Consider the following 72,089-nt stretch of genomic DNA (forward strand, 5'->3'; position numbering starts at 1 on the left):
AAATATTTTAAATTTCGTCTTTTCACTCAACCTCTGTGTTCGAATGAACCAGTATATATATATCCAGCAGATAAAGGATGGACTTGTCCTAGCGACGAATTCCCCTGATTTTTTTGTTAGCTGTTTTCAAGTTTCAACACTCCAAACTACAAATCCAAAGAACAATATTCTTTTGATCTTTTCCTCAGGCAACAAGCAAAGATGGCAAGGAAAACTTTTAAAAGGGTACACGTATTAACGTGGCGCCTCCGTTGGGGGATCTCTAATTAGTAATTATAAAAATGATAAAGGTGGAATTTTATAAAATTGTTAGTATATATTTTAAATTTTAATTTTCATAATGATAGATGTGGGTCATTTAGATACAAAGTTAGAGGATTATTTCAAATTATCTTTCATAATGACTAAATAAATGTACATCCATTTATTGTTTGATAGCTTAGTTTAACTTGTTTTTAATCATTGTAATCTACATTTGTGGAATGTGAAATTTATTAACAACTAATAGCTAGATGTACATTATTCATATATTTTGCAGGAACTTCTCTATTAGACATGGTACTACATGCAGTGTGGGCACTGGTTGGAGGTTCTGTGTACGTAATTCTTCATCCTAAAGTCTCTATTGGACATGGTACTACATTGACCCACTAATTCATCAACAAATAAACCTTGAATATGAGATAAATTATGCCTAGTCCAATCTGATTATGTGCTATAGCTTTCAATACAATGTCATATAGTCCTTCGATTAAGTAACTCTACATTGAATTTATTCATGAGCATGCATGTATGTACCCAATGGCTCAGAAAGGATCTTAACTTGTAAGCCATTGTATTTTCTATTAAGCACTAATAAAAAAGCATGTAGGCAAACTATAGAAGAAAATACATACAGACAAAAACACTTACAATGGTCTAGATCTGGTTGATAGGAAGCATGTAAGTTGAGATAAAAAAGATCACCATAAAAATCAAAGTTGCCATTTCCATCTGCATTAAAACCTTCGTCCCCTGTAGCTATGTCATCATCTCCAACAAAAACATGGAAAGGCTCTTCATCATGTGCAGGCTGCATATTAAGGTCTGGTATGGCTTCTCCTCCCCTATTTAGTAGGTGGTGTTCATCAAGAGCAGGTGAGTTTTGTGAGGTTGGAGTACTCCAATAACTTAGATAAGTGAAGAGACAAGTACTTGGGTTGATTATTTGGTTTTGCCCTCCAGTAATCTCAACTCCAACAAGATCATCTTGATGTGCATCATGGATCTAGAATAGATCATCCTCATCTTCAGGCTGCTTCTCGTTGAGGTCTGGTAAGGTCTCTCCCTCGTCAGGTGGTGGATTGTTCAAATCTAAAGCCATGGGTTCAAGGAAAGGGAGTGAAGAAAGATGGTGAGGCAGTCATCGCTAGGCTTTTATAAGCCAAGGAAGGAGTAAATGGCGGCATCTAAAATTTTATAATCTTTGCTTTCAACCACTTGAATAAAATTGATAAAGGTGGATATTTTATAAAATTGTTAGTATATATTTTAATTTTTTTCCATAATGGTAGATGTGGGTCATTTAGATACAAAGTTAGAGGATTATTTCAAATTATCTTTCATAATGACAAAAATCTGGGTAATTTAGACGCGATGTTAGGGGTTATTTTAAATTATGTTTTATAATGGCCAAGGTGGGTAATTTACATGCAAATTTAGGGGTTATTTTGAATTATTTTTTATAATGGTTGATGTGGGTAATAATTTATATAAAAATATAGGGGTTATTTTGATTTATGTTTTGTAATGACAGAGGTGGGTAATTTAAATTAGGTGGTACTTTATGTATTTTTCATAATGGCAATGGTGGGTAATTTTTTAATAAACTACAGTAGATCTATAGCCTGTTCGTTTCGGCTGGATTGGCTTATAAGCCATAGCTGGAGGTACTGCTGGCTGGTTTGGTGTGAGAGAAAAATACTGTTCGTTGGCTGATAAGCCAAGGCGTATAAGCTGAATACAGGCTGCTAATGGCTAGTATCATTGACGATGACTAGAGTCTACCAAATCAAAGGCCAGGTATTTACCCTCTCCCACGCGAATATGAGCGTCGTGCTCCCAACCGCTGCCGCCGCCGCCCTCGACACCGCTCAGTCCCCCTCCTCTCTCCTAACCAGTGATCTCATCGATGGACAGAGGAGTGGGACCGATCTCTTTCCCCTTCATAGTTCTTGGTTAGGTTTGTGGATCATTGTTGATCCAGGTTTTAGTTTCTCGTGTCATTGTCGAGGTGGTGGAGGTGATGATTGCTTGCAATAATATCTCTCTGGCTTCTCCTTGATGATGTTTGATCTAGCATCGGCGGAGGGCTAGTGAGAGTTTGGTTTGTCAGATCTGTTCTTCTTCTTCAGATCTTGGCTTGTTGTGTGCTTATCAGAGGAAGCAGTTGGTTGGCTTTCGATATGACAATTTTGATCTCTTCTTTTGATATGTTCTACAGCAAGGTCCGGCATCTTCAACACGCTATTTTTGATGGTGAAGGATTGTAAACCCGCGTCCTTTGGAGGTTTCCTTCAGCCGATGTTCTTTAAGTGGGTACTAGATCTCGTTATATGTGGTGAGTGGCTTTTTCAGTCTTCTAAGCCTTGTTTGACGAGAGTGTTTGCAGGTGTCCTTTTTCTTTGCTGTCTTCATGTACAGTACGATCTTCAAACGTCGGTAGGCAGTGGACGTTCGAAGGAAGAAGACGATTGATTTGGTTTTTGATGCACTCTTATTTTTTAGAGGTTGTTTTGTGTCTTTTTGTCCATCTTTTGTACCAGACTTTGTTTTCCTTGAGATTTACTAGATGTGACTCGTTTGAGTGTCTTCATTAAAAAAAATCAAAGGCCAGATATTTCTGATTATTGTGAGAATTTCTAGGATTTATCTTTTTTTCCTAGCGCGTCTGGTGAGAATTCACGTGGTGCCTCCATGGGGCTTCTAATTAATAGATTATTGTGAGAACTTTTAGGATTTATCTTTTTTCCTAGCGCGTCTGGTGAGAATTAACGTGATGTCTCCATTAGAACATTTAATTACTAATAGTAAGATAAGATATCCAGCAGGTAAAGGATGGACGTACTATCCTAGCGACCAATTTCCCTTTTCTTAGCTGTTTTCAAGTTTCAACACTCCAACTATAAATCCAAAAGAATAATATTCTTTCCCTCAGGCAACAAGCAAAGATGACATGCAAGGAAGACTTTAACTAAAAAGGGTACACGTATCCATTACACATGGTACAAAGGTGTATCATCGCTGAATGTCATACTATACCGTAAACTCCATGCTAATGAAATTGATGTTTACTGCTGCTGTTACCACTACTCACATCCACTATTGTCCCCTCTTTTCACTTAATACACTTACGGTTGTTAGGGACATTTAATTTCCTACGATTATATACTCCATGCATGCATGTGTAGGTTTGATTATCGTCTTACACTTCCTTGTACACGAGCACAACGAATGAACCATCAATATTTCTGCCGCAAAGCAAATTAAACTCAACGACACTTATAGGGTGTTGGCTTTGAGAAACCACCACATATATATTTGATAAGTTGGTGCATCATGAGCCCTGCCAGGCTGCCATATCCTTTAAATTTAATAGATTGGCCTATTCCTCTAGCTCATATTAATTATTAGCGTGTAGGGAATATAGTGATAATGGGTCAACTCATTTTCTTGGCATGCTCGAATTTTTTTTTGTTTAAGTTGGAATAGTTTTCTTGTGATGTAATATGTTGGAATATTTTTATATTGATTGACAACGTAGAATATTTTCTATTTAAATCGGAACATCTTTTTAATGAAACTGAACATTTTTTTTTTGTGTGTAGGCGCAACTTCATTATTTAAGGTGGCATATTTCTTTTTTGTAAAGATGGAACTAATTTTTTGTGAATTTTTGGGGTCAAAGGCGTTTTAGGCTACAATTTACAAATGTTAAATGGAAACCACTGAGTTGGAAAAAAGTGCAATATTTAAACTTTGAGTTGCTTTCAATTGTAACAAGCTAGTCATACTGTTGCGAACTAAGTATATTTCAATCGTTATTAGGTTCCTTGTATTGTATGGTACAACATGCCCAACAGGATATGAGGCTCCATTTCATAACACTGGCAGAACATTAGTACTAGCGGATCTAAATCTATTTTCACTGGTGTTTTTACCAACCATCAGTGTAAAAAGGTCAGTAAAAATTGCAAACTTCACATGCATCTTCTAGAGAACCACCACTATAAATGATTTTTTGAAATTGCAAATCAGGCTAAAAATAGCAAAAAAGGATGCTTATAAAGGATGCTTGTGTCTCCGACTATAATTTTTTTATGGTAGATGACATGCCATTTAAATGAGAGATGCTTGTGACGATTTAGGCAATTTCAGATGTGCCATCCCACCCTTGTCTCTTGAAGGTTCCTACGTGTATATCAGCGTCTACCGTGTTTCGTAAAAGAAGTCAGCCGTCTCCTATTATTTTACACATCCTGATTTAAGCTGTTATTTCTGTATTTTGATTGTTTGGTTGAATTATTTTGAGCCGAAGTAGGTCATTTCTTAATTCTTTTTTTGAGGGGAAATATAAATTTCCATTACTCGAACCGAGCTGAATCATCAGCAATTACAGATTGAATGTGACACGGGATGGGAAGGAAGGAACTTCAAATTTTATTCTTGGAAATGGAGGAAACAAATGGAATGGAAGGGGTGACGAAAGAAGGGCTATGGCCCGATGTTAGTCTATAACCTCATGGTGGGCCGGTACCGTGAACATGTTCGTCATACGGGCCAGACCGCCGGACGGCCCAGGATGCATCAGTCAGCGCCGGCCTATTCGGCATATTCGGCCCCTCGCAGAAGTACTCCTCCCGCGACCTCGCCGCGCATACCTCCCTCAAGCCCAGGTCCGCACCCATCCCTTCTATCTATCTATCTATCTATCTATCTATCTATCTATCCCTCCGCCGATCGATTCGTGTACTCAAATCATCCTCGCCGCCTGGGGTTGCCCCCTGTCCGGAGATCTCATGGCCGCTGTTTCTTCTCTGTTACCGCCCTACCTAATTTTAAGCGTAGCTCCGCGACACGAGGATCCATTGGGGGAAAAAAAGGGTCTGTCTGTTCCTTGGCAGGATTTTCGATTCAATTTGGGAGACTCCATGATTAGAGCACCTGCCGTCAGACGATCCTAGCGCGAGAGGGTCCACGTTTGGATGTGGCCTTTCCTTTGTCCTAGGCAGGCGCCCAACCCTACCCTTAAGAAGTTTGTGCTTGCCACGCCAATTGTATGGCACAGACTGCTTAATCTCTATTGTTTAGCCTGTTATTTATTACTGCTACTTAAATAATTGAATCACAATGAGTGCCTACATTGATGTTTCCCAATCAATTTGTGTCAAGTGCTGAAGAGTATGTTGAAATATTAAGATATGTATTTGGGAATTACAGCTTATTGCTTAGAAAGATGTGTATGTTCCCTGTTGGTATTTGGGAATTACAGCTAGCCCCATCAGAAATGGCTAAGATATTGCTTATAATTATATTATATCACTGTCTGTCTATGTCAAAACCAGGAATTAAGATTGGCTGGGTATTTTCGCTGCCAATATGTCAGGCTGTTTGTCCCTCCATGACTCACTATTTCTGCCATGTGTACAGGAAAGACGGCCAACAGACCCAAGAGGAGTTACAGAAGAGGAACCCCAGGGAGGAACTTGAGGAACGTGAGCGCAAGCACTACTCTTCCAAGGACAAGTCCTATGCTGGTATACCTACTTTCTCTGTTTCGTTCTTTTGTCTTCCCCTTTAGGATAAGTCCAAGGATAAATTTGTTACTGGGATGTACAATCAGTAACAATGCATCTTCTTGCTTGCAGAAGAAAGAGACCGTCGGAAAAGTTCAAGTCAGCTACTCTTAGAAGGTCCGTGGAATGAACTCCGCATCAATAATCTGTTTATGTTGTTGCCTAGTGATGGCTTATTCCTTTCCTGCTGTAACTTGTAGGTTCAAAGAGAGAAGCAGAGGATAAGATAGTTCCACGAGAAATCGATGCAGATGACTCTGATGTGGAGCCTAAAAGTGATGATGAAAGGTCTGTATCGTTGCCCTTCTCAGTGATGAGTGGTTTACAAACCTTGCCCTCGCGAATTGCTGCTGGGATTCTTCTTATGTTAGGAGGCTCGACTTGCCTTGCAACTGCGTTAACTAATTTGTAGAATGGTTCTGAACTTATTTTCTGTCACAATCAGTAAAACTTTGTATAGCCATAAGGCTACGCACATGTGGAGTGGTCGATATTTCCCATTATTGTGCATTGCCTACAATTAGTAGCACATTTAGTTTCCTGTGATAAGGCCTTCACTTCAAATGGGTGAAGAAAATAAGGGAGCATCTTTCGTGACATTGTTTATAGGACGAATATCTTATTTTGGCTTGTGTTTTCGTGATTTAGTACACTTCTGCTTTGACTATGTTTGGTCTCTTACACATTGAGTGGCAATTTGTGTCCAGCGATGAAGATGATGACGATGACGATGATGACACTGAAGCTCTAATGGCAGAGCTTGAGAGGATTAAGAGAGAGCTGAGGAGAAGCTCAGAAAGGTCTGTTACCTTTGCATCTCTATCATGAATCCTTGATTTCCAGCCTTCCAGGTGATAGTCATTTAGTTTATATATATGTGAATATATTCAATTGCAGGAGCGGCAACAAGCAGATGAAGAGGCAAAGATGAAGGAAGCTGAACTGATGCGGGGGAACCCGTTGATCAACATCAACAATCCTGACTCCTTCAGTGTTAAGAGAAGGTAGGATTATGGTGTAGTCAGCTTGTGTTATATACACAGTGGCTTGTGGCGAGGCTGATCTGGTTGGGCATTTGTGGGTTGCAGGTGGGATGACGATGTGGTATTCAAGAACCAGGCACGAGGAGAGACCAAGACACCAAAACGGTTCATCAATGACACCATCAGGAGTGATTTCCACCGCAAGTTTCTGCAGAGGTACATGAAGTGATGCTACAGCCATGCTCCGCCCCCCTACTTGGTGGCCTTCTTCATTATCCATGTCCACCGTCTTCGGTTCCTTGAGCCATCCCAGAACCATAGGAAGCTCTGCATCATGCACGCAGTTATACTAAGTCAAACACAAGTTTATACAACAGAATAATGAACAATAGTAACTAATATTTATGGTATGAGATGAACATCATTGGATACATGACTACAACTCATGCTCTAGCACGACCTATAGAATATAACATTATGGTTTTTAGCTTTTGTTCTTATTATTAGTTCTTGTGATTTTTTTATCCATGCCTTAAGTTCAAACCCTATCATTTATTATATCTTTTATTAAACAAATAGATTAGAGGTCATAGACTCCACTCTTAATTACTACACTGGCCTATACAATCATTTTAATCTACACAACCATACTCAACATGCTAAATTTCTCAATCAAAGTATTATAATTGTGCTAGTATTGTTCCATATATAAAACGGAGTGGTTCAACTACACATATTAATATGTTTCACTCAAAAAGTATAACTTTATCTAAATTAAAAACTTAAATAAATTATTGTCATTGAGTTTTGATATAATTATGGCCATAAATTTATGGGTTATTTTATGTATTTTCCATAATGTCATATGTGCGTGTTTTTAAAGAAAACAAGTCCAATTAGTATTATTGGTAATGATGGTTAGAGTTTACCAAATTAAAAATCATTATATGTTTCTGATTATTGTGAGAATTTTCTAAGACTTATTCTTTTTCCTAGCTACTGCGTCTAGGAAAAAAACAATTTCAGAGGTAGGCCTTTTCCATTTGTAGAGGCAAATGGCCTGATATCCTTCTTCGAAATGGCCATTCTTAATGACCCATTTACAAAGGCAGTCGGTCGGCCGCTTCTGTAAACTGAATAACTAAGATTGACATCTTAACCCGTCCACCTCTATAAATAGCATTTACACATATGCATCAGTTGCTAAAAAAAAAAAGAGAGGATACAGATGCATCAAGATGACCATCTCTGTTAATATTTTTTATAGAAAAAACCAAAAAAATAGCAAAGCATTTTTAAATGACTTGCGACCACCTCTCTTTAGGAAGTATATTTTAAATAGATTACCTCTTTGATGTTGTAAATTAAACTATATATAATACTCTTCTATTCATGAACTTAGTTAAACTTAGGATAATTTGACTTATAGCAAATTAAAATCCATATTTAGCTAGTAATGTTCACAATGCATGCAGCAAGGTGTAATATATATATATATATATATATATATATATATATATATATATATATATATATATATAGGGAGAGACTATTCAGCAGCCGGCTACAAAATAAGTTATTCTGTAGCCACCTCTATTTACCATAATTTTATATACTAATTTACCATAATGTCAATACATATTTACGATAGTTGGGTTACTATAACACATGGGAATATTTACCATAACGTTATAGTAAACCACTTAGTAAGGAGTTACTGTAAATCTCGTAAATTAACATAGTAATTATCGTAACTCAAAGTGGCTACAGAATAAGTTATTCTATGGTCAGCTACAGAATAGTAGTTATATATATATATATATATATATATATATATATATATATATATATATATATACTGTAATAATAATAGCCTTAGCTTAAGTACAGTAGTATTTTACCTTGATGCTGCAGAGAAACAGTTGTGTGCAAGACGTTTCGTCCGTATGGTCCGGAGTAGGATAGCTTGCCTTTGCTCTTGCCGTAGAGGTGACGTGCAATCTCCACTTCACCCAGTGAGATGGCGAGGTACAATGGGGAAGCACCACCATCCTCATATGGAAAGCAGGCCAGGTCTGGATCCATGCACTAGTACAGAAACAAGCTGTACTCCCGGTTGGAAAACCCTTTCAATCCCGGTTTTCTAACCGGAGCACGAATCCGGGACTAAAGGTCTCTCCTTTAGTCCTGGTTTCTCGTCCGGGACTAGTCCCGGTTGGTAATACCAACCGGGGCAAAAGAGGCCTCTCGGCCTGGCCACGTGGGCCGGCCCTTTAGTCCCGGTTGGTATTACCAACCGGGACTAAATGTTTTTTTTTTCTATTTTCAATTGATGATTCGTTTTGGTTTTCGAATAGGTGTTCGAATACGCATTCTACGCTGCTAATAATATACGTATTCTACACGTTTATAATATTCGAACATTTTGTACAAACTAAAGTATGAAACTTTTCGAATACGCATTCTACGCTGCTAATAATATACGTATTCTACACGTTTATAATGTTCGAACATTTTGTACAAACTAAAGTATGAAACTAACGTATATATTACATACATATACATATATTGTACGTTATTTTATGTACATATAATATGTATATATATATATTATAAATAAAGCTTGCATTGTATATTCTATCATATCCTTGGGATAACAAATTCACTCCATCTGGTTTGGCTTCCATGTTTCATTTATGTCATTGTAGAACTTGCCGGCGGGGTTTAGGTCCTGGTCATTAAGAAATCCTGCTATGGTCTTTTGAATTGCTTTCAATTGGTCACGTCGTATGACTTTTTTCTTCAACCATAGAGTCTTCAATAAAAGTTAAAGGAAAAGTATTAATATATATATATATATATGTGTATGTTGGTCACGTGATTACTTATATATATAAGCAATAAAAGAAATTGTGAATATATGAATATATTTATATAACGTACTTTGAGGATCTCTTCAGGAGTTCTTTTTTAGTATGCCATGATGAACTCGCAAACATAGTATCCGCAGTAGTTGTTCCCCCTGTTCTTGCCTCAGAACCCACTTTTACGAGAAAAAAGATCCAGTGAATTGAAAGCATGCATGGTGTTAATTGAATTATATATATATATATATATATATATATATATATATATATATATATATATATATATATATATATATATATAGAACTACTATCCTGTAGCTGGCTACAGAATAACTTATTCTGTAGCCACTTTGAGTTACGATAATTACTATATTATTTTACGAGATTATAGTAACTCCTTACTAAGTGGTTTAATATAATGTTATGGTAAATATCCCCATGTGTTATAACCCAACTATCGTAAATATGTATTTATATTATGGTAAATTAGTATATAAAATTATAGTAAATGGAGGTGGCTACAGAATAACTTATTTTGTAGCCGGCTACTGAATAGCCTCTCCCTATATATATATATTACTTACTTTATGTGCGATTATATTCAGTGGCGCTTTGCAATGTTTTATGTGGTGTTCCTCAATGAAACTTTTTCAAATACTGTGCTCAATAAAATAAAAAATTAATTTAGCCTTTAATAATTGTTGCAGTTAAGAGATCGGGGTATATATAGTTGCTAGAGAGATCAAATTATCCTTGGATAATATCTATCATGTCTTGGTACTTTGTTTGCTCTTTTCTTAACGAGTCTAAGATGCCCAACCGACTATTGGCCATTTCGATGACCATCAATATCCAGTGATTGCTGCATATGTTTTTATACACAAATATGATTGACATTAACTAGAGTCAACATATATATACATATATATATATATAATGTCCATATGATCGACATTAATTATTTAACATTTATTTGAAGTTGTAGGGGAAGAGTATGTCCTTGTTTTGTTGGTTCACTAAGAACCTCATGAGATTTTTCTCGAGTTTAGCTTTCCATTGAGGCGGGGGATTAGGGTGTTTGAATACGACATTTGGATCAACGAAACCAACATTATTATCCTTTCTCTTTCTGAGTTATGTCATCTCATATCTGCATATATAAAAATATAGTGTGAGGATATATAATTTATATATATACATATAGCTTTATATATGGGAAAATGGTGTTCTTGCCCCTTACACACATGTGTAATTGTGATTTTGCCCTCGCTTTTCTAACTTTGTGATTTTGCCCTTAACTGTAGCAAAGTCAACGCGAATTTGCCCCTGTTTTTACTGTTGACCAGCGGCAAAATCGCGTTGACTTTGCTACAGTTAAGGGCAAAATCATAAAGTTAGAAAAACGAGGGCAAAATCACAATTTCACGTCAAAGTAGGGACAAGAACACAAGAGCCCCTTTATATATATACACTTTAATAGTAGAAAATAATCACACTTACAGACAATAGCAGCTAATGAGACTTTTGTCGAGAGAGTCCAGGTGGCATAGTTGGTGTAATTCTAAAAACTCGACATATATAACATCATCGCCACGGAAGTAATGTTGGTTTCTAATTCTGACAGAAACAAAGGTCTCTCCCCGTTCACACGCCGCCATGTACCATTTGTTTAGCAGGTATATTTGCGTACCTAGTTCACCTAAGGTCTCAGGGTTGTATAGACTCTTTCTATGTTCAAATTTTTCTAAGGATCCACTTTCGGAGCAGATAGTCCTTTAGCGAGCACTTGGGCAAGGTCCACACCAGTATCCTCGTAAAACCGAACCAGGTCCTCAAAATCGACGTCTAGTAAGTCTAAGTTTGAACCATATTCATTACGAATGACAAGAGGGGGGATTGATTGTTGCAATTGTTGTCCGAGTTGTGCAACACCTTTCCCTGCTCTAGTCTTTTTCTACGCCGCCTCAAATGACTTGGTAAGAGAGCAGTCGTAGTTCGATTTTGGCAGGTTTTTTGAGATTCCCGCTTTTTTTGGTCCACTCTCTTTCTTAGAAGATCAGGAGGTAGGTAGAAGTACGATTTCTCCGGGTTCTCCCTCGCTTCTCGTTGCTTTCTTACTTTTTTGAAGAAATTATTCACATCTTTTTGTACTGCAGCATTTAATTTCTTTTCACTTTTCTCGCAAGACAGTTTTTGGGGAATAACTGGATTAGAGGAGACTTTCTTCTTTGTCGGCTGGTGGGCCAACGACTTCGTTTGTGGGGCGGACCTCTTAGGAGCTGACTACTTCTTGGTCATCAAGGGAGGTGGGGCAACCGTTGGTGACCTCCTTGGAGGCATTGGAGACCTCCTTGGAGGTGGCGGCGGTGGAGACCTCCTTGGAGGCGGTGGAGACATTCTTGGAGGCGTTGGAGACCTCCTTGAAGGTGGTGGCAGTGGCGGCGTTGCATAATCATTGCCCGGAGCACTATGTTGATCTAGAGATTGAATAATTGGACTTAGGTTGGCGGAGGCCCTACTGTGTGAGTACAAAAAAGAATAATTAGGTATAAGAAATTGTTATTATTAATCATTCATGTCAATAGAAAATTAGTGAAAAAATTATTTCGTTCACTTTTGTCCGCACCTATTGTCTGGTAGTTGAGGAAGTGATGGCGGACTAGAGACCACGGGAATAATGATGTAGCGCTTGCGTCATAGTATGAATGTCTTCTCTGTTTCTCCTAGAGTCTTCTCTCCATCATCTCCTGGAATGTCAAGAGCCAGATCACTAAAACCTTTGTTAACTCTATTCACTGAGACGCTAACATATCCAGGTGGTATTATTGCCCCATGGATTCTTGGTGTCTTGATAGGATCTGGAGGAGAAAAAACATTGAGAGCCACCATGATTGTGGCATTCTCTTTTGGAATATATAGCTCACATGATGTAAATGGTGCAGTGATGTCATCCACGGGGAAACGTAACATTGCGTCATCTTGATTTGGCAACTCCGTGGAAGCACAGCTGCTTTTCAACTGATCAGGGGGCTAATATTAATGTTGATTCTTGGATCTGCCTTTGGGCACTCATTGCTATTTGCACTTGCTTTATGATTTCGTCCTGTATTCTAGCTTGCATGTCTTTTTCGCGCTCCTATGCTTTAAGCAATGCCTCCCGTGACTCATGAACATATTCCTCCAACCTGCTGATTCGCGTTGCTTCCTCATCCTTCCTTCTCTATCGGCTTTTGTAGGTATCTCTGTCGTTAGGGAAATCATGCTCCCAAGAAATGTTTCGTCCTAAACCTCTCGTTCGGTCACTATGTTCAGCAGTCTCGATGGCATACGTCAGTTCATGCTTCTCTCTATTGGGCCTGAACGCACTAATAGCTTTAGCTTGTAGAGCATAAGAAAATCTTTGTGTTGCTCTTTCGAGTTTTGGACCATGAACCAGCTTTCCGTTCTCTAGGTCCAGTCTTCCCCCATGAGCGAAAAACCAATTCTTTACGCGTTTGGGCCAATTGAGTGATTCTGGTGTGATACCCTTGGCAAGAATGTTCGCTTCCATTTTTTCCCACTTGGGAATGGCAGTCGCGTAGCCACCTGATCCCAAGCCATGGTGGTATACCTTCTGTCGGGCATTCTTGGTTCCTTCTCACCCGTTCCTCACCCTCTTTCAATGTCTTGTACTGTACAAAATCATTCCAGTAGGGCCTCAACTTCGCGAGTGGGTCCCTAGTATTGAAATTGGGCGTTAGGTTCTTCTTGACGTATTTCGTGTATAGAGATTTCTTCAAAGTCTGGAATTGTGTGGCCATCTTCTTCAGAGCCCACTTTTGAACTAGCTCCTTCAATTCATCATCGTTGATATCATCATAATCATCCGCTTGCAACGTGAAATGTTGAAGGATATCATCCCAAATTAAATTCTTATCAAGATCATAGACAAAACTAACATGAGGTTCATTGATCTTTTGCTTTCATTCACGGGCACTGATCGGAAGTCTGTCCCTTATAAGGTACCCACAGTATTGCATGAATTTCCGTGCATGTGGACCAAGTGGTTCGCCTGTCTCGTTATTGAATTCCGATATTATGTAGCTCCCTTTCAATGGTTTTTTCGGGCCTTGAATATTTTTGCTTTTCGCCGTTGTGGTCGTCGATCCAGAGGGCTACGTATAAAAAAAGAATAAATAAATATCATGTGTACACATAATAGACGATAGATATTCAAATATATATATATATAATATTCAAATATATATATATATATAAATATATATACCTCACTGGTATTTTTTTTCACAATATTTTCTTGATTATTTTTAAGAGCTAGGTATTGACTCCCGTCATCTACATCCTGCTGGTCATCTACATTATTTTCTTGAGTGCCGGTGTTAATATCCATCATTTCATCATCCATGTTGTCTCTCGGGGCAGCCATCTAGCTTTTACACCACTAGATATATCTATAAAAAATAAAACCATATATCTATAAAATGGATCGAGTCATGTGCTTAAAATTAATTAAATAACTACACTCGAAATTCAAGTCTCCAAAGCATAACTTTGATTTCTTATTTTCTAGAAATATTTATTGGCAAGTGATATATATAACAAATTTAGATATATAACAATATAAATTAATTATATAACCCTATTTTTATGGTTTTCTTTAGGTTACATACAACGTGCCCCCTAATAATTTCTACATGGTCGGATGCAACAAAAATAGTGCGCTGCATCAAAAAGTGAGGAGATGGGAAAAAATATGAGAATGCGGATACGATGCGCACGTTTTTTGGGTATTATCTACGAAAAGGTGGATAAAGAAGAACAAGCGTCGCAACAGAAGTTTGAACAAAACTTCTCCCTCCTTTAGCATTGTCGTCTACTCGTCTTGTTCACCGTAGTCCACTCCTCGGCCCTTAATTTGCTTGCCTTGGCCACCAACACGAGAAGCACTGGCACGCGAAAGAAAAGAGCCGCTGGACCCCGGCCAGGTTTTGGGCTCTGTTTTAGGCTTGGGTTTGCAGCCAGCCCAGGTTTGCCGCAATAGAAATGGTGTCGGTCGCTTGGGGGAGTTGAGACTTGTGGAGGCCCGGGATCGTGAAGTTGGACTACATTTTCGACGTTCATTTCCGACATTCGGGGCGGGCTATGACTACGGCCATGGCGTCGCAGGCACAAGAGCTGGCTCGATGGCTCAGCGCAAAATCGCGCAACAAAAATCGAAGAGCCATATCCCATTACAAGATTGTCGACACGAGGGCTCGGCACACGCATCCATCCGATTACAAAAGGGGTAATAAGAAGAAAAAGCGGTCACCGTGGCGACGGTGCGGCTGGACAGCTGGAGACGAGAGCCACAGAGGCGCACGCGCTCTCCGGTGTGGATGAGGACGAGCGAGGCGGCGGCGGCGTCAGCGGAGACCACTCTCGACCCGGACACGGCAGTGGCAGCGAGCTTGCGCTTGAGGGAGCAGTTCCTATGGTTCTTGAGGGCATTGTGGGCGCGGACGATGGCGGCGTCCTCCTCAGGCGTGAAGGGCCGGCGCTTCGGTGAGGACGAGCGAGGTGGGCCGGGGACGAGGACGACGCGCGCTCCAGTGAGGACGAGCGAGGCGCGCGGGCTAGGGACAAGCGACGCGAGCTGCGGCGACGATGGACGAGGATGAGCGAGGCGTGCGCTAGCCGGCCGGAGAAGAAACGCGCGTGCGGGTGGGGCCGGTGACAAAGCATGCGCGCGTGACGAGGCGAGGCTAGGGTGGTCGCCTGGGGGCGGCGGCGCTGCTGGATCGGATCTGGCGGAGAAGAAGAGGCGACGGCGTGGCTTGGTGGCTACTGGATCCGGATGGAGAAGAAGGCGCACTACGAGTTGAGGCGGAGATGACGACAAACGACGTGGGTACGGCGGCGAAGATCGAAGCGAAGCGTGGCGGCGGTGGCGCGGCCGGGCCTGGATCGATCGGACGGCGGAGACAGAGAGGAAGAGAACTATAGAAGGGAGAAGGGCGTGGTTTATAAAGGGGGACCTTTAGTCCTGGGTGAATCCAGGGCCCGGGACTAATGGTTCTTTAGTCCCGGGTGATGGTTATAACCGTGACTAAATGTATGACCTTTAGTCCCAGGTGTAGCCACGGCCCAGGAGTAAAGGGGATTTTGACGGGCCGCGAAAACACAGCCCATCTTGTGTCCCGAGTGGTTGATCCACCCGGGAGTAAAGGTGGGCTGTAGTTTGGCTTCCCGCTAGTTTCAAGCTCTATTTGTTTTTTTTATATATTTCTTTCTATAAAATGTTAAAGTCTTGTTAATTGTACAGTAAATTAAATACAAGGCATAAAATTGTTTTCAAAAATATAGATTTACTTTTGCTTTATTGCACATAGGAAAATTGTGTGACCTAAAGTTTTTTGTTTTTTCTTATAAATATTGAAACATAATGTCATTAATAATTACTATTTCGTTAATGCAAAAATGTAGTGTTTAATTTAAATCATTAAAACTTTTATTTTCGATTGGAAATTTGTTTTCACATCATTTTAATGTAAATCTTTTCATTTTTTCATCACTCATTGTCCAAAAGCGACATGGAAATCCCACCATCAAACACAAATTTAATCTGAACACAGAAAAAAAGGAAACATCGAATAAATATCTCTGAATTCATAATTATTACATAATACCTCTAATACACACTATTAAATATCACTATATATATCAAGCGGGCAAAGTAGTGAACTTCTTCTTAACGTATATCCCTTGGTTATGATCGCGCCGTAACCATGGAGTGTCCTCATCATTTAGCTGGATGCTTGGGTCTTTGTTCACTGTGAAGGGTGAAATTCGGTCATCCTTTTCATAATCATCTGATATGTCTGACTTGTTTTTAATTTCGACGATGTTTCTTTTCCCTGAAGAACTATGTGGCACTTTGGCTCATTGATTGGGTCATTGTTGTTTTTCCCTCTCTTCGGTTTTGTAGACATGTCCTTGACATAGAACACCTGATTCACATCCTTGGCAAGGACGAACGGTTTGTTTTTATACCCAATATTGTTGAGGTCCACGGGTGTCATTCCATACTGGTTGTCGACTGCTACCCCGCCTCCAGTCGTCTTTACCCATTGACACTTGAACAAAGGTACCTTAAAAGTAGGTGCATAATTTAGTTCTCATATCTCCTCTATGCGGCCATAATATGTTTGCTTATTTCCATTAGGGTCGGTGGCATCTATGTGGACACCACTGTTTTGGTTGGTGCTCCTTTTATCTTAGGCTACTGTATAAAATGTATTCCCATTTATCTCGTACCCTTTGTATGTGAGGATATGCCATGATGGCTGCCTAGCCAACAAATACAGTTACTGATCAATACTCTCATCATCCTGACATTCTTTTCGCAACAAGTCGCTGAAAGTTTCCATGTGCTGACGCGTAATCCAAGCTTCAGACTTTCTTGGAAACTTGGATTGGAGCAACTCTTTATGTGTCTCGATATACGGATCCACCAAGGATGAGTTTTGCAGAACTGTGTAGTGTGTTTTATTAAAATAATTGTCCTACATACCAATATATGGTTTCTTCCCTAGTGTCCCCTTTCCACTTAGTCTCCTCTCGTGTCGCGATTCAGGAACACCAATCGGGTCAAGGTCGGGAATAAAGTCAACACAAAACTCAATGACTTCCTCTGTTCCATAGCCCTTGGCGATGCTTCCTTCTGGCCGAGCACGGTTGTGAACATATTTCTTTAGGACTCCTATGAACCTCTCAAAGGGAAACATGTTGTGCAGGAATACAGGATCGAGAATGCTAATTTCCTTGACCAGGTGAACTAGGAGGTGTGTCATGATATTAAAGAATAAAGGAGGGAACACCAACTCAAAGCTGACAAGACATTGAACCACATCATTCTGTAGTTTAGCTAGATCCATTGGATCGATTGCCTTATGAGAAATTGCATTGAGGAATGCACGTAGCTTCACGGTGGCTAGACGTACATTTGGAGGTAGAATTCCTCTTAATGCAACTGGAAGCAATTATGTCATAAGCACGTGGTAGTCATGGGACTTTAAGTTTAGGAATTTCTTCTCTGGCATATTTATTATATCCTTTATATTCGAGGAGAATCCAGATGGTACCTTGATGCTTGCTAGGCATTCAAACATGCTTTCCTTCTCTTCTTTGCTAAGAGTGTAGCTGGCAGGACTTAAGTAATGGCGTCCATCATCTGTCTTCTCTGGATGCAAGTTGTCTCGTTGTTTCAAACACCGTAGGTCCTGTCGTGCTTCAAGTGTGTCCTTAGGCTTCCCATACACACCCATAAAGCCTAGCAGGTTCACACAAAGATTCTTCGTCAAGTGCATCACGTCGATCGCGCTACGGACCTCTAGGACTTGCCAATAGGGTAGCTCCCAAAATATGGACTTCTTCCACATGGGTGCGTGACCGTCGGCGTCATTCGGAACAGGTTCGCTGCCATGTGCCTTTCCAAATACTACTTTCACATCCTTGACCATATTGAGTACATCCTCACCAGTTCGGTTGCCCGGTTTGGTCTGGTGGTCTGTCGTACCTTTAAATTGCTTGCCTTTCTTTCTTAGGGGGTGATTCGTAGGAAGAAATCGACGATGGCCAAGGTACACGACCTTTCAATATTTTTTCAAGAATATACCTTTAATGTCATCGAAACAGTGCATGCATGCATTATATCTCTTGTTTGATTGTCCTGAAAGATTACTTAGAGCAGGCCAATCATTGATTATTACGAACAACAATGCTCGTAGGTCAAAGTGCTCCTGTTTGTGCTCATCCCACACACGTACACTGGTCTGTTCCACAAAAGTAGAAGTTTTACAACTAGTGGCCTCAGGTACGCATCGATGTCGTTGCCAGGTTGCCTTGGGCCTTAGATGAACACTGACATCATAATAAACTTACGCTTCATGCATAATCAGAGAGGAAGGTTGTAAATACATAGAGTAACAGGCTAAGTGCTATGACTACTGCTCTGCTCCCCGAAAGGATTCATACCATCCGTACTTAAAGCAAACCTTAAGTTTCTTGCGTCATTTGCAAACTTCGGGAATTCTCTATCGATTGCTCTCCACTGGGACCCTTCAGTAGGGTGTTTCAACATATTGTCTACCTTACGGTCTTCTTTGTGCCATCACAACAACTTTGCATGGTCTTTGTTTCTGAACAGATGTTTCAAGCATGGTATTATTGGAGCATATCACATAATCTTGGCAGGGATTTTCTTTGTGGGACGTTCGCCCTCAACATCACCAGGGTCATCTCGCCTGATCTTATACCACGATGCATGACATACCGGGCATGCATCTAACTTCTCGTACTCGCCACGGTAGAGGATGCAGTCATTAGGACATGCATGTATCTTATGGATTTCTAATCCCAAAGGGCAGACTACCTGTTTTGTTTCGTACGTAGTGGCGGGCAATTCGTTATCCTTCGGAAGCATTTTCTTTTAGATTTTCAGTAACTCTCCAAATTCCTTGTCAGATACACCATTCTTTGTCTTCCATTGCAGCAATTCCAGTGTGGTACCCAACTTTTTCTGCCCCGCATCGTAAGTTGGGGATGGCAATTTCTTATGATCCTCTAGCTTGCGCTCGAACTTGATCTTCTCCTTTTCACTTTCACATTCTCTTTGTGCGTCACGAATGGCCTGACCAAGATCATCAGTGGGCTCATCTTCTGCCCCTACCTCTTCTTCAGCTTCCCCCATTGCAGTATCATTGAAGGCACCATATTCAACAATTATGTCATCATCGTCCCATTGTTCTTCTTCACCTTCTTCCATTACAACCCCGGTTTCTCCATGCTTCGTCCAACAAATATAGTTTGGCATGAAACCTGACTTCAACAAGTGTGAATGAAGACTTCTTGAGCTAGCATATTCCTTCAAATTCTTAGATATGGCACATGGGCAGCACATGAAACCATCACGTTTGTTTGCCTCGGCCATACGTAAGAAAGAATGCACGCCCTCAATGAACTCTTGGGAGCGGCGATCAGTATTATACATCCAATGACGGCTCATCTGCATTACATGACATACATACCATATTAAAACTTAGAACATAATTAGTTAATTATACGACATGCATGCCACCATACAAGGTATTAATTTATGAAAGTCTCGCTACAATATAGACAATTCCAACTACCACTAAAAAAACTAAAGCTAAAATGCACTTCAGCAACATAAGGATTTCGCGACCAATCCCAACTAAAACAGACAGATCATGCATTTGTTCAACATCTATGGGCTTCTTCCACAGGATCACTGCCTCATCAGCCGCCGTAGCCACCTATGCAAGAGAGTTTTGCACGTGTTCAACATACTTTTTCTCCCAGCACTAGCCTAAACATCCAGTGCTATCCCACTGAAATTAAAACAAAAAATTAGAACTTTAATCACAATCATCATGAAAATAAGTATAAATTAACCATAATCATCAAATGCGACAAAATAACTCACATTGCGATCCGGACACTTGTAGAAGATACGGCCCTTGTTGGGACACTCCTTCCTCACCCGGTACTCCATCACAATCTTCTCCTCACACTTGCCGCATGCAACGAGAGGGAGGTCCAGCCTCAATCGCTTTGGAACCCGATGAGAGGCCGAGGATTCAAAAGCAGTTGTCATCTACTCTCTATACTTATTTTAATATAATATAAATTTCTCATTTTATAAACAAATAAAATTAAAAAAAAACTCTAAAATTCTCTATATCTCTAAACCATAAAGTGTGCTATGCATGCTAGAAATGAAAGTTGAATACTAGTTTTGAATAACTACTTTAACCTACCTTCATCCAAATATGCAAACTTTAAAGTGATTTTGAGCTTAAATGGCTTACAAATAAAAAAAATCCACCATAAAAAACCACATATATCTAGTCCACAAAATGAGATATGCTACTGATGAAACATGAGAGTATAAAGTTGGTAACCTTTAGAACCGAAGAATCGATGGAGGAATTGAAGAAATCATGTGATTACCGGCGATGAGGAAGAAGAGAGGCCGACGATGAAGTAAGAACACTGAGGTCGAAGTGGCTCGGGCTCGGAGAGAAAGAAGGGGTATATAGGAGGGGACCTTTAGTCCTGGTTTGAGACACCAACCAGGACTAAAGGTGCTTTTCTAGTCCCAGACGGAGCCTCCAGCTAGGAGTAGACTTTTACTCCCGGTTGGAGGAACCAACCGGGAGTAAAAGTTAACCTTTAGTCCCGGTTGGTAGCTCCAACTGGGACTAAAGGTCCCCTGCAGCAAAAGCCTGCCGCAGTAGCCGTTGGGCAGGGACCTTTAGTCCCGGTTGGAGCTTCAAACCGGGACTAAAGGTCTCTCTAGTCCCGGACGCGAAAAATACCGAGACTAAAGCTAAATTTTGAAGTGGATCAAAAGTCTTGATGTCCATGAGCAGGTCGACGCATGCCACCTTTTTCTTGGGAGCGCGGACCACCTGGTGCAACGCGGTCTCCCCACACGCTTATTCATCATTCTCACCACCAACGCCGGCTTCACAGACGCCGCCGCCGTTGCCTCATCGTCGGTGTTGGCGATGAGATCGACGAGGCAGGAGATCATGTTGGCGTTCCCGGCAGCGGCGGCGCAGTTCAAGGGCATGTGGCCCTCGTGGTTGCCCGCTTCCAGGAGCAGCTGGCGCATCGCGGCGACGATCATCCTGGCGCAGCAGAGGATCAAGTCGGCGCTGTCGCCGGACGCTGACGGTGGTGGTGCCGCAGCAGCTGGTGGAGGACGACTAGGGACGACCTCCACGATGACCACCTCTGATGTCGCCGCCGCCTCCGATGCATTTTCCTCAGCGTCGCCGTCGCCGTCGTTCACCACCAGCCGCAGCAGCTCCTTGAGCCGCTTGCTGTCACCGCGGCGAGCAGCCACCAGCAGCCGGGGATCCAGCAGTAGTTTGTTGGCCGCCGCTGGTGGCCAGCTCGTACTATCACTTGCAGGTTGCAGCCACATCAGCTTGGTCGGTTTCGTCATTAGCTGCTACCAAGCCCATATATCTCTACCTACTGCCGGTGCCAATAACTGTTGCCGTGGGTAGTAGTAGTAGTGTTGCTGTTGCATGCATGCCGGCCGGTGTGGCCTTGCTATTAAAAAAATTCAAATATACATATGGCACGTGGCTCTGCATGTTCCAGATGCCACTGGTGAGTATGCTCAGATACGTAACCTTTTAGAGTATGTATATATACATATACTAAAGTAGGTATGTGCGGGCTTACGCATAATAAAGTATGTATTCATACTTTATTTTCAAGTATGTATTCGTACATATTCATACTTTTTTTTAAATAGAGTATATATGCATACTTTTTTTCATGAAAGGAGTATATATTCATACTTTTTTTATAAGGAGTATATATACATACTTTTTTTAATGAAAGGAGTACATATTCATACTTTTTTTTATAAGCATCCCACCATAGCCCAGATCCGTTTTTTCCGGTAATTATATGGACACAGGCATTTTTTAAGTCGCGTATATACGTCCAGATTAATATGGCTGCCGCATAGCCACCGCCCCGGTCCAAAATGGGTCTGCGTTTCTCCGCCCGTTAACCAGCCTCGACTCCTGCTTGATGCATATACTTTCGGTGGAGGTAACTGCTCCCGGGAGTATAGAAAACTCACCATATATATATATATATATATATATATATATGGAGAGGCTATTCAGTAGCTGGCTATAAAATAAGTTATTCTGTAGCCACCTCTATTTACTATAATTTTATATACTAATTTACCGTAATGTCAATACATATTTACGATAGTTGGGTTACTATAACACATAGGGATATTTACCATAACATTATATTAAACCACTTAGTAAGGAGTTACTATAATCTCATAAATTAACATAGTAATTATCGTAACTCAAAGTGGCTACAGAATAAGTTATTCTGTAGCCAGCTACAGGATAGTAGTTCTATATATATATATATATATATATATATATATATATATATATATATATATATATATATAGGCTAATTATGCTGAAATTCCAACCTATGAGAAATTAGATCGTATTTTGGTGACAACCGAATGGGAACAAAAATTTCCGTTGGCGACCGTCCAGGCTCTCACTCGAGAAATCTCTGATCACACACCACTCTTACTTGATGTAGGGGAACCATCTCACAGAGGCAACGCTAGGAATTTTAAATTTGAGCTAGGGTGGTTGACAAGGGATGGTTTTTTTTATTTGGTAAAAGAGGTGTGGGAGTCTGCAAATAGGGGTAGAACACCCTTGGAACGGTGGCAGTCTAAGATAAGGAGGTTGCGAAGTTTTCTTAGAGGTTGGGCTAGAAATTTAGTCTCCCAAAACAAGAAACATAAGCTAGACTTGATGGATAAAATAGATATCCTCGTTAGAAAGGCAGAAACAGATTTGCTATCATCTCAGGAGATAGAGCTTAGATACCATCTTAAAGGGCAATTAACTAAGTTGCTAAGAGAGGAGGAGATTTATTGGCTCCAACGATCAAAAGCAACAAAGTTGTTGCAGGGAGATGATAATACTAAGTATTTTCATATGATAGCAAATGGGAGACATAGAAAAACAAAAATCACACAACTAGAACACGAAGAAGGAATTATTGTTGGGGATGCGAATTTGAAAGATTATATAACCGATTACTGCAAAAGATTGTTTGGACCTCATTTACAGAATTCTTTCTCATTGGACGAGACTCTAAGGCATGATATACCTCAAGTGTCGGAGGAGGAGAATGAATTATTGGTGGCTCCATTCAGTGAGGAAGAGGTCAAAATGGCAATCTTTGATATGGAGCATAATAAGGCACCAGGTCCGGATGGCTTTCCTGTAGAATTTTATCAATTCTTTTGGGATGTTGTCAAGCAAGATTTGATGAGTCTCTTTTATGAATTTTATATGGGGAGACTGCATATTCATAGTTTAAATCTTGGGGTAATTACACTATTACCCAAGACCATGGATGCGACTAGGATACAACAGTACAGACCTATTTGTCTCTTAAACGTGTCGTTCAAGGTTTTTACGAAGGTGTTAAATAATAGAATTTTGAAAGTGGCAGATAAATTGATAGGTCCGTCTCAGACGGCGTTTATTTCGGGAAGATTTATAATGGAAGGTGTTGTAATACTACATGAAACAATACAGAGCTGCATAGGAAAAAGAAAGATGGAGTGATTCTAAAGCTAGATTTCGAAAAATCATATGATAATCTTAAGTGGCCTTTTATATAACAAGTCCTCAGAATGAAAGGATTCTCACCGGTTTGGTGTGAATGGATTTCAAAAGTCATGTCTAGAGGGAGTGTTGCAGTAAAGGTCAACGATAATTTAGGCCATTATTTCCAAACAAGAAAAGGAGTGCGGCAAGGGAACCCGTTATCTCCAATCTTGTTTAACATAGTGGTTGACATGCTGGCTATACTCATTTCACGAGCAAAAGAGGCCGAACAAATTCGTGGAGTGGTTCCGCATTTGGTCGATGAAGGACTCTCAGTCCTTCAGTATGTGGATGACATTGTTATCTTTTTGGACAATGATTTAGAGAGGGCCAAAAACATGAAGCTCTTGCTTTGTGCCTTTGAGCAATTATGGGGACTAAAAATCAATTTTCATAAGAGCGAATTATTTTGTTATGGAGCAGCTAATGTTAATCAATTGGACTATACACAAATTTTCGGGTGTAATGTAGGATCATTCCCTTTTAGATATCTAGAAATTCCTATGCATCATCGAAAACTAATGAATAAGGACTGAAAACATGTGAAAGAAAGATTTCAAAAGAGACTGAGTGGTTGGAGGAGTAAGATGCTTTCGGTGGGTGGAAGGCTTGTCCTCATTAACTTGGTTCTGAGTAGTCTTCCTATGTTCATGATGTCCTTCTTTGAAATACCTAGAGGAATTTTGAAAAAATTGGATTATTTTAGATCTCGGTTCTTTTGGCAAAGCGATGAACATAAGAAGAAATATAGATTGACAAAATGTGAAGTAGTATGTACACCAAAAGACCAAGGAGGACTGGGTGTCCTAAATCTAGGTGTCCATAATAAATGCCTCTTAAGCAAGTGGCTTTTCAAACTGATAAATGGTGATGGTGTTTGGCAAAAGTTGCTTAAAAATAAGTATTTAAGGGACAAGACTTTCACTCAGGTTCAATACATGCCCGGGGACTCGTAGTTTTGGGCTTTGATCTAGGTGATGGATTCCAAGTGTGTTTTTGGGAGGATTCGTGGATAACGCCACGCCCTTTCAAGACGCTCTTCCCGTCACTATATAACATTGTGAGAAAGAAAAGTGCATCTGTTAGGATGGTACTATCTACGACACCGTTAAATGTAGCTTTCAGGAGATCTCCGATGGGGGTTAATTTGCAAGCATGGCACAATGTAGTGGCCATGGTTGCAGATGTACACTTAACAAACCAAAGGGATCGCTTTGTGTGGGGGCTGCATCAGAAAGGGTTGTTTTCAGTTAATTCCATGTACAGAGCATTATTCGGTGTACAGGCTTTACCTTACAACACTTTAATTTGGAAACTTAAACTACCTCTCAAGATTAAAGTCTTTATGTGGTATTTATACAAAGGCGTAATCTTGACCAAGGATAATTTAGCTAGGCGACAGTGGCAAGGAGATAGGAAGTGTTGTTTCTGTTCCACTAATGAGACCATACAACATTTACTCTTTGACTGTCATTATGCTAAATTTATGTGGAGAATTGTTCTTATTTCCTTTAACCTGAAACCCCCAACTAGTGTACACAATTTGTTTACAGGTTGGTTGGAAGGGTTAAATAGGAAAAAGAAGTCTCAAATTCTAGTGGGTGCAAGTGCCATTTGTTGGGCTCTTTGGTTAACTCGAAATGATGTTGTGTTTGACAACGTCATAGCACCGTCTAATTTGCAAGTTATCTTCAAGGGAATGTATTGGATCAGGTACTGGACATTACTTCAGAAGGAGGAGGATCGCCATTTCATGAAGGCGGGCTGTAGGATTATTGAGACGGACGCGATGGAGGTGTTTGCTAGACACGGCTGCCGTTTTAGCAACAGAATTGCTCTTTAGTCTTTCCTTTTTCAGATTTCTGTTGTATTCATGGTTCAAAACTTCATGTTTGAGATTCCTTGGACTTTTTTTTTGCTCGCTTGTAATAATGAACAGCCATATGCATTAGTCAATGCAGAAGCTGGAATATTAATATATTCTCTTTTCTAAAATATATATATATTTATATATAGAGAGAGTGAATATATATATACACAACAGGAAACGGCTGATTTGCCGGGAGCAAAAAAATTTGCCGGGTGCTTTTTATCGGGCACCAGGCAAGGGAATTCTTTGCCGGGTGCTAGGCCTAGAGGCACCCGGCAAATAAAGGCCTCCGGCAAAGCAGCCTTTGCCGGGTGCCGGCACTCGGCAAATTCTAGCCGTCGGCAAAAATTAGTCTTTGCCGGGTGCCGGCCACTCGGCAAAATATGGCCACTGGCAAAGGTGGCCGGCTTGACGGCGGCCAGCTGCCGTCATCCTTTGCCGGGTGCCACGCCGTTAGGCACCCGGCAAAGAATTTTTTTAATTTTTTTTAAATTTCTGGGTTTTAGGCAGCCGACGTCGCAACTTGCTCAAAACTTTCTCAATTTTTTACCAGGGCATCCACATGTGATAAAAAGACACATCGACAAGTTTCGTGATTTTCGGACATCGTTTGGATTTTATATAATTTAAATAAACTTCCCCCGCGAGTACATCATCATGTTACGACAACATGATGCGCGACATTTCATGCCACTTCTTGCATACGGCCTCGACATAGCCTAAATATCATGAATACTATTTTTTGAATGACCAAATTCCATTATTTCATGTACCTGCAGTTCAAATTTGGAATAGTCGGAAATATTCAATGAAACAGAAAAAATTAAGGAAATATAGTTATAAAACTCATAATTGTCCCAAATTTTGAAATAGGGATATATTTACTGTAGCAAGTCCCCACAAAAAAATGGGGTCAAAAAAACAAAAAAAATAATTTGCCGAGTGCCACCCCGGGCACCCGACAAAGAAATTTAAAAAAAATTAAAAAAATTCTTTGCCGGGTGCCATCGTCACCTGGCACCCGGCAAAGGCCCGTGACTAAAAAGGCTGGCCCAAGCAAAGAAGCCTTTGCCGGGTGCCAGGTCATGGGGCACCCGGCAAAGAAATTTAAAAAAAAATTAAAAAAATTCTTTGCCGGGTGCCGTTGTCACCTGGCACCCGGCAAAGGCCCATGCCTAAAAAGGCCGGCCGACGCCCCCAACCCTAACATAATCTAGGAGAGCCGCGCCTGCGTTCCGCCACCGCCGCCCTCGCGCTCCGCCGCGCCCGCGCCTCGTCGGTCCGCCGCGCCCATGCCTCTCCCGCGCCTCGCCCGCGCCTCCGCCCATTCCCGGTGACCCCACGGCTCTGGCACCGGCGGCCCAGCGCCCACGCGAGCCGCGCCCATGCCCGGCGGCGCTCGCCTCGACGACCGGTCGGCGCTCCCACCCGGATCCGGTGGCCCCGCGGCCGCGGCCCCGCCCCGACGACCCCGGCGGCGCTCGGCCCGGCCGGCGGTCCTGCTTGGCCCCAGCGCCCCAGCCTCACCGGCCGCAGCGGCCACGCGGCCCCACCTCGCCGGCCGTCCCCAACGAGGCCGGCTGCCCGTGGTCCGGCCGTCGGGCTCCTCCCGCCGCCGGCCAGCAGTAGAGGAGGTAGGTGGAAGAAGGAGGAGGAAGGAAGAAGAAGAAAAAGAAGGGGGAGGAGGAAGAGGAAAAAAGAGAAGGGGAGGAGGAAGAAGAGGAAGAAAGAGAAGGGAGAGGAGGAAGAAGAGGAAGGTGCCGACCCGACCGCCCGTCGATCCCCGCGCCGTTCCGACCGGTCGTTGATCCTCGCGCTGCTGCGGTCATCCCTGCCGTCGTCACCGGCCCTCGCTCTTGCTGTTCTTGCCGCCAAGGTAAGCCCTACCCTTGTAGTGTTAGTAGTAGTAGTAGTAGTTAGTAGTGTTAGTAGTAGTTAGTTGTAGTGTTAGTAGTAGTAGTTAGTAGTTTTAGTTGTAGTGTTAGTTGTAGTAGTTAGTAGTGTTAGTTGTAGGGTTAGTAAATAGTAGTAGTTAGTAAGTAGTAGTGGTTAGTAGTAGTAGTTGTTAATAGTTAAGTAGTTCTTACTATTAACATTGTTAGTGGTTAAGTAGTTGTTAGTAGTAGTTGTAGGGTTAGTAGTAATTGTTGTTGTACTACTTCAATACTTTCATGTGAATGGAAAGAGAACTAAAGTACATGGCTCCTCTTGATATATTGGTGGTTGTTGGCCTTCGTGTCCATGTTTGGTATATATGTGGTTGTTGGCCTTCGTGCCATGTTTGGTATATATATGATTGTTGGCCTTCGTGCCATGTTTTTTGCAGGTTTTGGGAACCTCCCCGTGCAGGGGAGGTGTTGCCGAAATTTTGAGTCGACACTAACCATTTTTGCCCTTTTTTGCAGGAGGAGGACCTGTGGGAGGGACTCGGTGACCCCGATCATCTTCGTCGGCGCTGCAAGTCTTCCTGCACCGCGTCGACTCGCCACTGCACCGACTCTCCACTGCCCACTACTCGGACCTCACCGCCACCCTAGGTATAACCCCTCTATCCGTATGTGGTCTTTGGTCGCATAACCTAGTTAGGTGTCTCCCGTTCGAAAGAGATATGGTCGGAGATATGTAGACCTTTGCATATCAGCGACCGTATCTATTTCGGATTGTCCACGCTTTTTGGACAGCCCGCGGATGCGTAGTTGAGGTTAGTTTTCATGCATCGCTCCGGTTCGAGACGGTGTTTCGGCATCACCTCTCCGTTGTTCTCCGGATACACACTCTCCCTTGCAGGACGTGTATCGGGAGAACGGCGGGGAGGTGCTACCGAAATTCCATCTCGGATAGGAGCGGAGCATGGAAACTAACCTCATCTACGAACCCGCGGGTGGGATTAGGACCTATCCTCACCTATTAGAGAGTAGGGACACCGCGTAGATGCAATTGATGGTCACCTGTGGTGATGTTATATATGCTAGAGGATGGAGGACCGTCAGTGGATGTACACAGGCTAGACAAGTCAGGGTGATGCCAGCTATGAATGGATGCAGAAGACCGATCGTTTCTTGAATCGTGCATTTGGCAAGGCCGCAAAATTCTCGAAAATGGCTTTGTGTCCCTGCAGCAAGTGTGGTAACAGGAGAATGCTAGACAAGGAACTCATGGGTACACATCTGCACAAGAATGGGTTTACGCCGAACTACACCCGGTGGGTCCACCATGGTGAACCGATCGTATGAGAGAGGAGGTGGTGAGACAACGCGTCGAGGCTTTCGATGCTGATGTCGGGGTAGCAGACATGGTAGATGACGTTCACCAAGCACAGTTTGCTGAAGGACGTGAGGAGGCAGAGATGCAGGCAGCCGTAGATGCGTTCAAGTACATGATGGACTCGGCACAGAAACCCCTTCACGCTCATTCTGAGGTCTCCCAGCTGGATGCCATAAGTCGCTTGATGGGGTTGAAGTCCGATTTAAACTGGAGTCGAGAAGGCTTTGATAAGGTGTTGGCCGTGGTTGGCACCCTGCTTCCAAAAAAACCACGTGTTGTCGAAGACCATGTACGAGGCACACAGGCTCCTTAAAGCACTGAAGATGCCATATGAGTAGATACATGCTTGTCCGAACGGGTGTGTCCTATTTCGGGAAGAACTCAAGGAGCCAAAGTACTATCCGAAGTGTAAAGCCTCCAGGTTCCTGGAGGTAGAGTCTAGTGACGGTGGTGGCCAGAAGACCCAGCTTAAGATACCCGCCCGAGTCCTACGTCACCTTCCCTTTGTGCCGAGGATTCAAAGGCTATTCATGACCGAGGAAACTGCGAAACAGATGATGTGGCACAAGAATGGCAAACGCTACCATCCTGACAAGATGGTGCATCCATCTGATGGTGAAGCATGGACCAGCTTTAATGACAAGCATCGTCTGGAATCCGATGAGGCTCGTAATGTACGTGTCGCGCTGGCAACAGATGGGTTCAATCCTTATGGCATGATGTCTGCCCCTTACACATGTTGGCCCGTGTTTGTTATCCCCCTCAATACCCCCCCTGGCATTGCCTTTCAACGACATAACGTGATCTTGACGTTGATAATTCTCGGGCACCTAGGGAGTAAGATGGGTGTGTTCATGGAGCCTGTGATTGATGAGTTGATCAAAGCTTGGAATGAAGGGGTATGTACATACGACCGAGCTACAAAGGAAAGCTTCAAAATGTACGTCTGGTACCAGTACTCCATGCATGACTTCCTGGCGTATGGGTTATTCAGCGCCTGGTGTGTTCACGGGAAGTTCCCGTGCCCAATATGCCAGGAAGCTGTGAGGTTCATTTGGTTGAAGAAGGGTGGTAAGTATTCATCGTTCGATCAACATCGTCAATTCCTAGATTCCAACCATCCATTCCGACAGGACACCAAGAACTTTAGGAAAGGTGTCGCAGTCATGGACCCTAGACCGCACTTGAAGATTGGTGTTGAGGTTCATGCTTAGATAGATGCTCTCTTGCCTAATGAAGAAGGTGGTTTTGTGGGATATGGTGAGCAACACATGTGGACTCATAAGTCCGGCTTGACAAGGCTCCCCTATTTCGATGACCTCCTACTGCCCCATAACATTGATGTAATGCACACTGAAAAGAATATCGCCGAGGCACTTTGGGAACACTCATGGACACTGACAAGTCTAAGGACAACCCTAAGGCTAGAGTGGACCTGGCGACGTTGTGCGATAGACCACAGTAAGTGATGCGGCCTCCTGCAAACGGCAAGAACTGGAAAAGGCCTAAGGCCGATTTCGTCTTGAAAACCAAACAAAGGAGGGAAGTACTACGATGGATCAAGGCGTTAATGTTCCCTGATGGGTATGCAGTGAACCTGAGCAGGGGAGTGAACTTAGGCACTATGCGAGTCAACGGCATGAAGAGTCATGACTACCACGTATGGATTGAGCGGCTTCTTCCGGCGATGGTACGAGGCTACGTTCCTGAGCATCTCTGGCTAGTGCTGGCAGAGTTGAGCTATTTCTTCCGCCAGCTTTGTGCTAAGGAGCTATCTCGGACCGTGGTTGCAAACTTGGAGAAAGTGGCACCTGAGTTGCTTTGTAAGTTGGAGAAGATCTTTTCACCCGGCTTCTTCTTGTCGATGCAGCATTTGATTGTGCACCTCCTGTATGAGGCATGTATGGGGGGCCTGTGCAGGGCCGTTGGTGCTACCCAATCGAGAGATGTCTGAAGGCCGTTCGCAAAAAATGTAGAAATAAGGCCAAAATTGAGGCTTCCATTGCAGAGGCTTCCATTCTGGAGGAGGTGACAAACTTCACACAGCTATACTACACAGAGAACCTTCCTAGCATGCATAATCCACTCCCTCGCTACAATGTTGACGAGAATGAATCCAACCTTAGCCTTTTCCAAGGGCAACTTGGTAGGTCAAGTGGATCGACCAATAAGAGGTTGGAAAATGAAGAGTGGCGTATGATCATGCTATATGTGTTCCACAACCTACTCGAGGTGAAGTCGTTCATTGAGTAAGTTCTCAAAGAACTTGTTTAAATACGCTGTCACTATTCTCAAAGAACTTGTTTAAATACGCTGTCACTATTCTCGTGTGCACAGGGAATTTATTCGTGTATCCTGGCATCAACCAAGGGATCCTACCCCACGGCAAACCGACACCCTTCTTTCACGGGGTCCGGGAGCAAGGAGGCCTGATTTTATTTCTTGGTTCAAAACAAAGGTATTGTCCAATTTACCTCGTACCTAGTTCGAGATTCCGAGTTTCGCGTACTTAGTTCGGCAATCTTTCCTTCTTGCGCTTGCAGGCCCAAACCGATGCAACTATGAGTAAGGAGTTGAGACAGGTTGCAAATGGCTTCGACAGTAAGGTGAAAGCTTATTCAGGTTATGATGTGAATGGATATCGCTTTCACATAAGAAGCTACGAGCGAGCTCGGCCCCATCGAAAAACCACAAACAGCGGAGTTTGTACTCCCGGCACTGATGGCCTCGAGTATCATGGCATAATTGAAGATATCTATGAACTTGAATTTTATGGTTTGAAACCTCTTTGTCTCGTCATGTTCAAATGCCACTGGTTCAATCCTCGACTAACGAAACGGAGCCCTAATATTGGTCAAGTCGAGATTCGACACGATTCCATCTATCAAGGAAAAGATGTCTTTATTGTGGCGGATCAGGCCATGTAGGTTTATTATTTGTCATACGCATGCCAAGGCAACAAGGCTCTTCAGGGTTGGTCTATTGTGCACCAGGTATCGCCACATGGTAGACTAGCTGTCCCAAATGATGAAGATTACAACTTCAACCCAAACACATATGATGGAGAGTTCTATCAAGAAGATGGGCTACAAGGGAGGTTGGTGATAGACTTAACCGAGGCAATTGGAATGGAAGTAGACAATGAAAGGGTTGATGACGAGGAAGAAGGAGATGAGGTGCAAAATGCCAAGGACATAGAAATGCTTGAGCGATTACATTTAGATGATGACGATGAAGGCAACATTGAACCTCCGGACAATCTTGTTTATTTGGACAATTTTGATAGTGATGACGAGACATATGATCTAGATAATCCCAATAATGATGATTACTTCTAATACATGTAATACTATGTTATTTTGTAATCGTGTTTTGTTTATTTACTTAGCATCTATTTCTAATACATGTAATGATATCTTGTTTGTTTCTTTTTAATTGCAGGTGATTGAACAAAGATGGCGGGCGGCAGTGGGCCAAGGAACGTGAACTCGAGGTACCAGAGGGCACGTCAGGACATAGATGCCGGAGAGAACACATCGGACGGGAGGAGGCAGAGGGCCAGGAGCAGCGGCAGCGGGAGCGGGAGCAGGAGGGGCCGGCCTCCTCTAGTCAGGCCGCATGACGTGCCGGAGGAGCGCCGTACCACGGACTCCTCGGAGGACGAGCAGGTTCTGGCGACGGACGAGGTTCGGGCGACGGACAGCGAGGGAGAGGCATAGGAGGGCGGCGAGGCCGGAAGTAGTTCCACTGCCTCTGCTGCGGCTAGCCCCTACTTGCGAGGTCCCTCAAAACTCCCTGGGCCTCCGCTTCCTCCCCTACGCCCAGTGATCCGCCCCCAGGGGGACAGGTAACTAACTTTAGATTTAATCACAACTACTTCATATAACCTGTTGAAAATTGTCAGAGAAACTAATAATGTTTGTTAATGACTTGTGCAGGCACTGGGAGGTTGTGTCGCATGGTGACTCACGCAACCCCAACCACATCTTGGGGCTTGTGTGCAGGCACTATTACCCCGGCATTGTCACGCACAAGGGGACTGTGGGGCCGGCCAAATCATGGGACCACTACAAATCTGCCCCCGACACAGAATATGAAGACAAGCAGGAGCGGGTCAGGAGAGAGTTCTGGGTAAGTCTCGTTCGCACAACTTTGATCAATACATCGCATTCATTTGACACTTTTTGACATAATGAATTGATACATTGTGTCTGTCTGTAGACTTTTTTCAGGTGTGAAGAGGGACAGGAGGAGAGGGCGGAGAAGAACTTGGTGAAAAGTGCCAGGAAACGCATCAGCGACATGCACTACGAGGAGCGCCTCACTTGCATCATCAAGTACTACGCCACGCGACTTGGTTAGAAAGTCAGCAAGACACAGGCAAGACAGATGTCTCTGACCCGGGAACAATACATTGAGGTAAATGAAGAAGAATAATACTGATTCATTTTGAGATTAAGTAGCTTTCATTTGGTCGTCTTACATCTCAAATTCTTTATGACATGTAGATGATTCCATGGTGGTGCGAGTCCTTTGCCGACTGCTGGGAGATGATCGTGGACAGGTGGTTCACAGAGGGTTATATCTAGGAACACGAAGCCCACCGGGAGCGGGCTTTGCAGGCGACAGGCCCCACACACCACCAAGGCAGCCGCAACCTTGGCGCATACAAGCAAGCTTGGGTACGTGAATTCATTTTTAGTATTCTGACGCTCCATTCTGCATGTTTCTTCTAATCATCTTGTTGTCTTTCTCGCAGTCGGCGTCGCATGGTGGCCAGCCTTTGTCCACGTTCATGGCGTATGGACTGGCCCGCAAGGGAAAGGCGACTTCCGCTGTCACCTTCAGCCCGGATGACCCACCCGAGTCATACAGCAACCCGAGCGTCCACACCCGCATCAGCTCCTACGCGTCGGACGCAAGGTCGGTCCAGGGGCCAGATTGGGATCCGAGCACCGACGACATTGATGGCACGACTGTCATGAGGATCGGATAGGGCAAGAAGCATGGGCGGTACTGGCTTGGCGATGGCACCCTCGAGTCCGGCTCTGTTCCCTCCCTCTCCCAGATCCGAGCAAGTACCCCAAGCGGAGGCCCGGCCATACGCCAACGGCCGTCCCCTTTACAGCAGCGGGTCGACGCACTCCAGGTTAGTCTAGTTTAACTCTTCATACATTGATCTTTACATAACTTAGTTACCTTTACATTACTAAAACATTCGATTGAAATGTTGCAGGCCGATAATGAGAGGATGGCTCAGGAGCTGCGGGACCTGGCGGCGAGGACCGAGGTGGCCGAGCGGGAAAGACAAGCCGAGCGGGCCGAGCGGGAGAGACAGGCCAAGCAGCTGGCGGAGATTACGATGTTCCTGCAGAACTTTGGGCAAGTGAACGGTGTACCTGTGCCGATGTTCGCTCCAGCGCCGCCGCCAGTTGTAGCTAGTCCAGTGAGTATGAATCCATATTGCTTCGACTAGTGCTTTCATTAGATGACCCACTCTAAGCGCCTGAATCTCTTGTCCTTTATGCAGCCTCCGTCGGCGGGTTCGAATGACCCATCTCAGGCGCTCAGTTTCCTCCCCACCTTTAGTTTGTATCTCTTTTTCACCGCTTGATGGACATGTGATGCACTGTGATCCACTATCGACTTGTTACGATGGTAATTGGACCTATTATGTTTGTGATGTCGTGTATGTGAGGTATTGTATTCGCGATGTGATATATATGTGTGGGATTGAGTTTGTGATGAGATGGATGTGATATATATGTGCTATATTGTCTTTGTGATGCTTCAGATGTGATACATATCTTTTATATGCTGTGTTTGTGATTATAGAATCAAAAAACAAAATAAAAAAAATTAATTTTTGAGGCTTTGCCGGGTGCCCTGGCCCTGGCACTCGGCAAAGCTAGGAATTCTGAAAGGAATTCCCAGCTTTGCCGAGTGTCAGGCCTAGGGCACCCGGCAAAGTTTTTTCAAAAAAAAAATCTTTGCTGGGTGCCCCATGACCTGGCACCCGGCAAAGAAATTATGAAAAAAATAAAAAAAACTCTTTGCCGGGTGCCCCCTCGGTGAGACACCCGACAAAGAAATTATAAAAAAAATAAAAACATCTTTGCCGGGTGCCTCCCCGGCACGGCACCCGGCAAAGAAAATTTGAAAAAAAAAAATTAAAAAAATCTTTGCCGGGTGCCTCTGATATGGCACCCGGCAAAGCAAGGGATGACGGAGCCGGCGCCGTAACGACCACTTTTCTTTGCCGGGTGTCGGGTTTGCACTCGGCAAAGTCTTTGCCGGGTGCCCGATAAAAAGCACCCGGCAAAGAAATCTTTGCCGACTAACTTTTTGCCGGAGGCTCTTTGCCGAGTGCTGCACCCGGCAAAGGCTTTGCCGAGTGCAAAGTAGCCTTTGCCGGGTGCATTCGGCACCCGGCAAAGAGTCTGAATCCAGTAGTGATATATATATATATATATATATATATATATATATATATATATATATATATATATATATATATATATAGGGAGAGGCTATTCAGTAGCCGGCTACAAAATAAGTTATTCTGTAGCCACCTCCATTTACTATAATTTTATATACTAATTTACCATAATGTCAATACATATTTACGATAGTTGGGTTACTATAACAGATGGGGATATTTACCATAACATTATATTAAACCACTTAGTAAGGAGTTACTATAATCTCATAAATTAACATAATAATTATCATAACTCAAAGTGGCTATAGAATAAGTTATTCTGTAGCCAGCTACAGGATAGTAGATATATATATATATATATATATATATATATATATATATATATATATATATATATAGAGAGAGAGAGAGAGAGAGAGAGAGAGAGAGAGAGAGAATCAAAGTCGATCGTCTTCCATGCATGCATATTGGATGCATGCACATGCATCCAATATATTCCTGGGCGGCCAGCAGCACGCAAAGGGCTACATACGCGTTGCGTGCGTGCATGCACATGCATGGCAACAGGGAGAGAAATTAAAGCAAGTTTAAAGGTGCACGTGCGGAGAGAATAGACCCTGTCCGGATTTGGGTCTGCGATCTGCGATGCGAGTGAGCGCGACAGTTCCAGCCAGCTCTCTGATCCATCTCGCCAGTGTGATCGTGTCCTCCTAGCTCCTACCGACTAGTTTAACCCCGATTTTTATTAGCTGCTTTCAACACTCCAAACCCCAACCATATTTTTTTTTTTTAAAAACAGGTAAAGTATAATATTCTTTTCCTCAGGCAACAAGCAAAGATGGCATGCAAGGGAAAATTTTTAAAAGGACCGGGTACACCTATAATGTACCCATCACACATGCTATTACACTTTAAAACAAAGTTGAAAAAGAGGAGAGGGAGGGGGGCGGGGCAACAAGCAAGAAAAGGCTAAAACTCATTATATGTACAAATTAAAGCATGGCTGGATCAAACCATATATATACACTTCAAACGTGTAGATGGTAAACAAAGGCCAACACTTTGTTTACATAAGATAATTATGGATCAAACCATGCAGTGTGAGGCTAGAAAAAAAATATGGGCCCACGAACGAGGAATTGTCATCGGTGTTACTAGGCTGCAGTGTAGAACCTCACTTATTTACTGTTTCGTGGGTCCCATCAGCCAATAAAAAACTAATTCACTTATTTACTGTTTCATGGGGTCCCATCAACCAATAAGAAACTAATTCAAATACCCTATCACACGCTTCCGCTGCTCACCTTGCTTTATTTGGGCCTATTCCTTTTTGCATTGGTTCTTATAGTTGCGCGGCTCCCAATAATTTGACACCAGCATCACTGACCTGCAGTGTTGGAAGTGATGCTCATATACTCTCTCACCTCTTTAAGCTTCACTCTAAGCCAACACTGCGAAAGGCCTAAGGCCCAACAAGTATAGGTACTGCTCATGATTTTTACTCAAATTTAAACACGTGTCTCGTCATCTCGTGTCAAGTCTCAAATTAAATCCTGTTATTATGCCCCGGTTTGGAAATGGATAGGATAAGGAAATCAATGCGCTTTGTGTATCTAAAACTAATGTGGTTGATGTGCCAGAAATCAAGGTCCTATTTGGATGTTGTAGTATCAAAACCATAATTCCATGCAAACACTTCATGGTACTAAAAAACCAAAGTATTTCACAAAACCATGGCATATGTTTATAAAACTCCAAAAATACTTTGTATCCCAACATGCCCAAATTAAAGCCGCAGAGAACTTTTCGAAGCATCGAACTTTTTTTTACAATAAAAAGATGATATTAACAATGAAATAAAAAGAGTTGTTGAGTAGCAATAATACCGGTTACAACATGATGTTGAGCAGCTAGCAGAATAAAACCCAAATGTAATAATGGAGCATTAGTTACATAGGTGGACAATTGTTTTGACATGATAATAATAATGCTAGCTAGCTAGCTCTCATCTTGACACATGCCCTATTATTTACTTACCCACTTCCGAATTGCTGGGAGACCAAGGATTATTATGTACGACCCAAAGTATACCAAGACACTACCAAATATTTGTAGTACGTAAGGCCATACTGGAAATCGCCGTATCCCAATTCGAGCACGGACCGTGTTTGCCCCACAGGTGACCCGCCAAGCTTCCATGTTTCCCCAGAGCAAAGATGCAAAAATGATGACGCAGACAGTCACTGCAATTGTATGATCAACTGGAGCCAGCACCGGGTACAAGGCCAAGGCGAAAGCGGCCACGAAACTCGTTCCTGCACTCCGCAGCAACACGGCCGAAATGTTGAAGTAGTAGCAGCGGATGGAGATGGCCATGGCCGGCACCCCGGCATAGACAAGGCTAAAGGTAGCCAAGGTGGACCAGACGAATGCCAAGGTGTCGGCAAGGATAAAGGCGTCGAAAACATAGCTCCCAGCAAGCACCGGCGTCCCAGCGTGATTATTGCTAGATGAGTCCCCGACGGATCGATAACCACCAGGCAACGTGAAAGCTGATGCAAATGTGACGGTCGCAATAATTACGGCGACAATGCTCATCACTTGCGTTGCATCTGTATGTTTCTGTGACTCTTTGTCCTCGTCTACTTTGGTGATGTGTTGTTCACAGAAGAGCTCCGGCCGACCTCCACCATGAGGAGCTCCTGCAAGGAGCAATGAAAGCCGTACAACACTTCTTGGATTCTGCAAGAGTACGTGAGTATTATTGAATGAATATACCTTACTGTCACTAAATTAACTAGCAAACATGTTCCGTGTTGCAACAGTACGTGCAGCTTGTTGCGTGATCACATGAATGATTTGTGGCTAAAAGATTTATTTAAGGATAGCGTCTTTTAATCTGTCTCGGAATCAAATTCCGTACTATGACTGCTCTAACTGGTACGGGTATGAGAGGGTTAGAGATTTATAAATAATAGTGTCATGCGTTCTAATATGTTTTATGATCAGACTCCACACCATGCCTGAAAATTCTGCTCTAACTCGTAAGGGCATGTGAGAGAGTGGCAGACACATGCTGCTCTAACTTGTATGGATATAGTAAATGCTCCACACTTCAATTTGTTTTGTAATTGGACTCAATATCGTGTTTGGACACACTGCTCTAACTCATAATGACATAAGAGATACTAGGTCCGTCGGATCCCTGTTGGACGGTTGTGAGTGATCCTTTATTACATCAGCATTTACTATGTGCTTTGGAATTTATTTGATTTAAGATTGTGCCAAGTTCCAATTAAATCCAACAAAAATAGCTAGCTCTCATTGATACGAAAACCGTGCAACAAACTGTATGTCCCGTTGCCACCCGTGGACCTATTTGCGTAATATTAAATACGATAAATTTATTTTTCATTCCGTCAGTCACTCTCTCGGTTGTCTATCCATCCCTTATTCTCCCCCTTTCTCGCTTTTAAGGATAAAAACCTTAACTAGCACCGCATCACTCATATAGTCTGGTCACATGAGCTCGTGAGCAGTGCATGCGTAGTTGCGTGGCTTGTTGCTTTTCGCCCTTTTTAAACTGACAACGGTTGTATACAATACACACAACAGGAAACGGCTGATTTGCCGGGAGCAAAAAAAAATTTGCCGGGTGCTTTTTATCGGGCACCTGGCAAAGGAATTCTTTGCCGGGTGCCACGCCTGGTGACACCCGGCAAATAAAAGCCTCCGACAAAGCAGCCTTTGCCGGGTGCCGGGCACTCGGCAAATTTCAGCCGTCGGCAAAAATGGTCTTTGTCGGGTGCTGGCCACTCGGCAAAATATGGCCGCCGGCAAAGGTGGCCGGCTTGACGGCGGCCAGCTGCCGTCAGCCTTTGCCGGGTGCCACGCCGTTAGGCACCCGGCAAAGATTTTTTTTTATTTTTTTTAAATTTCTTTGTCGGGTGCCCCATGACCTGGCACCCGGCAAATTATTTTTTTTTTGTTTTTTTTTACCCGCGCCGCCCTCTCCCTCTCCCTCTCCCAAATCGCGCCCGCCCTGCCGGCCCCAAATCTCGCGCCCGCCCCGCCCCAAATCTCGCGCGCCCGTAGTCTCCTGTCGGTCGCTGCCCTGTAGCTCCCGCTCGCTCATCCCCTGGTCCCGCCCCGCCGCCGCCCTCTTGCTCCCACTCACCTCACCTCGCCCCCAAAGATCTCGCTCGTCCCCCTCCTCACCCCCTGATCCCGCCCCGCCGCCCCCTGAAGAAAGCCATGAACACGACATCCAACGCCGCCGCCTGAGCCCTCTCTGCTCCCTCTCCAAACAGCCTATCCACGTTGCTGGCTCGCCGCCCCCTGGAGCACGCGACAGTGGAGGACGGTGGCTCGGCCTCAGACGCTAGGCACCTCCCTCCCTCGGCGGCTGGCTGTGGCAGGTGTGGAAGAGGCCACGGGCACTGCTGATGCGCCTAAAGCTGATCCAGTGAGGTGAGATAATTTTTCCCCTCCACTCCCCTTCTTCCTGGGTCATAGAATTCGTGGGTGCTGGTGAGACTCCCTGGCCGAACTGCCTCTGCACTATGTGTGCCGTGTTCCTGTTGATTCAGATTTGCCGAATGCAGTGATGAGGGTGGGGCGACACTGTAGATCGAGAGGTCTCCTAGTAGCAGCTGGCGTTTGAAAGGATTCCTGTGTTGCTTGATGTTCTTGCCTGGTTGTAATGTTTTTATTCACTGATCTATGTGCTTGCCTGCTCATCTAGATCCAAAACATCGTACACAAGAAATCCACTGATACGCAGTCAACCTGAATTTGTATATCATGGACCTTCCAATCAATGCTAATCTGAATGTCTGAATGTGATCGAGACAACCTCTTTATCGTTATATTAGCAGCCACTAACAGATGGGCTTCACCAGAAGGCTATCTTTGGCCCCACCTGAGAGAAGGAACAGGAGTAACAATTCGTTCGCGCCATCATGAATGCTCTGAATGTCTGAATGTGTTCGAGCAGAATGCTGACAAAGTGACAAGCAAAATCCCCTTTGCCACCTGAAAGGAGGAAGCCATTCGCACATTTGCAAATGCATGCGAGGATGGGATGCGGATGAAAGTAGCTGCTATAGCTCATCTCCACTTTACATGCATGTATTGTATGCAGTGAGATGGAATGGAATGTACGTCTCTAAGGGCGTCAGCAATTGGTTCCATGCACCCATATATCCATCAAATAAAGCACGCACACATGTATATATCAGTAGATGGGGATTAATTCCCTAATCCTCAAGGATACCTCCTCCTTGTCTGATGCCTGTAGCCTGCTTCTGTTTGCCCAGTCATCATTTTTTAATGATTAATTCATGCCGCTTTCTGTGATTCTACCCTTGTACAAAAGGGACAATAAGAAAAAGTAGCTAAAACTGCGCCTTCCTATTGTGAATTTGTCTTGTAAAATTCCCGCAAACAAATGAGTAGCTGGCCATCCTATTCTAGGTGTGCTTGTTGCTGCAGAGAACTATTTTTGTTAACCAAGTTTTGTGTTTGCTTGTCATATCAATTAGAATTTGCCTGGGTTCATATCACTATGTTTTACACCATTATTAGCTCACTGCATTGTTTGATATGTGCGTGCTTAAGCTGTGTACTTGGTTCTTCAAACTCAGCAGGGCTTGCCAACGTGTGACTGTTGCACCGACACCAGCGGATGTCCTGCACCGAACCACAACGAGGCTAACATAAGACCTTCTTCACCAACACACGACAAGGCTGCTCGTGGTGCTCCCCCACAGGCCCCAACACACGACAAGGCTGCTCGTGGTGCTCCCCCACAGGCCCCAACAAGTTGCAAACCTGCACCATCGACGTCGTCCTCACATTATTTGCAGCCTACTGATTGAAGTATTGTAGGTACGCACTTAACACTTGTGGGTTCTATGTCCAGAAATAATTCATATGTCACTGTTTTCCTGCTCTATCACACTTTGCTTCCACATGTATCATTGTATGTGTAGCTGCTGTTTTTTTACTTGTGTTGCTTGCTGTAGGCATTGCAAATGCTAGCTGTCAGTTGTTTATCTAATTTCGAATTGCTCTCTAGCTATAATCTGAGAACTGAATTAGAGCAGCACCTCAGTCACATGTTTCTTGATTTAAGGTGTACTTCCATTTATAATTCCTAGCTAAAGGCCTGTGTAGAAGCCTGTGGTTTTATACCGACCATCATCTACCCTTACATGTTATAGTTTCTAATTAAATTAGCCATACTTTTATTCACTTAGTGATTCCCTGCTTTGAAGCAGCAACTCTGCATGCCTACCAAGAGGATCGTCAAAACAATTATATGATCACCTTGTTTTCATATATGTATTTTTTGGAATGTTGTCATGGTTTCTGACTATGTTACCCATAACCTGAGGTTTGGTGGAGCCTACAGATATGCCCCTTTTGATTATTGTGCATATGAAGTATTCAGTGCATGTATTGTGGTACCAATATTGTCTCCTTGATATATCTACTACAAGTAATTTAGTATATGTATTCACACATAATAGTTTTAGTACAACTCATTCAGTTAAATGCTATCAGCTTTGTGTATGACGGTGAGCAAAGTTTTTTGGCTGTTGTGTCTGAGAGAATGAAGAGAGCACCTGATCTGAGTCTTAAAAAAATGGATGCTAGCCGTGGGAAAGATTGGAGGAAACTTCTTTGGCAATTTGGTCTTATTTTGGTCAAACTCGGGCTGAATCCATCAGCTGTGGCTGCTACTGCCATTTTTCTTTGGGAGAGGGAATCCAACTATCCCAATTGCTGACTCAACACTCTGACTTTTTCTCTCCTGTCTTGAGAAGATCGCTGCTGATCTTTTAAAGTCGGATCAAGCACTAGATGAAGGAACTACTAGGCATCACTACCCAAGCATGGACCAGTAATATAAAAACCTGAAATCTGAAATTACTACACACTTTTGATGTGATACTGCTGAAAGTAAAAACTAGACTAAAAGTTAAATTGATTAGAGGCATTTGTCGCACTTAGGCGCAAATGAGGTCCAGTGCTTTAGATAACTCATACTGTATGTCAGTTTTACATAGCTTGTCTACACTTGCTGATTACATGGTTACTATTAGCATTGTTAGTAGTTAAGTAGTTGTTAGTAGTAGTGTTAGTAGTAGTTGTAGGGTTAGTAGTAATTGTTGTTGTACTACTTCAATACTTTCATGTGCATGGAAAGAGAACTAAAGTACATGGCTCCTCTTGATATATTGGTGGTTGTTGGCCTTCGTGTCCATGTTTGGTATATATGTGGTTGTTGGCCTTCGTGCCATGTTTGGTATATATGTGGTTGTTGGCCTTCGTGCCATGTTTTTTTTGCAGGTTATGGGAACCTCTCCGTGCAGGGGAGGTGCTGCCAAAATTTTGAGTCGACACTAACCATTTTGCCCTTTTTTGCAGGAGGAGGACCTGTGGGAGGGACTCGGCGACCCCGATCGTCTTCGTCGACGCTGCGGGTCTTCCTGCACCGCGTCGACTCGCCACTGCACCGACTCTCCACCGCCCCGCTACCCGGACCTCACCGCCACCCTAGGTATAACCCCTCTGTCCGTATGTGGTCTTTGGTCGCGTAACCTAGTTAGGTGTCTCCCGTTTGAAAGAGATACGGTCGGAGATATGCGGACTTTGCATATCTGCGACCGTATCTATTTCGGATTGTCCACGCTTTTTGGACAGCTCGCGGATGCGTAGTTGAGGTTAGTTTTCATGCTCCGCTCCGGTTCGAGACGGTGTTTCGGCATCACCTCTCTGTTGTTCTCCGGATACACACTCTCCCTTGCAGGACATGTATCGGGAGAACGGCGGGGAGGTGCTGCCGAAATTCCGTCTCGGATAGGAGCGGAACATGGAAACTAACCTCATCTACGCATCCGCGGGTGGGATTAGGACCTATCCTCACCTATTAGAGAGTAGGGACGCCGCGTAGATGCAATTGATGGTCACCTGTGGTGATGTTATATATGCTAGAGGATGGAGGACCGTCAGTGGATGTACACGGGCCGGACAAGTTAGGATGATGCCAGCTATGAATGGATGCAGAAGACCGATCGTTTCTTGAATCGTGCATTTGGCAAGGCCGCAAAATTCCCGAAAATGGCTTTGTGTCCCTGCAGCAAGTGTGGTAACAGGAGAATGCTAGACAATGAACTCATGGGTACACATCTACACAAGAATGGGTTTACGCCGAACTACACCCAGTGGGTCCACCATGGTGAAGCCGATCGTATGAGAGAGGAGGTGGTGAGACAACGCTTTGAGGCTTTCGATGCTGATGCGGGGGTAGCAGACATGGTAGATGACGTTCACCAAGCACAGTTTGCTAAAGGACGTGAGGAGGCGGAGATGCAGGCAGCCGTAGATGCGTTCAAGTACATGATGGACTCGGCACAGAAACCCCTTCACGCTCATTCTGAGGTCTCCCAGCTGGATGCCATAAGTCGCTTGATGGGGTTGAAGTCCGATTTAAACTGGAGGCGGAGAACTGAATTAGAGCAGCACCTCAGTCACATGTTTCTTCGTACATTGATCTTTACATAACTTAGTCACCTTTACATTACTAAAACATTCGATTGAAATGTTGCAGGCCGAGAACGAGAGGATGGCTCAGGAGCTGCGGGACCTGGCGGCGAGGACCGAGGTGGCCGAGCGGGAAAGACAAGCCGAGCGGGCCGAGCGGAAGAGACAGGCCAAGCAGCTGGCGGAGATTACGATGTTCCTGCAGAACTTTGGGCAAGTGAACGGTGTACCTGTGCCGATGTTCGCTCCAGCGCCGCCGCCAGTTGTAGCTAGTCCAGTGAGTATGAATCCATATTGCTTCGACTAGTGCTTTCATTAGATGACCCACTCTAAGCGCCTGAATCTCTTATCCTTTATGCAGCCTCCGTCGGCGGGTTCGAATAACCCATCTCAGGCGCAAGCAGGCGGTGCCGAGTTTTCTTCACCAGGCACTCAGTTTCCTCCCCACCTTTAGTTTGTATCTCTTTTTCACCTCTTGATGGACATGCGATGCACTGTGATCCACTATCGACTTGTTTCGATGGTAATTGAACCTATTATGTTTGTGATGTCGTGTATGTGAGGTATTGTATTCGCGATGTGATATATATGTGTGGGATTGAGTTTGTGATGAGATGGATGTGATATATATGTGCTATATTGTCTTTGTGATGCTTCAGATGTGATATATATCTTTTATATGCTGTGTTTGTGATTATAGAATCAAAAAACAAAATAAAAAAATTAATTTTTGAGGCTTTGCCTGATGCCCTGGCCCTGGCACTCGGCAAAGCTGGAAACAGAATTCCCAGCTTTGCCGAGTGCCAGGGCCAGGGCACCCGGCAAAGTTTTTTCAAAAAAAAAATTCTTTGCCGGGTGCCCCATGACTTGGCACCCGGCAAAGAAATTACGAAAAAAATAAAAAACTCTTTGCCGGGTGCCCCCGCGGTGCGACACCCGGCAAAGAAATTATAAAAATAAAATAAAAAAATCTTTGCCGGGTGCCTCCCCGGCACGACACCCGGCAAAGAAAATTTGAAAAAAAAATAAAAAAATCTTTGCCGGGTGCCTCTGACATGGCACCCGGCAAAGCAAGCTATGATGGAGGCAGCGCCGTAACGACCACTTTTCTTTGCCGGGTGCTAGGTTTGCACTCGGCAAAGTCTTTGCCGGGTGCCCGATAAAAAGCACCCGGCAAAGAAATCTTTGCCGACTAACTTTTTTGCCGGAGGCTCTTTGCCGAGTGCTGCACCCGGCAAAGGCTTTGCCACGTGCAAAGTAGCCTTTGCCGAGTGCATTCGGCACCCGGCAAAGCGCCTGAATCCAGTAGTGACAATAGTCACCCATTTAAGGCGAGTTTTAATTTTCCTATGATTAATAATTTTTTTTATTATACTAGCATTTATAACGGTCTTTATAACTTGTTTGATTTAAGGTAGGTGTCCTAAAGCCTAATTAAATCGAACAAAAATGACTAAAAATAACTATAAATAAAAAACTAGAGAGAGAGAAGAGAATTTGAGGAAATAAACGAGCTAGCTGCTTCGAACCGAGAAAAGGATCGGATATTTACTTACAAGCCCGTAATAAAGAATTGCTGAAGGGGTCATACTCCATGAAAGATCCAGTGGTGTCATCCCGTCTTTATTTGTCACGTCCAAGCGTACCCGTGGATTCCGAAGTAAACAGTTGAAGACGGCAAGGTTCCCATTACGGACAGCGCCGTGCAGCGCAGTGTCCCCGTTGTTGTCCTGCGCATTCAGAATCATCGATGAAAATCGCTGTGGCATTTTTCCACAGACATATCGAACCACATTGTGGCATCCCTCCTCGGCGGCGACATGGAGGAACGTCCGTCCTTTGCCATCTCGCAGGGTGGCGCAGTCCGGACACCTCCCCAGCAGGATCACGATAACGCTGCTGTTAGACCATGCAGCGACGTGTATGGGGTAGGATCCTTCGTCGTCCGCCTGATATACCATGGCTATATTAGCATCCAGTAGCAGTGTAGCCACTGATCCCTCCGTCGGCCAAACTTGGGGAAACCGTGTGCAAAGAAACCCCGCGCCTGGCCACCCGGACAAGGACGCGGCCAAGTGAAGAGGGGTGCTTCCCTTCTGCTTCTTGTCCCTTTCGCTAGTCAGTCGCGAGACAAGAGACACAGTACTACTGTCTTCTTTAGGCTTCATGTCCTTGATGAGCCATTCCAAAATCATAGGCAGCGCTGCAGCCAAGAGAGAGGAAGATTAAACCGCATGTATTTACGAGTAGCAACACTAACCTGCTAGCTTAGTTTAATTAGCTTTACCTTGGCCACGATGAACCGCTGCATGCAAGACGTTACGGCCATGTGGTCCGGAATAGGACAGCTTGCCGCCTTTAGCCTTGCTATACAGGTGCCGCGCAATCTCGACTTCACCCAGTGAGATAGCCAAGTACAACGGGGAAGCACCAGCATCTTCCTCCTGATGTGAGAATGGGATGCAGGCCAGCTCCGAATCCACGTCCATCAGCTGGTCGATGCAGGCCACCTTAAGCTTGTTGTCGGCAGCGGCGCGGATGGCCTGGTGCAACGCGGTCTCTCCACACTCGTTCTGCATCCTCAGGAACGCCTTCTTCACCGGTGCCCCCGCCTCGTCGTCGGTGGTGTCGTTGGCGATGAGATCAACGAGGAAAGAGATCATGCTGGCGTTCCCAGCACCGGCGGCGCAGTGCAGGGGCGTGTCGCCCTTGCGGTTGCGCGCTTCCAGGGCTAGGCGCGCTGCATCTGCACCGCCCTTGCGCTTCTTGTTGCGGACCAGTATCTTGGCGCAGTCGAGGTACTCCTGCGTGTTGCCGCATGCCGCAACCACGTGCAGCAGGGAGTCCCCTTCCATGGTCACACCATCCTCATCAAGGACTACCGGGACTGGCGGCGGTGACGACGATCCAGAGGAGGGTAGTGGTGCAACAGCATCATGAGGAGGAGGTCGAGGATCGACTTCCACTACCACGTCTTGTGCTCCCGCCGCCACGGACGAGCTTTGCTGCTCGTCGTCGTCCTTGATCAGCGGCAGCAGATCCTTGAGCTGTTTGCTGTCGCCGCGGCGAGCAGCCATCAACAGCTGCGCATCAAGCGTGGCCGCCGGCGGGCGGGCAGTTGCGGGGCCGGGTGGTGTTGGCTCACCGGCACCAGCAGCAGCCTGCTGCTCGCTTTCGTTAGCGGCTGCCATGGCGGACATCGATCGATCGATCGCTGTGTGCCTGTGTGTGAATCAACCATCGGCCGGATATATGTGTTGGTACGGTGATTCACTTGGGTTGACCCTTGACCGTTTACCGGAGTCTGTGCTGTTACACCGGCGGTGACCTGTACCATCAACAGCTAGCTCCGTCGTGTAAACTACGACTGACAGCACAGAGATTTCCGGCTGCCTGCAGCATCGAACCAAACCTGTCGCTGTTTTAGTTTACTTCTTCGCTTCCGTTCTAGATTGCGTCGTCGTCGGCTTGCTGACAACTCATCATCAACTTCACCATCTGCGAATTGTACGTCTGTTTGACTGATGCGGACGTTGTTTGTGTGACTTCGTTTACTTTGACGCACTGCCGCGCGCCTGACGTCACCGTCCTTAAAAAGAAATAGTTTTTCCTCAACTGATTTAAGTCTCATTTATTTAGGCCCTGTTTGGTATGACTCTAACTCTGGGTGGAGCTGCTCCACTCCATAACTCCAGGTGGAGCCAGCTCTGGGTGGAATTGGATTTGTCTGATGAAGGTGTTTGGCTGGGAGGGTACCTTCAGCTCCAAAAAGACAACTTTTAGGATGAATTGCCATTGTTACCCCCAACTCACGTCCCCACATGTCAGCCTCTCCACCCTGTCTTCTTCTTCGTCAGGACGAACGACAGCAAAGTCCTGGAGATTCCATCCCCATTAATCAGGACGAACGATGGCGAGGACGAGCAGCAAGCACTGGTAACAAACATGTAAGGCAAGGAGACAGTTGGAGGTTACCGAAGAAGTCGAGCAGGTTGCGGCCGTCGGAGTATCGGCCGGAGGGGCGGCCGAAGAAGGTCTGGCCGTAGGGGAGGTTCCGCGCGGGGTCCGGGAAGTCGTCGGGCACAGAGAGCAGAAAGTTGCCGGTATCCGTGAGCGAGTCCCTGAAACTGAACACCCGGTCGAAGCAGACGCTCCCTCCTCCCGCTCTCGCTACTGCCGCCGGCGCCGCCAACACCACGAGCACCCCCGCGAAGAGCAGAGCCGCCCGCGACGGAAATGCCATGGTGAAACGACGGGCCGTGCCGATCTGGAGCAGAGGGCGGGTTCTGCGGCGGGCGGCCGGGCGGGGCTAGGAGACCAGCGGCGGGCCTAGGGCGGCTGGGTGCGGGGCTCGGCTGGACGGCGGCCGCCGGTCTGCCTGGCGGCGGCGGAAACGGCGCCGGTCCTAGAAGAGTCAGGACGGAGATCCCCCGCGGGAATGGGAAAATGGGATGCGCGGGGAGACTCGGAGAATAGAAGCGAAACGTTTTTTTTATGTAACCAGTGGCATTGGTGGGTAATTACCCATCAACTCCACGAGGAGGTTCAAAAGAGAGGGTTATAGAGCAGCAAAAGAGGTGCTCCAAAACTCCACCTCCATTTGCACTACAGCTCCATGGAGTTGGCAGCTCCATAGAGTTTTGGAGTTGGGGTGTTTGGCTGGATTTTTTGATGGAGTTGCTGGAGTTTAGAAGTGGAGCCATGCCAAACAGGGCCTTACTTAATGTTAGATCTTAAATCATATATATATATATATATATATATATATATATATATATATATATATATATATATATATATATATATATATATACACACACACACACACAGAAAACAGAAATAGGGATACTTGCTAGGAAACACGATCGATCCCCAGTTCAATTGTTCATTCCTTAGCTTACTTGAACACTGCGATTGTTTAATCTTAACTGAATCTACAAGTATCTTGCAAATTGTTTTTTTTTTCCTACATATCATAACCGACATGATTTTCCCAACGTCACCAACCAGATGCTACAATTGATGGATGATGTGAACGTATAAAAAAAACAGTTAGCAGGATGGGGTTTAAATGTTTGCTGCTTCACTACCACAATCCCGAATTACCTTGAGTGTCAAAAACCACCAAGAAAAGGGCCTCAACCGCCAAGGAAATGATCCTTGGCCACAAACCATCAAGCAAACTCACTCAAGGATAGAAGACAATGGAAATTAGTTTCCTTGGCGATTTTGACACTCAAGGATGATTTCCTTGGAGGCTGGCTGCCAAGAAAACTAGCACCCTACTTAATTCGCCAAAATGACAAGGAAATGTTACAACCGCCAAGTAAATTAGTTTTCTTGAGGGTCGACAACCTCGAAGGAAACACTCTAGACCGCCAAGATAATTGTTGTTTCCTTGGTTGCCCTTCACCTACAAGGAAATTATAGTTTTCCTTGACCATCGTTAACCGCCAAGGTAATTCTGATTTCCTTGAGGGTCAACCCCCAAGGAAATCTATACTGGCAATAAAAAAATAAATGTTGTAATCAATATATGCTAATATTTCAGTCACTATACTCAATTGACACATGATGACATGCATATAGACATTTTGTTATGGAGCCCAACCATTATATTGGCATTAACATACCCATAAGAATATTACAAGTGCATTTATCACTCGTCCTTACATGAAGTCCATACATCATAACACACAGGTCATTAATAGTTTCCAAAGTTTATGTCAACTCTCAAGGAATACATATTTCCTTGGAGATCTATGTAAACCGCCGAGAAAACTACCCTTTCCTTGGCGGTTTCATTTTGGCACTCAAGGAAATTCTCAGCCCTCAAGGCAATTCCAGATTCCGATAGTGCTTGCATCTTAAGAACATAATGCTTTATCCTCGCCAGAAGCCAAGCATGAGATTGCTGCCCCTGGATGATCATCTCTCCACCACATTACCGAGCATATTTGGTGCTTTCTCTTCCCCCCTTTCCTCATACATGTGCCACTTAACCAGAGCTCGCTCATGGCTTGTGTAACCAGAGCTCGAACCATGCATGAGTTCAAAATGTCTAGGCGCTAAATACAGGGACTAGGTTCCTGAAATGTTGGGGCCAAGGAACATACACGTGGAACATGGGATGTCACTTAAACCATGGTACAAAGGGGTATGTGAGCCAAAAAGTTTTTTAGCTCGGTATACATGTATAATGAGAACTTGTTCTATTGCAGATCTATATTTTCATCAATTATCATACAACATTTACATAAACATAGAATCGCATATAATCTAAATGCATGATGAGAAAGAGAGAAATATGTGCTATGAGCATCCTAGATTCTCGGTTTGGTTCCTTTACTTCGTGCGTCACGTTCCCACTATGTTTGTAGCGATGTCCCTTTACTACGAACAATGCTGGTTGATGAAGTCCTCACCATTGTCGCATGCTGCAACCATGTGGGCAAAGGTGTCCGGCCCCTTCCAGGGGCGTTACCCCCATCAAAAAGTGGCGGGAGTGAGGTCATTGTCGATACCGATGCCGATCTAGAGGAGGGGGGGGGGGGGGGGGGGGGGGGGGGGGGGGGGGAGGGAGGGAGAGAGAGAGAGAGAGAGAGAGAGAGAGAGAGAGAGAGAGAGAGAGTAGGAGGTGGAAAGTTAGGGCTAGGGGTGACTAAATAGGTTAGGCCTTAAGAGACCTGCCTCTGTTAATTGACTTTCAAAATCGCCGCTTATTTTAGAAGACAATGTCTTGAGTCTGCCTTTTTTAATCACTAGCCTTGTCTCCTAAAACTCTTAGGGCGTCCCCAATAGTTAGCTATTTGGCTAACTATTGTGACGTGGACAGGAAAAAAGTAGGAGAAAGAGTAGTCACTAGCGATGAACAAATAGCTGATCTATTCCACGTAGTCTAAGAATCTAAGAGAGGAACATGTGAGTTCAATAACACATAAAAAAAATAAAAATATATAAAATAGTCTTTACATTATCTCTCACCTCCACGTCAGCTAGCTACGTAGCTAACACATTGCGGTCGCCCTTATGGTGCTAGTGGTGTCTCCATCTGCAAACAAGAAGTACATACGATGTGATCTGACCTGTTAGTTCAATATGTCTGATGTTTGCGTCTTGCTGTAGTTCACATGATGTTGTTCGGTTCAATTAGTATGATAGAGAATCACATGCTAGTATCTCTTAAATTAGTCATAAAATTGCCTGATTACCCAACAGCATGCAATACAACTGGTTACACATGATATATTGAGCAGAGGAACCAATGGTACTATATATAATGGAGAATACATGGACGATTGTTTTGACACGCTGAAGTAGTAGTGGCGCCTCCGTCATGAATAATGCGATTACCTCGCTAACAACTTCCGAATTGCTGGCAGGCCGAATATTATTATGTAGGACCAAAAGTTTACCATGACACAAAAAATGATTATTGCTGCGGAAGAGCATACACTACAGCAGACACGTGCTTTGCCGAGTGCAATTGCACTCGACAAAGAAGGCTTTGCACTCGGCAAAGCATTTGCCGAGTGCTGCACTCGGCAAAGAGCTGTCGGCATATCCCTTCACGGCAAAGGCTTCTTTGCCGAGTGTCGCATGTCGGGCACTCGGCAAAGAAAAGCCGTCGTGACGGCCAGGTCACGGTGACGGCCCCTTTGCCGAGTGCCACGCGTCGGCACTCGGCAAATAAATGTATTTTTTTAAATGCTTTGCCAGAGTGCCTGCATCTGGCACTCGGCAAAGCTTGTTTTCTTTTTTTTTTTGGATTTTCTTTGCCGAGTGCTGTAGGTAGGCACTCGGCCAAGCAGTTTTTTTAATTTTCTTTGCCGAGTGTCTTGCCCATGGCACTCGGCAAAGCTGGGAAGCTTAGTGTCCCAGATTCCCAGCTTTGCCGAGTGTCATGGTCATGACACTCGGCAAAGAAGTGAAAAAATTCAATTTTTTTTTGGTTTTTAGTCTTTCATCGTTGCAAACAAGATATACATCATATATATATATATAACACAACTATATATCACACAAATGTATATCACAATCCACTACAAACGCAAACATAGCATACAAGTATCACAATCTCGACTCCCAAGTCCAAAGTCCAAACACACAAGCATAGTTCACAAAGTTCACAAGTGCATTATATCACAACGGCTACCATTTGAAGATCACGGCGACGGTCTGGGTTGGGATGGCCCAAAGTGCGATCCCGGCGACCCTCCGAGGTGGTTCGACGCTGCCCCCGATTGATGCTGCACAAAATAAAAGAGATTGCACGTGAGCGACAAGAGAAGAGATAAATATGCAAGATAAATATCCGCCACTACCACCACCACCACCACATCACTGCCATCATCAACACTTCACCACCAACACTTCACCACCACCACCACCACACCACCACCGCCACCATGAGCACCACAACACCGTGACAACCACCACCAACACCACACCACCACCACCACCATGACCACCACACCACCATGACCACCACCACCACCACCACTAGGTTTCTCTAGGTTTCACTAGGTTTCTCTAAGTTTCAGCATAGAAAGTAAAACTTCGTACTTATACTCACCGGGGTAGAATCAGGACGTTGTGGAGGTGGATTTGGAGCAAGCAGCGTCTGTGGGATCGTCCAACCTTGTTGCTGGCCAATTTGCTGCATGAACTTAATCATCTCGGCCATCTGCCGCTGATCTTGCTCCCGCTAGGCCTCCAAAGCTTGTAGCCTCTGCCGCTCGGCCTCCCGCTCGGCCTGCAGTTTCTGCACCTGGGCCTGCAGCATTTGACCCCAATGTTTCAATAATGCATAGGTAAGATATGTAAAAGTCAAATAACGACGAATAAAATAGGAATGCTTACCTGGAGTGCCGACACCGTAGTCGGCTGTTGGTGTATGGGCACGCTTGAGCTCGTGTTCGCTGCTCAGAGCTGGTGGAGAGGAGGAGTAGAGGCCGTGTCAAGGACGCCGTCGCCAATCTAGAACCGCCCATGCTTCTTGCCTTGCCCCACCCTCATCACGAGCTGAGGATCAAGGCGCTCCTCGGTTCTCAGATCATAGCCCGGCCCATGGACTGACCTTGCCGCCTCTGTGTACGAAGAGAGGCGGGTGTGGACGCTGGAGTTGGTGTACGCCTCAAGCGGGGCATCTGGGTTGTACTCGATGTCAGCCGTCGCCTTGCCCATGTGAGCCAGAGCATATGCCTTGAGTTGACCAACTGGCTGGCCATCGTGTGCATCCGACTACGAGAAAGACAACAACATGTGGTTAGAAATGATGCAGAATTGAGCGCGGCTAGATTAGAGCTATGGTGGAGACTTACATATGCCTTTGCATATTTGCTGAGGCTGCGGCTGCCCGGATGGTGAGGTACACCTGGCATCTGCAAACGCCTGTCGCGGGCCTCCTCGTGCTTCTTCTGCCAGTCCCCGTCCAACCAGGTGTCCACAATATATTCCGAGCAATCGGGGTGGGTGGCGCACCAGCTTAGAATCGCCTACAGGACATCAAGTAGACGACATATCAGAAGATCAAATTAGGCATACTTAATCTTAAAAGAAATGAATATTCATGTTTTGTATTTACCTGTATGTACTGCTCCCTTGTCAGCGTTATCCGTCTTGCCTCCTCTTTGTTGACACGCCTGAGTAGGAACTTGGCGTTGTAGTCTATGTGGGCCTAGAGGCGGGACTCTTAGTGCAAGTCCGTGACACACCTTTTACAGGAAGTGTAAGCCACCTGATACGCACTTTCCTCCTGTCCCTCCTGGATTCTGAAGATGTCCTGCATAAAGACACAAGGTATCCATTATTTTATTTCAAGAATGTCCAATAAATGCGAGGAATTGAGGAATGTAGTGCAAGAAAGACTTACCCACAACTCCCTAATCACTCGATCTGCCTTGTTTCTGCAGCGGATGCCATTATGATCTGGAGCATCCTGCACGAGGGCATAGTGGTCGAATGTCCAGGCCGGCTCCCATTGTTGATCTCCTTTCCTAACCAGGCCAGGGAAGTGTTCCTTGCATAGAAGTCCCAGGATGCCATTCACATTGCGTGCCGGGGCCGCCTGGTCCACAAGCACCCAGTTCCTGCACAAGTGGTCCACAATAGTTATTAGTTGTTATTATGATTTTTCAACATATCAAATGAAGAACATATGAAGTTACTTACCTATCGCCCTCGGGTGCAATCAGTGGGCGCGTCTCAACAGGTATTGGTCGCTTTGGGAGCTTTGCGGGACCTCGCTGGTAGGGCTTCGACGTACCAGAGGAAGTGGAACCCCCTACCGTCGCCGCCTCCTCGTCCTCCGTCGCTGGAACCGCCTCCTCGTCCTCCGTCCGTGGACCCCCGTCCCCGTCCACCGTGTGCTGAAGGTCGTCGTCGTGCACAAAGTCGCGTGAGGAGCTGCGCCTGTGGTCAGTCAACGGCTCCCGCCTGGGCCTGCCTCTCGGCCTCCTCGGCCTCTCTGATCACATGTGGAGATGTCTGGATTTTAGGTATCGTACGTCACAACTTGCTCGGAAACTTCTAAATTTTTTACCACAGCCTCTACATGCGATGACACGACACCTCGACAAGTTTCATGATTTTCAGACTTCGATTGCATTTTATATAATTAAAAAACACTTTTTTAACAAGTTGGTGGTCATGTTTCGTGAAACAGATGTTCGAAATTTCACGAATGTCCCTGCACACGGCCTCAAAATACACTAAAAAACATGAATACCATTTTTTGAATCGCTAAATTCCAATATTTCATGCACCTGCAGTTCAAATTTACTTTTTCGAGAAAAATTTAAGTAAATATAAAAAATTTAAAAAATATACCAAAAAGTCATAGAAAAGTTCCAAATGGAAACATGTGCTTCAAGGTACTGTATAAATGCCACAGAAAAATTTTGAAAACAAAAAAAATAAAAATACTTTGCCAAGTGTCAGGCTTGCAGCACTCGGCAAAGACAGCACGTTTGCCGAGTGCTAACGGCCAGCACTCGGCAAAGGATGACGGAGGGGCTACCGGCATCGCCTGAGGTATTTTGCCGTGGGTTATTCTTTGCCGAGTGCCTGACACTCGGCAAAGAGGACGTTTGCCGAGTGTCCCTATTTGCCGAGTGTTTGGCACTCGGCAAAGACGGCCTTTGCCGAGTGCGGCACTCGGCAAACTGCCTCTTTGCCGAGTGCCCATGTTTCGACACTCGGCAAAGCGCCGAGCACTCGGCAAAGAGCGCGTCTACTGGAGTGATAGCACAAGTCGTCGCATTCCAATCCGAGCATGAACCGTGTTTGCCATGCAGATGACCTGCCAAGCTTGCATGTTCCCGTAGAGGGAAGTTGTCAAAAAAATAATCAGAAAGAGAACAACTGCACTGGTATGACGATGAACTGGAGCCAAGACGAGGTACAAGGCCAAGGCAAAAGTGACCACCAAACTCCTTGCGGCACTCTGAAGCAAGACAGCGGAAATGTTGAAGTACCAGTTACGGATGCAGATGTCCATGGCTGGCAACCCAGCATAGACAAGGAAACAGGTAGCTGCCATCGAGCAGATGAATGCCAGCGTGTCGGCGAGGATAAACGCGTCGAAGGCATAGCTCCCAGCAAGCACGGGAGTGCCTGCGGCGGCAGCAGCATCGCCGCCGCTGTCGGCTGATCGATAGCCTCCAGGCAACGTGAAAGCTGATGCGAACGTGACAGTCGCAATAAGAGCGGTGACAATGCTCGGCACCGCGTTGCTTCTGTATGCTTGTTCGATTCCTTGGCTATGTCTCTTTTAGGGATGTGTTTTGCAAGGAAGAGCTCCGGCCTCTCTCCACCGTGCGGAGCTCCTGCATGAACTAATGATATCTGTACGATATTTCTTGGATTCTGCAAGCAGGGTATATATATACAGAGTGTGAGAGAGAATTTTCGATTAGGCTATAGCAGATAGATAGATGTACATGCCTACGTAAGATACGAGTTTTGTAGATGTGTAGATGTACTTACGAGTTTATAATTAAACCCAGGAGGAGGGATCATACTCCTTGAAAGATCAAGAGGTGTCATCCCATCTTTGTTTGTCACGTCCAAGCGCACCTGCTGATCCCGAAGTAGGTAGTTGAAGACGGCAAGGTTCCAGCACGGACAGCGCCATGCAGCGCCGTGTCCCCGTTGCTGTCCTGGGCATTCAAGATCCTTATCCTCATCCTCAACCTCATCCATGACCACACGACATGTCCAACCACAACGTGGTGCTCACTACTACAGGAATAGTTTATAGGGGCGGCTGGTGATGCTTTAACGTAGGGGCGGCTCGGCTAGCTATCCCTATCATGCCGTCTCTACAAATCATGTATTTGTAAGGGCGGTTCCCAGATCGTCCTTACAAATCAATTTGTAAAGACGTCCGTCCCCAAAAATCTATTTGTAGGGGCGGCTGTAGTACCAACCGCCCCTATAATACCTGTTTGTAGGGCGGTTCAGTCTAGAACCGTCCCTACAATACATTTTCCTGTAAAAAATCAAATTTATAATTCAAATCTGACCACTGCTCCTGCGTCCTCCGCCGCCTACGACCCCACCTACGACCTCCGGCCGCCGCGCGGTGTGGCCGCCCTGCTCCACAGCAGTGCTGGCGGGTGGGCGGGCGAATCAGAGGCGGACGTGTTGGGCATCAGACGACGGCATGAAGGATCAGACAGCTACCAGCGATTCACTGTGGATGAGCAGTGATGTGTGAGGAGGAAAACGTTGTAGGTCTACAGGGGTCATCACCAAAAATAAAGATCTTTATAGATATGCATACATAATTCAAAACTGACAAGAACATATATGCATCCACAAGCACAAGAGCATTATATAAACTAACATTACAAGTCCAATTCACAAGAATATATACAATCCATCATTACATAGACATAATTCACAAGTCTAATTCGTTCCACAAGTCTAAACCGTCCCATAAGGTAAGACCAATGTCAAATTCTATACACATTGTTATTAATGGCCTATAGCTAGCCTTTTAGTCTCACGAAGATGTTGGTATTGAGGATTTCTACCTAAGTCGGAATCTCGGTCATGGTAGGTGCCTTTGACGTGTACAATCTAGTCCAATATGAAGTTGCAAAGGTCGTCGACGAGCTCTAAGAGTTGGTCATCCTTGTATGGGTCTCTTTTCATTTTTTTCTCTTCTTTCCACTACAAGAGAACAAGTTTCGGTTTAGTATTTCATAACATATGCGAAGTTTTTATACTACGGATGAAGAGGTTCAAACTTACCCTTAAGGGATGTCTCCTATAGGCACCGGTGTTACTCATCATAGAACATACATAGTATCCATAATGTACACTCCCAGGCTTCTACTTGGGGCACTGTGTGTTTTGCATATGGAAATGTTAAGTGGAAATGTTAAGTAATACTTTTGACAGCCATGTAATGAAGTACTAAAGTAAGTTACACTTACCGCACATAGTGTTTTTATAGCCAGCCTTTTCTTCCGTACTGGATCATGCCTTCCGTGATGTTCATTGACATAGAACCTGAATGCCCTGTTTGAATGATTTTAGCAAATGTAACTTGTTAGTATCAAAAAATGAACGTTACAAGTATGTATACAAACATATAAGCTAATGAGGATTGTCGATATATATACGTCTTGAGAATCAATATGAAGTATTTGTATGTCACCGGGTCTCTATCTATTGAATCAAAGACCCATGCCATGCTCCTCCCGACATCGACACATATACAAATCCAGTGGTTGTTGCATGAATTTAATCGTATAACTAGATAGGCTCTTTTGAATCGAATAAAATATATCGAACAAAGCTTTAAGTATAGAGTTGAACTTACTCGAAGTTGTATGGTAGCCATATAGTAGAGTTCTGTTGGAGCCCATTGATTTCCCCATCGGCCAAACTTGTGGAAACCCTCTGGAAAGGAACCCCGCTCCTGGCCACCCGGGCAAGGACGCGGCCAAGTGAAGAGGGGTGCTTCCCTTCTGCTTCCTGTCCCTTTGGCTAGTCAGCCGCGAGACAAGACACACACTACTACTGCCTTCTTTAGGCTTCATGTCCTTGATGAGCCATTCCAAAATCATAGGCAGCGCTGCAGCCAGACAAGTGCATGCGATCATTAATTTCTGTTGTTTCATTACTTAGAGAGATTAAAGTATATATTATAAACTGCACGCAGCAAGTAACAACCTACTATTACATGGGTCCCTGAAAGAGTGTCATTTTTAAGTTTAGACTAAGTCAAGCTTTCTTAGTTTGACTAGATTTATAAAAAAAATATTATTAATATGTATATCTCTAAATAGATTAATTATGAAAATATATTTTATAATTTATTTAATGATACTTATTTTACATTAGTATTTTTATATATATTTAGTTGAACTTGAGACTGATTGGTTCTTCAAAAGTGAGAAGGAAAGTTTGGTTTTACCTCGGCCACGATGAACCGCTGCATGCAAGACGTTACGTCCATCTGGTCCGGAATAGGACAGCTTGCCTTCACTCTTGACGTAGAGGTGACGTGCAATCTCTATTTCACCCAAGGAAATGGCCATGTACAGTGCGAAGCACCGTCCTCGTGTGGAATGCAGGTCAGCTCTGGATCCACGTCCATCAGGTGGTCGATGCAGACCACATTGTTCCTGGCAGCGCGGACCGCCTGATGGAATGCATGCAAGACGTTACGTCCATCTCGTTCTGCAGCCTCAGGAACGCCTTCTTCACCGCTGCCCCCGCCTCGTCGTTGTCGTCGTCGGCGGTGTTGGCCAGCAGACCGACGAGGCAGGAGATCGGTAACCCCAACCGGGACTAAAGGTTTTTTTCTTTTTTTTTCTATTTCTATTTTCCTTTTTTTTTTCCTATTTTCACGCTGCTACCAGGTTTTTTTGTTTCTATTTCTATTTTCCTTTTTTTCCTATTTTTAATTGATGATTCGTTTTGGTTTTTGAATACGCATTCTACGCTGCTAGAATATACGTACGTTTATAATGTTCAATATTTTATATAAACTATAGTACGAAGGACCTTTAGTCAAGGATCAGCGGTACAATCCTGTTCAAGTTCGTGCTGCTTGGTTCGAGAGCTGAGCTTTTAAGTTAGCTTTCACTCTTCTGAGCAAGCGAGGTTGTGCTAATAGGTGAGACTGGCCAGCAATTCCAGCATATTGCGTACTGGGCCGGCCCATCGAGGCTCCTGTAAACGCCCGGGACTAAAAGACCTTTAGTCCCGGCTGATAATACCAGCCGAGACTAAAGGTATACCTTTAGTCCCGGCTCGTAATACCAGCCGGGACTAATTGATTTGGTCGTGTTCAGTTGCATCGGACCAGCCGGGACTAAAGGTCTTCGTTTTCAGTGTCAGCAATAAATGCAAGCAGGTAAATGCAAGCAGGTAAATGCAAGCCGGGACTAAAGCTCATAAATGCAAGCAGGTACAAGTAAAGCACCAGGACTAAAAGTTCAGTGCTGGTCATCAGCTCGTAAATGCAAGAAGGTACAAGTAAAGCACCGGGACTAAAAGTTCAGTGCTGGTCATCAGCTCATAAAGCACGGTAATAAATGCACTAAAACTTACTTGTTTCAAAAGACTGCTTAGAGCTTTAGAGCTGTCCCTAGTAAAGTGTCGGTTGCATTCATAAAGCACGGCAATAAGTGCCGGTTGCATTTATGGTCATCAGCTCATAATGCAAGAAGGTACAAGTAAAGCACCGGGAGTAGAGCTTTAGAGCTTAGAGCTTAGAGCTTAGAGCATGGCAATAAATGCAATCGGGACAGCACGCTGTCAGTCCCGGCTCAAAAGACTGCCGGTTATAGTTTCAAGCTTTAGTCCCGGTTGGTGTTACCAATCGGGACTAAAGGGTCCTTTAGTCCGGGTTGATGTTACCAACCGGGACTAAAAGTTGGAGGACTTTTAGTCCCGGTTGGTGGCTCCAACCGGGAGTAAAGGTCCACCTTTAGTCCCGGTTGGTGTCTCCAACCGGGACTAAAGGTCCCCTGCCACTGTGTCGAGCGCAGTAGCTGTTGGGCAGGGACCTTTAGTCCCGGTTGGAGACACCAACCGAGACTAAAGGTTTCTCTAGTCCCGGGCGCAAAAAATGCTGGGACTAAAGCCAAATTTCGAAGTGGATCAAAAGTCGTTTCTCTACTAGTGCTGGTGGCTGCCGCGCCGGCGGCGCAACATCATCATGAGGAGGCGGTAGCTCGACGACGACTTGTTCCACTATTTCGCTGTGGACCAACAGCGAGCCCTCCTCGGTGGTCACCCCATCCTCATCGAGGACCGGGACCGGCGGTGGTGGCCAGTGGCGGAGCCAGGATGAGCACCTCAGGGGGGGCTAATCAATAGAGATTTAGAACAAATGTCGAAGATTAACAATGAAATCACGTTTTTTCTACAGTAATATCAAGGCAAAATCACTCTCCCGGGGGGGGCTGCAGCCCCCCCAGCCCCCCCCCCCTGGATCCGCCAATGGTGGTGGCGGCAGATGCGCAGCAACAGCGTCAGGACGCCGTGGATCCACATCCACTATGTGGTCCGGCGGTGATATCGATGGTGCCGCTTCCACGGACGTGGTCGTGGACGCTGCAGAATCGGTGGTGGGTGTCCCGCTCCCCTCGTCGTCCGCCCGTGTGTCTTCACCTTGTTGGTCGTCGTTGCCGTCGTCATCGTTGAGCTGGAGCAGGTCCTTGAGCGCCTTGCTGTCACCGCGGCGAGCAGCCATCAATAGCCGCGGATCTAGTGTAGCACTGTAGCCACTGGCCGGGCATCGGCGGCTGCGGCTGCGGTGGTGAGTGGGGGCTGAAGAGCAGCAGCAGACTGCAGCTCGCTTTCGTTAACTGCTGCTACGGCGGCGGCCATGGCTCACTAGTCGACTAGGTTGGTTGGTTGGTTGGTTGTTGTTGTAGTTAGCTGCTTTCTGTTGATCTGACCTCGTACGTACCACTACCACCGCCGGTTGATCAGCTGAGTATGCCGCGCGGTGGTTGTATAGATGGGGCACGGCCCATGTGGCCCACAATTTTGAATAATCTCTCCGTCCCAGTCCCCGCGAATATCATCAGGGATAATTTTTTCCTCATTCCCGTCTCCACCAGGAAATTAATCCCCATAGAGATTCTCGTACCCACTTAAGCTTATTAATTCTTACAAATTCAATAATAGATTAATAATGCGAAAGGGCATATAGCCTAGTAGTTACAAGAGACTCAGTAGCATCTTAGCTCCTAGGTTCGACTCTTCGTGGGAGCGAATATTTCAGTATTTAACGGCGTTGTGCTTTCAGTGGTAGGCGATATTTCCGTCGATAACAAGGCGTCTGTGGTGACTTCGTCAGTCTCGAGAGTTTGCCAGCCTGTCTTCGAAAATACTCATAGGTGTAGGATTTGTGTGCGTGCGTTCATAGGGGGTGAGTGTGCGTGCGTTATGACTTATGAGTGTCTACGTTGCCAGACGGGGAGTCTTCTCCTTATTTCATTCCCCGTGGAGACTAACTTCTCCACGTCCTCATCGTCTAATAGGAGAATTTTCCATGGGGGCTCCTGCCCCCTTACGTTTTCCTGTTGCTTCCTAATGCCGCATCCCGCTCTCCCCAACCTTGATCTCCCACATCCACCGCTCCCCCCCCCCGGCGGGCTCCCGTGGCTACCACGTGCACATGGCGGCGCTCCCCTCCCAGCGGGCTCCCCCGGCCGACGCGCATGGTGGAGACGGAGCCACGCTCGCCCGCGGCGACCGACACATAGGGTGGAGGCACAGCCGTGCGACGGCTACTCGCTTGCAGGACTAGCGCACTGCGGAGCAATGCTCGGGGCGGAGCAGCGTGCGGGCCTGGGCGGTTATGAGCACGACAGGGTCTACGAGCTGGCATGACACTATCCGAACCTTACAGGGTCGTGCCTGGTCCGTAGCTGCAGCCCATGGGCGGGCACCACACGGCCCGATGAGCCTGGCATGCCGTGCTGGTCCAACTCCCATCGGGTTGTGCCCTTTGCGAGCCCGTGCCGTGCAGGGCCGGGCGACCTATTTGGCCATCTATAGTGGGTTGTGGGAGCGTGTGAGTACAATATACATTATTTGTTCCCAATTAGGCATTTTGGTTGGCAATTTGTATGTAAACTGAATTACCAGTTTTATTTAGCTTTTATTCCACGTCCATAAAAATCTAGTAGGCGGCCTGTCGTTGTGAGTTGCAAAGTTAGTTGCCCACTTGCGCTTTGCTTCTTTTCTCCCTCGTGAGAAACGTAATGATGCCGAGAATAGAAAATGATGAAATGCGATTGCTGGTGTACATATTTGTTTAAGTTAGGTGTCGTTTCTACAGCTATTTAACTTTGTTCTACTAATAAATATAACAACTAGACAACAGGGCAGCGTTGGTGGGTATTTTAATTTTCATACCATGTCAGGAAATGATTCCATCTGATGGGGACGTTGTTGATGGGTATATTGGATCAAGATGTACAAGAAAAGATAAATTAGGCTAAATCTAAATTTTCTTGCAACAGTAAAATCCTATCACTTAGCTCATTTGACCCCTTATGCCTAAGAGTGTTTCTATTCTACTCTCTCCGTTCTGAAATACAGTGCATTCTGGTCATTCTCAGACAAAATAAGAGAGAATACAATAGATGCATATACCCCTCACTTAACTTCCTAATCTACTGAAATATGATTCTATTCCGCATGATTAAAAGGTGAACTCTTAGTCTCCTTATACAAAATATGGCAAGTACATGAATTACTTTCCTTATTTAAAATAATCTTGTATTTTTATTTGAGTAAACATTATCTTCTTTTTCTCCCGAATGCACTATATTTTAGGACAAATTTCTAATGCCAGAATGCACTATATTTTAGGACGGAGGGAGTACTGTACAAAGTTTTGCACCCTAAGTTCAATCCTACTCTAGCATGACAATTCTAGGAATGTAAAAATATGAATGTAATTGCTCAAAATAAAGTAAAGAGAGGGATAGCAACATGGTGATGTTTTCTTGAGGCATCGGAGAGTCGACACTCCCCACTAGTCCTCATTAGAGCACCCGCACAAGGGTATAGCTTTCCCTCGATCCGCACAAGGATCGAGTGCTCTCTGCGGGCTAATTTTATGTCACTCCAATGCGGTGAATCGCCCACAACCGCTCACACCATGAGTTGGGTCACCCACAAGCTCCATCAAGTGATCATCAAGCTCTCGATCACCACCAAGCCATCTAGGTAATGCCGATCACCAAGAGTAACAAACACAAACTCTCACTTGACCTAAACAAGCCTAATGAGAAAGGCGGATGCACACTTACTACTCCCTATGCACTAATGGGGTCACTAATCTTAGATTAACAAATCTCAATCTACTCACTAGGCTCTTGCTCTTTCTTGCACTCTAATAAGTTTCCTCAGCTGAACAAATGGGCAAGAGAGGCTCCTTGGTCGAGTAGGTGAAGTATATATACTAGCCACTCAATCAGCTGGCCGTTGCCCCCAAAATTGAGCAAAGTTGGGGGCCTCGGACCGGACTCCCAGGAGCGTCGGACCAAATGCTTAGGGTCCGACAAGACACAACGGTAGTAGTGACGTCACTGTGTCAGGAAGTAGCCGTAAGAGAACCCTCGACGGAGTATGGTCCGACGGTCACTGTAGGACCGGTCCGACGACCGATTTTCTTCTTTGGAAGCTCTCTACAAGCCATTGGACCGAGGAGACAAAAGTTCAATGGTCCTACATATCATCGGGTCCAACAGCTCCTCCACTGAACCCTAGCAGGAACAGTGAGACTATCCCATCCGAGGACCCCGCGCGCTAGGGTCCGATAGCCCCGCGTGCGCTGTTCTCTTTGGCTACCTCGGGCAGAGCCACGTGGCCCTCTCTAGGGTCACTGCATGGGCATCGGACCCATCCTCTATGGTCCGACAATCACGTGTCTCATGGTTCGACGACCACTTCTCCCCTCCTTTCACTTACAATTCAAAATCTTTGTGAATGGGGTTTAATCCACTTGATGTTTGGACCTTCTCGGAGCTACCTAGTGCTAAGTTTGACAAGTGTGCACCACACCTAACATATTAGACTCACCTGGATGAAGCTACTAGTTCATACCCCTTTATAGTACAGCCTACTAGTTCATACCCCTTTATAGTACGTCCAAAAGAAAAGAAAGACCTAAACTACTATAAGTATCGCTCAACTCCAAACGACACTTAGAACTAGCTTGTCCTTAGCCTTGTTGTATATCCTTTGAAAACCAAAACAAATTCCATCGATAGGGGGCATGAAAACCATTGATTGCCCAACCAATCATCATTACCGTGACCTAACTCAAATTGTAGCAACGGCACGTTTTTTTGTAGGGACGGCTCCATCACCAGCCACCCCTACAATAGGTGTGCCCAGGACCCACGGTACAAGCCACCCCTACAAATCGAACAGTAAGGACGGCTGGTGATACGAGCCTCAAGTGATAATTTGTTTCTTTTAGTTTTGTTTCGACACACCGTCATATATTAAAATCTAGTTATTTGCAAACTGAGCGTATTTCAACTGGTCAGGCTTCATGTAGTAAAACCTGTGTGTCCAATTTCAAGTCCTCGATTTAATGTTGGTGCTCATATTTTTCTGTATTCATATCGATATTTAACGACATTGCCCTTGGTAGCTACCTCACTCTCAGTCTTTAATGGAGTGTTTGGTTTGGAAAATTAACTCATTCTAAATGCTACCTCACTCTTAGCCTTCAATAGAGTGTTTGGTTTGGAAAATCCACTCTTTCTAGATGGAGTCATCCATTGTGAGTCCATTCCTTAAATTTAATGAAATTACTTCATTCCTCGTGCTAGTACTAATTATTAGATTTCATTTCACAAATTAAACAAAAAACTAAAGAGTAAGGTAATGATAAACTAATTCATTCCACTAAATCTTTGCGCACGTGTATTTACAGGTCAGATTAGTGTGCGTATATTTATAAGGGTCTGCAAGAAAAACTAGTTATTTTTTACAAAGTTTTTGCTTTGCATGTGTTTCGAGGGCCTGGTCGTGCAATAAAACCCTCATAAAAATTTATATCCTACCACGCAATATCCTCCCCACTGATTTTCATTTACGGGAGGAGCTGGAGCTCAATTTTCATCTTCGCCCTAAGCCGGTCTAGCACGCGTACTGTTTTCACTTATCGGAGCATTTTCAATAGTTCACAAAATCAATGAATATTTCAAGCCGCCAACAAAGTTGACAGTATATTTTTGAGTTATCTAATCATTACTTAAATCTCGCTCCTAAAAAAATAAAAAATCAATCAGCGGCCGAGCTCCTCTGTCAGGTTGCTGACCCCAGCGTGGAACCCTGCCCCCCGCTCTGGAAGCACACGGCTTTCCTCTCCAACGCTGATTTCAAGTTGCCCCATGTATCTTTTCACACGTCTCGATTGTTTTTTTTTTTTTTTTTGAAAGATCTCGATTGGTTTTTGTAAGTGCGGAAAGATTGGAAGTTGGGATAAGGAGTTAAAAGAGCCTTTTTTCAATCATACCAGAAAACAAGATTAAGAGTGCGTTTTGGACACTATAGGAGATACACACACGGTGAACCTTGACACACAGTTGTTTGTACTCACTGTGTCCTTATCAATTTTCTAGTCTTTTCAGCCATACTTTTTCCAGCTAAGGAATAATGTTTTTTCTTTCACAATAAATCAATGAACAGTTCTTTTCAGCTTGTCTTTTCAGTAAAGCGAACATGACCTTATCCCAAGTCAATTTTCTTAAGTTTGTTCAATTTAGATTAAAAAAAGTACTATCATCTACGAGATAAACAAATATAGTAATAAAACCAATTTCATGTTGTGTGTAACTACACTAATTTTGTTCATAAATATTCGTTCTTTTTTTTATAAAACTTTATCAAGTTTTGAAAAGTTTGACTCAGAACAAGTGAGGAAGTGTATATATATACTGTTTACATATGCATCATTACATGCATACGTAGGGGTAGAGCCATGATGTGCCAGACGAGCTTTTTTCACGGACTTTATATGAAAAGGTGATCTGGCGAGAATGTGGCCTGCTGGCCGACGAAGCAACGACCCAGAACAAAGGTCATTCGTGCACATGCATGCTGATTAAAATCCATGTATAAATATAATATGGTTCCCCGACAATTTGACGGTGATACATGTGCAGTCGACTAATAACTCGATCGCTGGATTTAAATGATGGTTCATTTTAGTTTTTTTCCTAACTAAAACTTTACTTTAAAAATACATTGATATTTACAATTTCAAATAATTGCACAATCAAAAATATTTAATAAAGAATTCAATAAAATTAATTTGATAGTATGGACGCGTCACTACTGGATTCAGGTTCTTTGCCGAGTGCCTGAGGCACTTGGCAAAGGCCAAATTGCACTCGGCAAAGAACACACGACAAAAAATTGATCGGCAAAGCCCTCTTTGCCGAGTGTATTTTATCGGCTTTGCCGAGTGCCCCGGGGCAAAGAAAAGCGACCGTTACGGCGCCGGGCCCGTTGACGGCCACTTTGCCGAGTGCCAACCCTGCAGGCACTCGGCAAAGATTTGTTTTATTTTTTAAAAAAAAATTCTTTGCCGAGTGCCAACTAGTGAGGCGCTCGGCAAAGATTTTTTTATTTTTTTTTTAATTTCTTTGCCGAGTGCCAACCCGTGAGTTACTCGGCAAAGAGCTTTTATTTTTTTTTTTTGAAAATTTTCTTTGCCGAGTGCCAACCCTCCAGGCGCTCGGCAAAGATGTTTTATTTTTTTAAAAAAAATCTTTGCCGAGTGCCAACCCGGAAGGCACTTGGCAAAGAGCTTTTATTTTTTTTTTTGAAAATTTTCTTTGCCGAATGCCAACCCTCCAGGCACTCGGCAAAGTTTAATTTTTTTTTAATTTCTTTGCCGAGTGTTATAGTCACAACACTCGGCAAAACTGGGAAACCTGCTTTCTGGTGGCCCCTTTTGCCAGCTTTGCCGAGTGTTGTGACCATTGCACTCGGCAAAGGGGTCCTTTGCCGAGTGCAACACTCGGCAAAGTGACCCAAAACGGCAAATTTTTTTTTGTATTCCATCATGACAAGTACATTCATACAAACATATATCACATATATATCTCATCCATCACATATGTATCTTATATATCGCATATATATCTCATCCATCACATATATATCGTATCCATCGCATATATATCTCATCCATCGCATATATATCTTATCCATCCACACATCCATCCGCCCATATCACATCCATCACAATATATAATAATAAGTGCTCAAGTCCATCCAAATAAGTCCACAAGTCCATCAAAGTCCACAAGTATATCACAAGTCCATCACCAAGTGAACAACAAATGTAAAAAATACAACATGCACTCATCTCGGCCACTGCGACTGTGGTGAAGGCCCAGATGCATCATTCGTAGGTGCATGAGGTGGATTATTCGAACCACCGTCAGATGGAGACTGCACAAAGGAAAAAAGATTACATTTGAGACAAGATTATTTTGATAGCTAATCTAGGACGATAGAGGCCATACAAGCAAAGCACAAGCGAAAGTAAAAAAACTTTGATACTCACAGGAGTAGCTGCAGGACGTGGAGGCGGAGGTGGAACCAACAGCCCAGGTGGCAGAGACAAGCCCATACGTTGCCCAAGCCCTTGTAGGAAATCCGTAATATCCATCAGCCTCTGCGCCTGGGTCTGCCGCTCGGCCCGCTCGGCCTCCAGCTGGGCCCCCAGCTCCTGATGTTCCTTCATTTCTTGTTCCAGCCGGGCCTACAATATTTCACTCCAATGTTTCAGTAATGCAAAGCTAATTAAGGTGTGTAAAGATCAATGTATGACGAGTAAAATAGGAATAACCTCGAGTGCGTCGACCCAGTGCTGTGCAGTGGTCGGCCGTGTGCGAATGGCTAGGCTCTCGCTCGTGCTCCGTGCTCGGATCTGGGAGAGAGAGGGAGTAGAGGCCGTGTCGATGACGCCATCGCCAAGCTAGAACCGCCCATGCTTCTTGCCTTGCCCCGCCCTCATGACGGCCTCTCCATTGAAGTCCTGGGTGCTCGGATCGTGGTCTGACCCATGGAGTGACCTCACCACCTCAGTGTACTCACTGATGCGGGAGTGGACGCTCGGGTTCGTGTATGCCTCGGGCGGGTCCTCCAGGTTGAAGGAGACGTCGGACGTCGCCTTGCCCTTGTGGGCCATACACCATGCCTGAAAGTCCGAGCAAGCCTGGCCACTATGTGACGCCGACTGCGAGAAAGACAGCACGATGATTAGAAATCAGACAGAACTGAGCATGAAAATAGATAAATCAATTCGCGTATCCATGCTTGTTTGTATCCAGCGAGGTTGCGGCTGCCTTGATGGTGTGCTAGACCTTGCATTAGCAAACGACGGTCCCGGGCATCCCTGTGCATCTTGAGGTACTCCTCCGTGAACCACATGTCCACCATCATCGCCCAGCATTCGGGATACGCTTGGCACCACCAGGGAATCATCTACACGTCATCAAGTATTGGATATATAAGAAGATCAAATTAAACCAACTTAATCTCAAAACGAATCAATATTGATGTTCTTCATTTACCTCAAGGTACTACTCCCGGGTCAGCTGCATCTCTCTTGCGTCTTTCTTGGTTTTCCTCTCTCCAAGCTTCGACCCGTAATAGGTTACGATGGCTTGGATACGCACCTCGTGATGCATGTCGGTGATGAGTTTTTTACAGGCTTTGGTAGTCGCCTGCTCCGCCCTGGCCTCAAATCCCTCCTCGCATCTGTAATAAGTCTGCATACAAAAGTGATGTATCCATTCATTATTTCAAGAAAAGTCCAATGAATGCGACGTATTGAGCAATGTTGTGTAAGGGAGACTTACCCAAAACTCTGCCTTCACCCGCGCCGCCTTGTTGGGGTACTCCGCATCAGAGGCGACGACGTAGTGGTCAAACAAGTAGGCCGACTCCGTCTTCGATGCGTACGTGACAATGCCAGGGAAGTGTTGCCTGCATAGAAGACCCAGGATGCCGTTGACTAGCCGTGCGCTACCACCCGACACAACCACCCAGTTCTTGCACAAGTGATTAAGAAAAATTATTAGTTTTTTTCATCATATCATATGAAGTAGTGGTGATAACATATACAGTTACTTACTTTTGTCCTTCAGGGCGAATCACTGGGTGTTGGTGAGGAAGCGGAACCTGTGGGAGGCTCGCGGGACCTCGCAAGTAGACACTCGAAGAGGAGTTGAAGGAAGCGGAACCCGTGCCTACCGCCTCCCCCCTCCTCCTCCTCCTCCTCCTCCGTCTGCCGAACTAGCTCCTCGTCTAACTCGTCCACGGGCGCCACCTCCTCCTGTGACTGGCGGTCCTCCTCACGTGGCGTGGGAGGAGACGGCCCCCTCCTGCGGCTAGCGGTCCTCCTCCTCCTGTTCGATCCCTCTACCGCCCCCTCCGCCCCCTCCTGTGACCGGTGTGGTCTTTGGTAAATCGAGTTCACAGACCTATGACGGTCACCCGCCATCTTTGTTCAATCACCTGCAATAAAAAAAGAAAAACAAGACATAATTAGAAATAGGTGCAAAAATAAACAAAACATAATTACAAAAAACATAGTAATACATGTATTAGAAATATATGCAAAAATGAATAAAACATAATTACAAAAAACATAGTATTACATGTATTAGAAATAATCTTCATGATTGAAATTAGCTGGATCATAGGTCTCGTCATCACTATCAACATTGTCCAACTCATCAACACTATCCGAAGGAGGAATGTTGTCTTCATTGTCATTGCCTAAATGTAATCGCTCAAGCATTTGTATGTCCTTTAGATTTCGCACCTCGTCTCCAGCGTCCTCGTCATCATCCCTTTCATTGTCTACTTCCATTCCTATCTCTTCGGTTAAGTCTATATCAAACCTCCCTTGTAGCCCCTCTTCTTGATAGAACTCTCTATCATATGTGTTTGGGTTGAAGTTGTAATCTTCATCGTTTGGGACATGTAGTTTACCATGTGGCGATACCTTGTGCACAATAGACCAACCCTTAAGATGCTCGGCGTCTTTGCACACGTATGACGTATAATAAACCTAGATGGCCTGTTGAGCCACAATGTAGACATCTTTTCCTGGATAGATGGAATCCTATCGAATCTCGACTAGCCCAAGCTTAGGGGTCCGTCTCGTTACACCAACATGAAACCAGTGGCATTTGAATATGACAGGAGTAAGAGGTTTGGAACCATAAAATGATAGTTCGTAGATTTCTTAAATTCTTCCATAATAGTCGAGTCCATCAGTGCCGGGCGTAACAACTCCGCTGTTTTTGGTTTGTCGATTGGGCCGACTCTGCTCGTAGCTTGCTGTGTGAAAACGATATCCATTCATGTCATAACCGGTAAATGACTTGACCCTAACGGCACAGCCGTTTGCAACCTGTCTCAACTCATCACTTATAGGAGCATCAGTTTGGGCTTTCTGTTTGAACCAACAAATGAAATTGGGGCTCCCTGGTCCCGCACCCCGTGAAAGAAGGGTATCATTTTCTTGCGGGGTAGGTTGCCTTGATCCATGCCAGGATTGACGAAGAAATTTCCTGTACCAACAAGAAACAAGGGGGTTGGATGACGAAACAAGGACATACGGTGAAATGAAACAAGTTCATTCAGAACTTACCGAATGAACGGTTGCACCTCGACAAGGTTGGTCAACACATATAGCATGATACTGCGCCACTCTTCATTTTTTAATTTCTTAGTGGTCGATGCACTTGCGCTTCCGAGTTGCCCTTGGAAAAGGCTGAGGTTCGATTCATTTTCGCCAGCATTGTAACGAGGGGGTGGATTATGAACGTTAGGAAGTTTCTCAGTGTAGTATTTCTCTATGAAGTTCGACACCTCCTCTAGAATGTATGCCTCTGCAATGGAAACCTCAATTCTGGCTTTATTTCTACATTTTTTGCGAAGAGTCTTCAGACATCTCTCGATTGGATAGCACCAACGGTTCTGCACGGGCCCCCCCATCTGTGCCTCATATGGGAGGTGCACAATCAAATGCTACATCGACAAGAAGCAGGTGGGTGGAAAGATCTTATCCAACTTACAGAGCAACACAGGTGCCGCTTTTTCCAAGTCATCAATGACGGTCCGAGAGAGCTCCTTGGCACAAAGCTGGCGGAATAAGTAGCTCAACTCTGCCAGCACTTACCAGACATGCTCCGAGACATAGCCTCGAACCATCACTGGAAGAAGCCGCTCAATCCATATGTGGTAGTCATGACTCTTCATCCCATTGAATCGCAGAGTGCCTAAGTTAACTCTCCTCTTTAGATTCGCTGCATACCCATCAGGGAACATTAGCTTCTTGATCCATTCAAGTACTTCCCTCCTTTGGTCCTTTTTCAAGATGAAATCGGCCTTAGGCCATCTCCAGGTCTTGCCACGACTAGGAGGTTGCATCTCTTGATTTGGTCTATCGCACAACGTTGCCAGGTCTACTCTAGCCTTTGGGTTGTCCTTAGACTTTTTAGTATCCATGAGTGTTGCCCAAAGTGCCTCGGTGACATTCTTTTCAGTGTGCATTACATCAATGTTATGTGGTAGAAGAAGGTCATCGAAATAGAGGAGCCTCGTCATGCCCGAGATATGAGTCCACATATGCTGCTCACCATATCCCACAAAACCACCTTCTTCATTGGGCACGAGAGCACCTATCTGAGCATGAACCTCGGCACCATTCATCATCCGCGGTGCAGGATTTGTCACTTTGACACCTTTCGTAAAATTCTTGATATCTTGTCTGAATGGATGGTCAAGAGGTAGGAATTGACGATGTCTGTCGAACGACGAATACTTGCCACCCTTCTGCAACCAAATAAACCTCACACCTTCCTTGCATATTGGGCATGGGAACTTCCCATGAACACACCAAGCGCAGAATATCCCATACGCCAGGAAGTCATGCAGGGAGTAGTGGTACCAAACGTGCATTTTGAAGGTTGTCTTTGTAGCTCGATCG

The 72,089-nt window shown here is 44.7% G+C and overlaps 2 protein-coding genes, 2 long non-coding RNA genes and 2 pseudogenes across 4 annotated transcripts; 3 read left to right on the top strand and 3 right to left on the bottom strand.

Moving 5' to 3' along the window:
• The first annotated feature begins 4,754 nt into the window (after nt 1-4,754).
• Nucleotides 4,755-7,128, top strand: LOC136523225 (uncharacterized; annotated as a pseudogene).
• A 26,174-nt stretch (nt 7,129-33,302) lies between these two features.
• LOC136520670 (uncharacterized) lies at nt 33,303-33,962 on the top strand. Its single transcript, XR_010775315.1, has 3 exons — nt 33,303-33,492; nt 33,582-33,755; nt 33,833-33,962. It is a non-coding gene; the product is annotated as an uncharacterized lncRNA (long non-coding RNA).
• A 73-nt stretch (nt 33,963-34,035) lies between these two features.
• LOC136522848 (uncharacterized) lies at nt 34,036-44,534 on the top strand. The gene is made up of 3 exons (XR_010775985.1): nt 34,036-34,222; nt 44,133-44,342; nt 44,427-44,534. It is a non-coding gene; the product is annotated as an uncharacterized lncRNA (long non-coding RNA).
• Nucleotides 44,535-45,579: 1,045 nt separating this feature from the next.
• LOC136523226 (uncharacterized) lies at nt 45,580-47,261 on the bottom strand. The gene is made up of 2 exons (XM_066516980.1): nt 46,353-47,261; nt 45,580-46,268 (listed from the first exon to the last, which is right to left on the bottom strand). Exons 1-2 carry the CDS (start codon nt 47,254-47,256, stop codon nt 45,580-45,582), a joined length of 1,593 nt encoding a protein of 530 aa, XP_066373077.1. The 5' UTR covers nt 47,257-47,261.
• Nucleotides 47,262-47,963: 702 nt separating this feature from the next.
• LOC136523227 (acetylajmalan esterase-like) lies at nt 47,964-48,308 on the bottom strand. The gene has a single exon (XM_066516982.1). It carries the CDS (start codon nt 48,306-48,308, stop codon nt 47,964-47,966), a length of 345 nt encoding a protein of 114 aa, XP_066373079.1.
• A 3,106-nt stretch (nt 48,309-51,414) lies between these two features.
• LOC136523228 (uncharacterized) lies at nt 51,415-58,620 on the bottom strand (annotated as a pseudogene).
• Nucleotides 58,621-72,089: the final 13,469 nt, after the last annotated feature.

Source organism: Miscanthus floridulus, chromosome 18 (assembly GCF_019320115.1).
Source record: "Miscanthus floridulus cultivar M001 chromosome 18, ASM1932011v1, whole genome shotgun sequence".
NCBI lineage: Eukaryota > Viridiplantae > Streptophyta > Magnoliopsida > Poales > Poaceae > Miscanthus > Miscanthus floridulus.

What these genes read in the sequence shown, in the direction of transcription:
- LOC136523226 (XM_066516980.1), bottom strand. Translation starts at nt 47,256, where the DNA reads ATGGCAGCCGCTAACGAAAGCGAGCAGCAGGCTGCTGCTGGTGCCGGT. An exon ending in AGCGGTTCATCGTGGCCAAG is followed by an intron (nt 46,269 to 46,352) that starts GTAAAGCTAATT and finishes TCTTGGCTGCAG; the next exon opens with CGCTGCCTATGATTTTGGAA.
- LOC136523227 (XM_066516982.1), bottom strand. Translation starts at nt 48,308, where the DNA reads ATGGCATTTCCGTCGCGGGCGGCTCTGCTCTTCGCGGGGGTGCTCGTG.